The 72,089-nt window shown below is 39.3% G+C and overlaps 1 protein-coding gene and 1 long non-coding RNA gene across 5 annotated transcripts; one reads left to right on the top strand and one right to left on the bottom strand.

The window, feature by feature from the left end:
* The first annotated feature begins 22,703 nt into the window (after positions 1-22,703).
* On the top strand, positions 22,704-54,476 carry VSIG4 (V-set and immunoglobulin domain containing 4). Of its 2 annotated transcripts, XM_033118438.1 has the most exons (8): positions 22,704-22,853; positions 28,623-28,979; positions 29,744-30,025; positions 47,633-47,695; positions 49,096-49,161; positions 51,608-51,712; positions 53,960-53,981; positions 54,320-54,476. In XM_033118438.1, the coding sequence occupies exons 1-8, from the start codon at positions 22,799-22,801 to the stop codon at positions 54,459-54,461; spliced, it is 1,092 nt and encodes a 363-aa protein (XP_032974329.1). In that variant the 5' UTR covers positions 22,704-22,798; the 3' UTR covers positions 54,462-54,476. The 2 variants fall into 2 exon arrangements, with proteins under 2 accessions (XP_032974329.1, XP_032974339.1); XM_033118448.1 differs by lacking the exon at positions 29,744-30,025 and having other exon boundaries at positions 54,320-54,461.
* A 2,591-nt stretch (positions 54,477-57,067) lies between these two features.
* On the bottom strand, positions 57,068-62,856 carry LOC117029280 (uncharacterized). Of its 3 annotated transcripts, XR_004424200.1 has the most exons (5): positions 62,688-62,847; positions 60,710-60,843; positions 59,657-59,731; positions 57,765-58,016; positions 57,068-57,564 (listed from the first exon to the last, which is right to left on the bottom strand). It is a non-coding gene; the product is annotated as an uncharacterized LOC117029280 (long non-coding RNA). The 3 variants fall into 3 exon arrangements; XR_004424198.1 differs by having other exon boundaries at positions 57,068-58,016; positions 60,710-60,897; positions 62,688-62,856; XR_004424197.1 differs by having other exon boundaries at positions 57,068-58,016; positions 62,688-62,852.
* Positions 62,857-72,089: the final 9,233 nt, after the last annotated feature.

Raw genomic sequence — 72,089 nt, 5'->3', positions numbered from 1 at the left:
ATTTCATGGGCAGTACATCCTTCAGAGATCTATATTTTAATGGTTAGTGCTATTCTTTAATGGATGTTGATGTAACTGCGTGAAACATCTTTATTCTCCTATAGAAGCATCAAGAAGATTGAAATAGTTTATATATTAGGGAAGGCTGATATTAGCTTCTAAGAACAGATATGAAAGTACATTGTTCATGGGTGAGATGCCCCTCCAATAGCCAGTTTAAGGACTATGACTCAGAAAAGTGAGAATAACCCTAATCCTGTGCTGTGATGCATTTAGAAGTATGACTTATGAATTACACTTTGTTTTACCACTGCTTCTCCCACATTATGTATAACAAAGCACTGTCTTTCTATAAACAAGCTGGTGGTACAATATCTGGAAAGCCCCCAGCTTTTACTATTTGATGAGGAACCAAAAAGTGACTTTGAAAACAGATTTCACCCAGAGTCAGTTCTCCTTCCATCACCATATATTAGACCCCCTTTACCATTATCTACCACCTCCCAACCCCCTTACCCTCTGGTAACCACTAAACTATTGTCTATGTCTATGAATTTTGGTTTCTTTCTTTGTCTTGTTCCTTTGTTGCTTTCAGTTTTATATCCCACATATCAATGAAATCACATGATTCTCGACTTTTCCTGTGAGGCTTATTTCACTTAGCATAATAATCTCAATTTCCATCCATGTTGTCATAAATCGCACTATTTCATCTTTTCTTATGGCAGAGTTGTATTCCATTGTGTATATATACCACATATTCTTTATCCAATCATCTATCGAAGAACATTTTGGTTGTTTCCATGTCTTGGCCACCATAAATAAAGCTGCAATGAACATTGGAGCACAAATATCTTTATGGATGAACGTTTTCAGATTTTTGGGGTAGATACCCAGGAGAAGGATTGCTGGGTCATATGGTAATTCTATTCTTAATTTATTGAGGAACTTCCACACTGCCTTCCATAGTGGCTGCACCAGTCTGCATTCACACCAACAGTGTATGAGGGTTCATTTTTCTCCATAGCCTATCCAACACTTGCTGGGTGGTGAACACACAACGTGATATACAGATGACATATTACAGAATTGTACACTTGAAACCCATGTAATTTTACTAACCATTGTCACATCAATAAATTTTAATTTAAAAAATTATTAGACTGAAAAGAGTAAAAAAAGAAAAAATATTTCACATTTCTAATGACCACTTTGTGTGAAATCTGTAGAATCTATAGAACATTTTTTCTGATTAACATGACCATGATTATATATTCCTGAATGTTTCTTCTCCACTAGAATGTGTTGCAAATCCAATTGAAATGTTTGAGCCTCAGTTATCTGCAGAAACCTGTGGCAAATATAAGCTATCATTGTTGATGTTTCTCAAATTTGTTGCCAATTTTATTGAAGAGTCCACTAAAATTGAGCCTTCTACTTGAATTTGTTTTGAACTCCCCCCATCAAATCCAGCATCCTGATGCAAAATAGACAGGGATCCCACTACCTTTGGTTTTCTAATGTATTTCTTTCCATCTCCTAAATGCTGTAATTTTAAAATGTATTTAAATTGTTACTTCCTGGTACTTACACAAATTTAATATCTAAGATGAAATTCAGACACACAGAACAGATGGGGAATACATCAAAGTTGGTGGGGAAGGAGTGATAAAGTTTTTTTTTTAAGTTCCAAATATTCTTCTAATACCTTGTTAATGTCCAGAACAGAAATTTGTGCTAAATAACACAAAGTATGGCAGTTTTCTAAATAATTACCAAATCCATGTTGTTTGTTTCTGCTTATAGCAATTGAGTTATATCATTCCAGTGTTTTCTGGGACAGTTAGATCTGTTTTTGAAAGCAGGATTTTTTTGTTAATATTTAAATGATAGGACTAAAGTTTATCCTGGTTTTTTTTTTAATTAATGTTCATTGGGGTAACAATTGTTAGTAAAGTTGCATAGGTTTCAGGTGTATAGTTGTGTAATACATCATCTATACATCACATTGTATGTTCACCACCCAGTCAGTTCTCTTTCCCTCACCATATATTTGATCCCTTTGCCTTCATCTACCACCTCTTCCCCCCTTACCCTCTGGTAACCACTAAACTATTGTCTGTGTCTATGAGTTTCTGTTTCTTCATCTGTTTGTCTTGTTTCTTTGTTGTTCTCAGTTTTATAACCACATATCAGTGAAATCATATTGTTCTCTACTTTTCCTGTCTGACTTATTTTGCTTAGCATAATAATCTCAAGATTTATCTATGTTGTTGCAAATGGCATTATTTCATATTTTGTTATGGCAGAATAGTATTCCATTTTGTATATATACCACATATTCTTTATTCAATCATTGATCGAAGGATACTTTGGTTGTTTTCATGTCTTAGCCACCATAAATAAAGCTGCACACATTGGAACACATATATCTTTATGCATAAATGTTTTCATATTTTTTTAGTAAATACCCAGGAGAGGGATTGCTCGGTCATGTGGTAATTCTATTCGTAATTTTTTGAGGAGCCTCCATACTGTTTTCCATAGTGGCTATACCAATTTACATTCCCACCAACAGTGTATAAGGGTTTCTTTTTCTCCACAGCCTCTCCAACACTTGTTATTATTTGTCTTGTTGATGATAGCCATTCTAACTGGTGTGTAGTAAATTCTCATTGTGGTTTTGATTTGCATTTCCATAATAGCTAGTGAAATTGAGAATTTTTTCATATATCTGTTGGCCATTTGTATGCCTTCTTGGAAGAAGTGTCTGTTCAGGTCCTCTGCCCAGTTTTTAATTGGATTGTTTGGTTTGTTTGTTGTTGTTGAGATGTACGAGTTCTTTATATATTTTAGATTTTAGCCACTTATTGGAAGCATTGTATGCAAATATCTTCTCCCATTTTCTTGGTTGCCTCTTTTTTTTTCTTGATGGTTTCCTTTGCTGTGCAGAAGCTTTTTAGTTTGTGTTGACAGACAAACAGACAGAGAGACCTATGGAATACAATTGAAAACCCAGAAATAAATCCACATATATATGGGAAGATAATTTTTGACAAAGGAGTCAAAAACATACAATGGAAAAAAGAAAGCCTCTTCAATAAATGATGCTGGGTTCATTGGAAAGCCATGTGCAAAAGAATGAATCTAGACCATTATCTATCAGCATATACCATAATTAACTCAAAATGGTCTTGAAACAATAAACTGAATAGAAGAAAGCATAGGTACTAAACTTATGCACCTTGAGTTCAAAGAAGATTTTATGTATTTGACCTCAAAGGCAAGAGAAGTAAAAGCAAAAATAAATGAATGGGACATATCATACTAATGCTTAGTTCTTAAAGGCTGTTGAGAGTTTTAAAGAAATACAGAAGGACAATTGGAAGTAAAAATGGCATAGCTAGAGCAGGGATTACAAATAGGAACAAAGAGGTGAATAAGTTAGGCAAAGTAAGGAAGTATTCCCAAGTCATTATTTCAGAAGTTTATATTTTAAAATGATAAGCAATCGGAAGCAACCAAGAAGATTTGAGGAGTAAGATGAGATGGAATTGGCATGCTGTATGAATAATCTGGTTGTCCTTTGGATAGCTTTAAGAATGAAACATTTATAAGTCTACCTAATGTTTTCTGTTTTCCCAAGGGCCACAGCTTATACTAAATAGGTAATGAAATAGTCAACATACTTTGTTACTACCTTCAAATAAAAGACCAAATGACTGAGAGGTCTTAATGTTTATTAGGTGAATTTTGAACTTGGGCTTTTTGTTTGTTTTGGTAAGATTTTTTTCTAACCCTATCACTGCATTGGTTTGACCAGCCTGTAGAAGAAAACCACCACATGACCATCTTAATGTTATCTGGGAAAATTTTCCTGGCATCAGATCACTAAGCAAATTCCAAGAATATGGGCCTTGCTTCTCTTCTCCCTTGAAGAGTCATGGTTCCTTTTCCAGGTCAGGCAAGGTCCCAACTGCTTTATTGAACACTGCTATAAAGGCACATGTCTGAACAAGTTAAAAATTTCCCATTAGATAAAACCTCAGTTACATAGAAGACCGTAACTTCCCCCCCAAATAGAAACACCATGTGAATTCTGAAATATATAATTAAATATATTTTGGTATTAACTAATTTGTTTAATGAAGACTTAGAAGATACTAACAACTGCCCCTGGCATATGAAAATATGAAAAGGTTCCTCTTATGCAATGGAAAGCTTTCCAATAAATGCCTTAGCTTATTTTACTTTGCCTGTGCTCAGGGCATAGCCCTTCAGAAATGAGAACTGGTAGATCTGATTTTAGAACAATGGAGGAAGATCTTGGTTCCCTCTCTTTAAGTGTCTTATCAAGACACAGCATCTTTAGGCAAGTAAGTCTTTGCTGACTGTTTGACTATTGTGCAATTGACAAAGGCAGAGTAAAATGGACAGAGTGGTAAAACTCATCAGTTAAAAAGGTGACAAACCACCACTTGTTTTTCTATTGCTATGAGTTTTTTCAGTTAACAAATATTTATCAAGTGCCTACTGTGTACCAAGAACTGGAGATATAGTGGTGAGCAAGACAGGGCCCCAGCCCTGATAGATGTTAGTCTATTAACAGAGTCACATTAATCACACAAGTATGTAATTGTGTTAAATGCAAAGTGAAAAAGGAGATTTATTTTATGTGTTTATTGTCCATTCCACCTAAGTTCAAGAGCAGGGATTTTCTTGTTTCTCCCTGTATCACCAGTACCTAGCATGCAGGAGCTTCTCAATATGTGTTTGTTGAATGACTAAATAGTTTAACCATTAGATGAGCTTTCTGTTGAGTAGAGGGAGAGATATTTCATAGTGTTTGGACCGACTATAAGACCTTGGGGCAAATAATTGCCTCCACATTCAATGGAACTTTTAAGGGGGGTGCTCAGTCTAGATCATTCCACTTAGAACCAAAAACTATGCCTGTGAAAAGTTCTTGAAACAAAGAAAGAAGCCATTCCATCTCTTCTGATGAGCCCAAACCTATCCTGTTTCATTGTGGAAGCCATCCACATACTAGGCAAAAAAGTCTACTGCACGTGCGTGTGTGTGTGTGTGTGTGTGTGTGTGTGTGTATGATTGAAATGCAATTAACCATTTCATCTTCTTTTCTTTTTTCTGCCTTCCAATAGTCATTTATTTTTTAAAAAATATTTATTTCTCCCACACTGCTGTGATGACCTCTTAAAAGTGAGGTCTTAATTTGAATACTCCCAGAAGGTTCCTATTCTAATGCTTGTTATCTTAGCATGATAAGTACAGTTATTGCTTGTGTTATAACATATATATTCTAACAAAGTTGACTAGGAAATAAATTCCTTAAAATAAAATTTTAAATAACATTGGTTTCCATAAAGAAATAAATTACAGAAGGAAATCATAGAGTAGGAAACTTTCCAAAGAATTGATTAATATGGTTGTATCCCTTTATATACAGGATAGTATTACACGATAGTAATATTAGGGCCAACTGAGCTGGAAGGGTATTTGGCATGCTCTCCCTGTTATTTAATTCCATAATCTCCCCTTACCCTTTATTCTATTTATGGACTTTCCCAAATCATAAGAATCCCTCCCATGCCTGCTAAGTCTCTGACTCTACACTGTGGTGACATACTCACCAAGGGTAGTACTTCGTTTGATTTCCCAGGATAGTATTTCTTATGTGTACCCATACTAAAAAGGGGGAAGAAACAAGAAATGGTAATCCCTGAAAATCTTGCTAGTTATATCTGTCATCACAGTAACTCAAATGACATTTGGATTTACACAGTGATTACTCTAATGCAGTGGTTCTCAACCTTGGCTACATATTGAAATCGGTTGAGGAGCTTTACAAAATCTGGAACCCATTCCTTAAGATTCCAATTTAATGTGTCTGAGGTAGTATCTGGACCCGGGGACTTTTTAAAGTCTTCCAGGTGATTCTAAACTATAATCAAGACTGATAAACACTGCTTCATATATTTGAATAATTTGACACCATTCACCAGAGTTGATAATAGTGACTTCCTGAATCCATGAAGTTAGGAACTTATCCTGAACTGATTGTAATCAAACCAATCCTTGAAGATCCCTCAACCAGCCACATCATAGATATATTTCCCAAGATAAGTTTGAGAAGTACACGTTTCTTCCTAGTACCTAAAAGATACAAAATGTTTATCAAGCCTTTGGAAAAGTAAGTGCTCTTGAAAATGGATTTTTTTTTTCATTTCAGTGATGTATAACTCTCACTTTGAGAGATTATAACAATTAAATGGAAACAGACAGATAGAAGTATCATTAACTGCAAGTCTCTGAGATACTTCCTTGCAATAGCTTCTAAAGTGGAAATGGGCAACAGCTGTGTTTGTGTTGTTATGTAGTTCATATATGGTATATTGAAGAAAGCAGCATCTACTATTGGGCAGTTAATACCCCCTCACATGTCGTAGCACAAGTAAAGTTCCATTGAAACACTTTTGCTACAGGTAGGTGGAACTTTCGATATATCTGTCCATGACTCATCCTTAGTAGTGCCAGCCAGGAAGAGCCTTATAAAGTAGTGTAGTGATAAATTTAATATTACCACTCTTCATCTAGGTGACAGTGACCAAACCTATCAAGGAGGTGCCTTCTGCAGCTCTGGGTGTTCTGGTGACTCCTTTTAAATCTGTCTTGGTTGTTTCTTTCAACTGCTATGTGTCTCTCAACTTTACCCTATTGCTACATATTCCTAGTTGTTCCATGCTCTGTGGAGGGTTAATTTCACTATTAGGTCATCAAGGGCATTTCTCCATCTCAGTGGGCACACCCTCTGAGAGTGCTTTAATTTCCCAACTTCCCAGTCATGAGGTTGAGTATCACAGCTTACTAGAATAGTCATTAGGAAGCAAACCTAATAAGGACTCTCAGGAAGTACTCAGGGTCATGAGACCCTGACCTGTGAAGCAGGCTAATGGAACTGCGATTATATATTATAGAGAACAAAAGGCTGGGAGAAGGAGTATTAAGTGAAGGGGGTATCCTTGCTAGCAGTCATGGAAGCTAAGCTAAACAGCACCTGACTATTGTCTGCTAATAATTTAATGGGCTTAAAGTTGTCACAGGAAATATATCCTGTATTGGGATTTAAAGGTTATACTAAAGGTGATATTACAAGACAAATTTGTAAAAATCTTCTCCCATTTGGCTGGTTGCCTCTTTATTTTGTCGATGGTTTCTTTTGCTGTGCAGAAGCTTTTTAGTTTGATATACTCCCAATCATTTATTTTAGCTTTTACTTCCCTTGCCTTTGAAGTCAAATTCGTAAAATCTTCTTTGAACCCGAGGTCCATAAGTTTAGTACCTATGTTTTCTTCTATGCAGTTTATTGTTTCAGGTCTGATGTTTAGGTCTTTGATTCATTTTAAGTTAATTTTGGTACACGGTGACAGCAGTCTAGTTTCATTCTTTTGCATGTGGCTTTCCAGTTCTCCCAGCACCATTTATTGAAGAGGCTGTCTTTTCTCCATTGTATGTTTTTGGTTTATCCGTAAACATATATGTGCTCTGATGTTCATTGCAGCTTTTTTTTACGGTGGCCAAGACATGAAAACAACCAAAGTGTCCTTCGATAGATGATTGGATAAAGAAGAAGCAATATATATACACAATGGAATACTATTCTGCCATAAGAAAAGATGAAATAGTGCCATTTGTGACAACATGGATGGATCTTGATATTATTATGCTAAGCGAAATAAGTCAGACAAAAAAAGTCGAGAACCATATAATTTCACTGATATGTGGTATGTAAAAATGAAAACAACAAATGAACAAGACAAACAAATGAAGAAACCAAAACTCATAGACGACAATGAAAGCTAGAATTTACATTGGCGTAAAGATAGTCTATTTAATAAATGATGCTGGGACCACTGGACTGACACATGCAAAAAAATGAAACTGGACCACCTCCTTACACCACATACGAGAACAAATTCAAAATGGATTAAAGACTTAAATGTAAGATCTGAAACCATAAAATTCCTAGAAGAAAATATAGGAAGAAACTTTACAGACATTACCCAGAGTAAGATTTTTACTGACATATCCCCTTGGGAAAGGGTAGTAAGAGAAAAAATAAACATGTGGGATTACATCAAACTAAAAAGTTTTTTCACAGCAAAGGAAGCCATCAATAAAACAAAAAGGCAGCCTACTGAATGGGAGAAAGTAATTGTCAATGATACATCTGATAAGGGCTTAATATCCAAAATTTATAAAACACTCATTTAGCTCAACACCAAAAAACAAGGAACCCAATTAAAAAATGGGCAGAGGACATGAAGAGACATTTCTCTAAAGAGGACATTCAGATGACCAAAAGACATGAAAAACTGCTCAACCTCACTAATCATTAGAGAAATGCAAGTAAAAACCACAATGAGCTACCACCTCACTCCAATTAGAATGGCTATCATCAATAAATTAACAAACAACAAGTGCTGACAAGGTTGTGGAGAAAAGGGAACCCTGGTGCACTGTTGGTGGGATTGCAGATTGGTACAGCCACTATGGAAATCAGTATAGAGGTATCTCAAAAAACTGGAAATGGAACTACCGTGTTTCCCCGAAAATAAGACCTAGTCAGACAATCAGCTCTAATGCATCTTTTGGAGCAAAATTAATATAAGACCCAGTCTTATTTTACTATAAGACCCGGTCTTCTCTTACTATAAGACTGGATCTTGTAATATAATATAATATAATATAACATAATATAATACCAGGTCTTATATTAATTTTTGCTCCAAAAGACGCATTAGAGCTGATTGTCCAGCTAGATCTTATTTCCGGGGAAACACGGTACCTTATGACCCAGCAATTCCACTCTCAGGTGTCAATCCAGAGAAATCCAAGATGCTAATTAAAAAGTGTATGCAACCTTATGTCTATTGTAGCGCTATTTACAATAACCAAAACTTGGAAACAACTGAAATGCCCATCAGTAGACAACTGGATTAAGAAACTCTGGTACATTTATATAATGGAGTATTACTCGGCTATATAGAAGAATGAAATCTTACCATTTGCAACGATATGAATGGACCTATAGAACATTATGCTAAGTGAAATAAGTCAGTCAGAAAAGACAAATACTGTATGATCTCACTTATATGTGGAATCTAAAGATCTGAATAAATGAGCAAAGTAAACAGAAGTAGTCTCAGAAATATAGAGGAAAAACTGATGGTTGCTAGAAGGGGGGGTGGGGATGAGGAGGAAGGGGAAGGAATTAGACAGCATAAATTGGTAACTACAATATTGTCATGGACATATGAAAGATGGTTTGGGGAATATAATCAATAATGTTGTTAAGATTTTGTAGGGTGTCAGATGGGCACTTGTCTTATTAGGGAGACCACTTCATGGATGGTGTAGATGCTTCACCACTGCACTGTACACCTAAAGCTGAAGTTGAATAATATTGTATGCCAACTATAATTTAATATATATAGTCACGGAATATGGAGTATAGCATAGGGAGTAGAGTCAATGGAATTGTAATAGATATATATGATGTCAGAGGGGCAATAGATTGGAGGAGGGAGGTTGTCACTTTGTGAGGGATGAAATGTCTAACTATTGCATTGTTTTGTACACCTGAAACAAAACAAAAGCAACTCATAGACACAGACAATAGTTTAGGGGTTATCAGAGGGTAAGGGGGTAAAAGAGATCAAATATATGGTGATGGAAGGAGAACTGACTCTGGGTGGTAAACACACAATGTGATATATAGATGATGTATTACAGAATTGTACACCTGAAACCTATGTAACGTTACTAACAGTTGTCACCCCAATAAACTTTAATTTTTTTAAAAAAAGAAGGCAGAATTAAAGTTGATCTTTCCCCTTTCTGCTTCTGGATTAATTAGTATATGTAACATGGCGCTTATTATATGCAGCCTAGAAATCTAGTTCGTTGCCTTGTGTTTATGTCCCACTCTGGATTCTGGGTTTCCTGAAAGCAGGAATATTTTGTACTCATTTTTGCACTTCTGGCACCAGCTCAGGGTCAAGCACATAGTAGACACTCAGCAACTGAATGAATGCATACATGAACAAAAGAAGAAATTCTAGCAGTGAGTAATTTTAGAAACTAGAAAGATTTTTTGAGAAAAATTGTAGTTTTACTTCTTAGAATTTATGACCTCTAAGCATTAGGGGCAGGTTTAATTCTTATTTGAGCATTAGAAAGGGAGAGAATGAACTACAAGATCTTAGAATGTTCCCTCATTCATTCAACCAATATTTACTGAGGTCCCAATAGCTTCTAAGCACTGTTATAGGCACTTGTGACATATCAATAAACATAATATATAAAATCTCCTATGTAGCTCACATTCTAGCAGACAATAAAAATAAAAACTAAGTTATATTTGTGTTCCCCACTCTTACCTGCCCTCTTCTAGAATATCTGGGATATTTAAGTCCAGATTTATGGACTTGGATGATAAAGCCAGATGAGGAGGAAGAGTTGGAAGTTTTGAGGACTGAGAAAAGATGGTCAACACAGTGTTTAGTGTAAATATAAAGATAAATCTGAGATAGCTGGGTCCATGAGGAGAAGCTTTTCATAGTCCAGCTATAAACTACATAGAACCTCAACAAAGAAATTTAACTATAAGGATAAAGAAGTTAGAGCAGCATACTGAGGCACCTGAAAGAGGGAAGACAAGAGAAAGGAAGAGTACCTAGAACCTCTCAGATTAAGGATAAGATAGAAGAAAGTGTAAGCAAAGGAGCAGAATTAAGTTTAGAACATTTATATTGGTCATGTTCATGAGGGAGTATTATTTGTGTCCATTTCAATATCCCTGCTCCAGCTGGGCTTTGTCAGCTTTTGCCACTTCTGCTTTGCTCCCAAACCAGTGAGATACCATAGAAGAATTTGGTTTGCTCAAGTGTTCTCAATCTCTGTGGTCAGTGAAAGCCCATGATCTAACAGGACACATAGCTACTCTTGGCTATGTCCCAGAAATATCCCAGAACAGAACATAGGGCATTCCACTTCTGCTTTCTAGTCCCTAAAGTAATGAAACAATCTAGGTGTGTAAAAGGTGATGGCTGTGCAAAGAGCTAAAGGAATGCACCCAGGGAAAGTTTGTTCATTCTCCACTTGAATTAATCTGGACAGTGTTGTGCAACATAAAGGAACACAAACTTGGAGTCACACAGAACAGGGCAAGATTCCTGGTTTCATTATGTATGACCCTGAGCCAGTTAACTTCAGAGCTTCTGTTTCATCTATAGGGTGATGGTGATAACTGACAGAGTTGGGATAATGCATGTGAAAATACTTCAGTTTCCAGTAATCTTTCTTTAAAAAAAGATTTTATTGGGGAAGGGGAACAGGACTTTATAGGGGAACAGTGTGTACTTCCAGGACTTTTTTCCAAGTCAAGTTGTTGTCCTTTCAATCTTAGTTGTGGAGGGTGCCGTTCAGCTTCAAGTTGTTGTCCTTTCAGTCTTAGTTGTGGAAGGCACAGCTCAGCTCCAGGTCCAGTTGCTGTTGCTAGTTGCAGGGGGCACAGCCCACCATTCCTTGCAGGAGTTGAACCAGCAACCTTGTGGTTGAGAGGACGCACTCCAACCAACTGAACCATCCAGGAGCTCAGTGGCAGCTCAGCTCAAGATGCTGTGTTCAATCTTAGTTGCACGGGGGGGGGGGGGCAGAGCCCACCATCCCTTGCGGGACTCGAGGAATCGAACTGGCAACCTTGTGGTTGAGAGCCCACTGGCCCATGTGGGAATCGAACCCCAGCAGACTTCGGAGTTAGGAGCATGGAGCTCTAACTGCCTGAGCCACCGGGCCGGCCCCCCAGTAATCTTTAACAACACAGATCTAAAGCTTTCCCCATTCAAGGGAGATCCTTTGCAGATTACCAGATATTCTGCTCCCCATAGGGAGGTTTTATACAGTTTCTGCTGACCTTGTTTGCTATTCTGATAAAGTCATGAAGCCATTATTTGAATGTGGATTGTCTATTTTTTTCTGTACCATTTTTCTGACTTCAGAAACAATGCATGAAAATTATCAAAAATTAGAACAATACAAAGCAGAATAACTAATATTAATTGAGCACTACATGCCTTTTCCATTTTATCGTCAAGACAGCCCTATGAAATATGTACAATTTTAGCTCTCTGTTACATATGAGAAATGTAATAACTTAGGGAAATGAAATAACTTATATAGGGTCTCATGTCTTAATAAGTATCAGATCTATGATTAAAATTTAATCCTCCTCCTTAGTAGAAAGTGAAAGTAACCCATAAATTCACCCCATATATTACAGTTTGTCATTTGTCCTGCACAGGATTCTACTACGTATATATTAATCTATTTTGTTTTTCGAAAATTTTGTTTTTCATATTATACATTTTCTTTTAAAATGTGATTTATTCAATTAAGAATATGTTGTAGACATCTTTCCGTATCCATACATATATATTTACCCTCATTTTCTGAAGTAATGTACCTCTTTATTGCTGGTAATTTTCTACATTTGGAATTCTGCATTGTCTGAAATTAAAACATTAAACATTTTAAAAACAAATTAAAAATCCAACTTTCTTTTCAAGTGCTGGGCAGTGCAATAGTTTTTTATCTTCTTGCTTTGCCTCTTCCAGTTTTACCCCATTTTTAAAAATAGCTTCATAGTATTCTTCATTATTTTGATGAACTATAATTTATTTAAACAATTCTAAATTATAGTTCATGTCAATGGACATATTCACTTCCATATTAATGGACATTTAATTTGCTTCTAATTTCTCTCTATTATAATCAATGATGCAACAAATATCCTCGTTTGTATTTCATTGTACACTTGTCTAAATGTTTCTGTAGAATATATTCTAAAACTTTAATAGCACTGTAAATCTGATTATCTTGATAGATATTACCAAATTGCTTTCCAAAGTGGTGGCACCAGTCTACACTCTGGCCATTCCCGTGGGAGCATGCCCATTTCCCCACATCTCTACCAACAATGGGCGGTATCTACTGTTTTCACCTTTCATCAATTATAAGTGAAGTTTAACATATTCCCATGTGTTTACTAGCTAAAGGTATTCTTTCTTGTGCAAATTGTCTCCTAATTATTGTTCATTTTTTAACTGGTTAAATTATTTTTATTTATTTGTAGATGTTATACAATGAATATTTTGTGGTATTTTCAAATGCTTTAGTTTTTCTGATTATTAAAATAATGAATTTTGATTGTAGAAAAATTGGAAAATGATGAAAACCAACAAGTACAAAAGAAAATTTATTTTAAAATTGTTTTAACTAATTTAAAACAAGCATTAATATTTGATGCTTATTTTCCACATATATAATTATAGAAAGAAAACATAGTATCATTGGGGAAAATATAGAAAAAAATTAAGCACTATAGGCAAGTCCATCATATCTTAACCTAATTGGGTTAATGATTTATGTGCAGTTTCATATTCTTCTTTATTGCTTACCAGTGTATTGAAAACTTTCCCCAGGCCATTACAAATTCTTCCAAAACTGTAATGAATTTTTAACAGCTTTATTCTGATAAAATTTGCAGATCATAAAGTATACCTATTTAAAGTGTACAATTGAATGATTTTTAGTATATTCACAGACTAGTTCAACTATCACCACAATCAATTTTAAAATATTTTCATAACCCCCAAAAGAAACCTTGTACCTATTAGCAATCACTCATCATTCCCCCCATCTCCTAGCCCTAAGCAACAACTAATCTATTTTATGACTTTAAAATTGCCTTTTTAAAAATGAACTTCCAGTGCTTGCTTATTTGTTTCTACCTACCAATATGGGCACAGACATCTTCTTGAAGTCCTCCAGATGGTATATGCTCAGGAAATGTAAACTTATGTTTAATAAGGTAGACATTTTACTACATGGTTTGCAATTACATAGCTTTGGGTATACCAAAGGTCAAATACTGTCCTGAGGCAAAACATCTGTTTATGTCTGGAGGCTGAAGTCTAGCATATTAATCAAGGCTAGAGGTATGTAAGAGAAAGTCATCCATCCACACAAAAGTGGTCTTACTTCATCCTGAACTTCAGCTTGAAGTAAACCCCTCATTTGTCCCAATTCTTCCTATAGACTTATCAAGTCTTCAAAGTCCATTTCAAATGCTATCACCTCTTCCTCAATGCTTTTCCTGACCCTTTGCGGATTTAATCCTTTATTCTCCTGTAGTTTTTATAGTATTTTAAACTCCTAGTTATAGCACATTCCACATTCAATTTGGTTAAACCTAAACACATACCAGACCCTGGGCTGGGCACAGAGTTATAGAGATGAGACTCTATAGTACAAGAAGCAGCATTGGATAGTGGTAGCCAGAACATGGACTCTAGTACAGACTGCATAGGTTCAACTCCTTACTCTGCTTTAAATTAGCTATGGAGCCTGAGGAAAGTTATCTACATTCCCTGAGCCATATCCTTGTGATCTGTAAAGTGTGAATAAAATTAGTGCCTTCCTCATGGCCTTGTTATAAGGATTAAGTAAAGGGGACAGTCCCTTTAAGTAACCTGACACAAGTCAGTAATAAAACTTTTTGATTAAATCAATTGGAATTAAATTGAAAGTCCATTCAGGAGGGCCTAGGGAACAGGCTGGCAGGCCCAGCCTGCCAGGGGTCTTCTTAGGTATTAGAATATCAATGCCTCTTGCTTAATTCTCCAAGTCAGTGGGTAGAGTGTGTGGGAATAGGAAACTCATGAAATTTGGACAGCATGTGTTTATTACATCCACCCACTCAGTCACCACAACTGTCTCACTTCCTTTTTTTCTATCACCTTAAGAACCAGAGCTCAAGAAACTTTGTTTTTTATTTTATTTTTCAGTCAAAAAAAAACCTGGTGGCATACACTTGTTTTTTGTTGTGGTTGTTGTTTGTTTGTTTTGTCTCCCATTCTGTGTACATGCATGTAACCGATGGATCTAGTCTTGATTTTCAATTATATTCTTTGCTGTTCCAGTAGACTCATCAATTATATTAGCTTTATATTTTAGAGAGAGAAACCATGGCCCAGTAGGACAAAGCAGCTCCACTCTGCCTAGACTAGAAAGGGCTTCTTCCAAATACATTTCTGAGGGTGATTGAGCAGAATATGTAGTATTAAAGGATGTAGCAGCATGAGTGGCAGTGTGACATATTTAAAAGTTGTCTGAGTTCTGCTTCTGACCCTGACCTCCACTGTGCAGCCTTGAACAAAAGCCAGTTTTCCCCCTTGCACAACTGAAGCAAAGTGTGACGGGTGGTAATCTCAAAAGGTTCTCTAGGCTTTTATTTTCTGTGATTCTAAGTATGGGTCTGGAATTCATGGCAAAAGGGGGAGTTCGGTGTCCTGTAGAAACTCCGCTTCTCCACCCTTGGCTCTCTGCTTTTTTCTCTACTCTCCTCTCCTTAGTAGTATGACAAGCTCCTATGGCTTCATCATCACTTCTCTCTAACTGATTGTCAAAGATCTTCCTCTTGCCATGACCTCTTTTCTAAGCTCCAGTCCTACCGTATTCTCTTAGGAGGATATTCCAGTGCAGAAACCCCATCATTACTATTCCCACGTGGCTGGTCCAAATTATCTTCTGCTGAAAACAGCCTCTCCCCTTCAACATTTCTTGAGTTCTATTTGTGGCCTTATTGTTGCCCAGGCTGTCCAGATCTACCACATGGGCAGTGTCTATGCTCTTCATTTAGCCCAGTCTCTAGCATTTACTTCTTCTACTCTGATTTAATTGCCATCATCTTATATTTATCCATTTGTTGCAAAAGCATCCAGACTGGTCTCCGTGCTTCTACCCTTGGCTCTCTAGCATCTACCATAGAGAAGCCAGGGTATTCTTTCAAATAAGATCATACCATCCCCATGTTCAGATTCCTTATCTCAGAGTAAAAGCTAAAATCCTTTAAATGACCTACAAGATCCTACATGATATATTACCCTTCAACCATCCCCTTTTCCATCATATCCTCTACCAATTCCCCACTTCACTCACTCTGCCAGGCATGTTCTTTCCTCAGGACTTTTCCACTTGTAGTTCTCTGTTCCTGGAATTATCTTTCGCCAGATATCTGCCAAGCCTGCTCCCTCAATTCATTCAAGTCTCTGTTCAAATTATCCCCTCCTTAAAGAGTACATGCCACCTTATTACTCTTCATATTAGTTGTATATAATTGCCATAACAAATTATCACAAATTTAGTGGCTTAAAACAACACAAATTTACTATCTCACAGTGCTAGAGGTCAGGAGTCTGCCACAGATCTTATTGAGCTAAAATCAAGATATCAATAGGCTACATTCCTTTCTGGAGGCTCTGGGGGATAATCCATTTTCTGCCCTCCTCAGCTTGTAGAGGCCACCCAAATTCCATGGCTCATGGCTCCTTTCTTCCATCTTCAAAGCCAGCAAAATTGTACCTCTCTGTGCTTTTTATCATAGTTACATTTTTTTCTAACTCTGACCCTTCTGCCTCTCTCTTCCACTTATAAGAAGCTTTGTGATTACATTGACACCACCTATCTAATACAAACTAATCTCTATGTTAAGTCTAATTGATTAGCAACCTTAATTCCTTCTAAAAATATAATTCTCCTTTGCCATGTAAACTAACACATTCACAAATTCTGGGAAATAGCATGTGGACATTTCGAGGGGTCCAGTATTCTGCCTACTATACTCTCTGTCCCATAGCACTGCTTCATTTTAACTTCATGGTTCTCATCACCACCTGACATGTTATATACAATATATCTAGCAGATAAAATCAGAGATGTTCTGGTTACTGTTGAAACCAGTAGTATGTGGTTTCATGTTTAAAATCCAGATCACTGAAGAAAAACAACAACAACAAAAAGAAACCTTGGCTTATGGCATTTGCCAATTTCAAGCTACCAACATGATGTTACTAAATATGAATTTGGAAAGAAATGTGCACAATCAGCTTTTGAGATTCAAGATGGTTCCAGCACCCCAATGGTTGAAATAGTCACCTACTCTTTCCTTTCCCCATTGCCCCCTAAATTCCATCTGCAAATAAAGTTCCCTCCCAATTTCCCCCTAAAGGATCCTTAAGGATCCCCAGAACATAGACTAAAAATCTGTGGGTGAATATGACATCTTTAGGGTACAGATGGGAACACTGAGGTCCAGAAAAGGGGATGAACCCAGGTTTCCTAATACCCATTTCAGTGTTTTTTCCATTGAATTATACTGCCAATAGCCTAATTAGTCTCCCATTCCCCTGCCTCCAATTTCCCCACCCTATCCCACTGGTATGCTGTCAACAAATTTGGCTCTAAAATACTTTCAGCAGTAGCATGTCCCAGCTCCACTTTAAAACCATCTATGGTTCCCATGGAAGCCTATAAGTTCAAGTTTAGGAATCTTAGCATGGTCTTCAAGACTCTCCACAATTTTCACAAGCTTTTTATCTCCCTACCTTTTTATATATATACCAAGTTAAAGTCTAATTGATTTTCTCCCTCTTCACCAGGATTCTTTTCGCCCTTGCTGCCTCTGGGCTTTGGCGTTTCCTCTCCTCTCTTTTTCTCCTCCTCCTCCTCCTCCTCCTCCTCCTGCTCCTCCTCCTCCTCCTCCTCCTCCTCCTCTTTCTCCTTCTCCTTGTCCTTGTCCTTCTTCTTCTTCTGCTCTCTCTCTCTCTCTCTCTCTCTCTCTCTCTCTCTCTCTCTCTCTCTCCCCCCCCCCCTTGCCTCTTATCCTCCCTCCCTCCCTCCTTCCTCCCTGGAATTCCCTTCCCATCCTCTTTGTCTATCCAGTGCTAAGTCTCATGTCACAGCCCACACTCTGGGAAGCTTTCTTAGACCACTGCAGTCCATGGGGTTTATCACCACCTCTGTGTTCCCATTGTATAAATAAGCTTCTGCCATTCCCCTGTCCCTTAGTATGTGAGGCTTGCTATTGTTATTTTGCTTTTAAACACATCTGCCTTTGGTTACTGTTTGTATGTATGTATCTGTGTGTTTAAATGAGTATTTACATGCTTATATGCATATATTGTCTGCTTATTTTCTACTTGGGTGTACGGATCTGTGTTTCAATGTTTGTTTTTGTGTGTCTATGTGCATGTGCATGTCTGTGTATATCTGTGTGTCTGTGTGACTGTTTTATGTGTGTTGTGTGCTGTATATCTCTGCATGCATTTTTTGCATCAATGTGATAATATTTATGCCTATGGCCACTTTATACACATATGTATATCTACATTTATGTTTATATGTGTCCATATGTATCTGTGCATGTATGTTTATATGTGGTGTTTGTGGGTTTGTGTGTATGTGTGTTCTCAAATAAGACCTGTGTGGATTTCCTCTTTGCACCATTGCTGTCTTCCAACTCAGTCAAACACAAGGTGCACAGGCATACAGGAAGGTCTTCACTAAAGTTTGCACACTACTGAATTGCTCCAATATGCCCTTTCAACCTTTTTCTAGAAAGTTGGGTTATGGAAATGGAAGTAGACACAGAGTCACAGCGACCTCTGGATACTGGACCTCATAAGATATGAGTTGTTTTCTCTGCTATTCACCCACAATATGTGAGCTCTTACCACATGTATACCATCATCCCAGGGAGCACCGGGTTTGAAGATAAAGAAAATGTGAATTCCCCAGATTAAAGCAACTATTCATCTCCATCTCCTCTCCTCTTTCACCACCTCATTTTTCTTGGCTCAGCTCATATATAGCCCTAGGGAATGGAAAAGAAAGGCACAGGCTCTGGAAACAGACCAACTTGAATTGAAAATCTCCCTTCTGATGCTTACTAACTATGTGACTGTAAGTATGTCCCTTGGTGTCTTTAGACCTCAGTTTTCCTCAACCAAAAAAAGTGGGGGGAAAGGGGAGTTAATCATATCTTCCAAGTAAGGTGAGGCCTAGGGATAATATATCCAGCAGTAGTTTTTATAAAGGCAATTTACATATCACTTCCCCTGGGAAGTCTTTTCACACTACTCACTAGATGTTGTCTGAACCACAGGTTTAAAGCTCAAAAATCCTCCTTGTATCAATGTGTATGTGTGTGTGTTCCCATTGGTATATCCATATGCATCTTGACTCTATATATACTAAAATATCACTAAGCCAGGAATCATGTCTAACATTTCTCCTCTTTGCTTTACATCATCCAGAGAAGGTCTAGAAAAGCTTTATAAGTGGTCATTAAAGATAGGAAGGAAGCAGAACAGTGTGTTGCTTAACAGTATCATTTTTGGAGACACACAGATATGGGATTGGATCTTGTCTAGGCAATTTGTATACAGATAAGTGATTTCACTATTCTGGGCCTCAGCCTCATTTGTAAAGTGGTGATTTATTCAATTCATCCATTAAAAAAAATATTGTCTATTATATGCCAGGCATTGTTTTAAGCATAGGGCATATAGCAGTGAACATAAAATGCAAAATGTCCTGCTTTCATGGGGCTTACATTCGAGAGTGGGAGAAAACAACAAACAAGTAAACCGGTAAATGTACACTATGCCAAGTATGGTGAATTCTACAAATAAAAAGAAAATCAGTGAAAAGGAGTTAAAAGTGACAGAAGAGACACAAGAGTAAGTACAATAATACCCAACTGAGGGTTTATAAGTTTCAAGTGAAATAATTTACACAAAGTGCTTAGTACAGTGCCTAGAAGAGATTAAAAAAATGGTAACTATCATTACTATAGTTTTTATTGTATATATAGTGTAGTTTCACTTCAATAAAATATCTGAAAAGATATAAATGTTGACCCTAACAGTTCTCATGTTAAAACTGGAAAAGCTGAGATTCAGAGAGACTTAACTTGCCCAAAGTCTCAGAATGAAGTGAATGCAGAGCCAGGTCCGTCTCTGGGCTTCCTGACTTTCCTTTCAGTGCTATTCTTGTTCAGCAGGGTTACTGAGCCCATTGCAGGACTGGAAGTCTTCACCAGAGAAATACTGTACACATTCCCCAGGGCATTTATTTATCTTCAGAGAGGTTCTTTCTATCAAGAGCCAAGAGGCAGTTCAAAAAATACAGTCACCAGAGCAGAGAGAAATCGACACCAGTGTAATGGGTCATGGTCTTCCAGATCTTCATCATGTATAGGGGAAGGTATGTGTTTGGGGATGTGTGGGTGTGTGTATGTGTAAATATATGATGATAGTGGTGGCAGGGTGTTGGTTGGAAAATACAAAAAGAGAGTTCTCGAAAGTTCAGGGTTCCATGAATGATGACCCAATGTAAAAGAATGACTAGAAGTGCCAGTGAGGTGGACTAAATGAAGTAACCAAAAAGCAAGGGACGATCAGACAAGGGGGATTGAATCTGTGAGGCAGAAGGGTTTGACAGAATTCCATGTGACAATAGCAAGGCCGAAAATGCTAGAGTCTCCTCTTAGCCTTTGCACAGCCTCAGATCCTCTGTATGTAACCACATCTTGGCAAGCATATGGAGGAGAAAACGTCTCTTTTTGGAATCTCACTCCCCCTATCTGTGAAGCTCACCCCTCCCTCAAACAAGGTCTCTCTTATCCCTCTAATCAAAAAGAAAGTTAATATCACAAATCTATGAAAAACTCACTCAACTCAACTCCAAAAAAACAAACGATCCAATTAAAAAATGGGCAGAGGACTTAAAGAGACATTTTTCTAAAAAGGACATACAGATGGCAAACAGACATATGAAGAAATGCTCAACCTCACTAACCATCAGAGAAATGCAAATAAAAACCACAATGAGATACCACCTCACCCCAGTCAAAATGGCTATCATCAATAAATCAACAAACAACAAGTGCTGGTGCGGATGTGGAGAAAAGGGAACGCTTGTGCACTGTTGGTGGGATTGCAGATTGGTGCAGCCACTATGGAAAACAGTATGGAGGTATCTCAAAAATCTGAAAATGGAACTACCCTATGATCCAGTAATCCCACTCCTAGGTATCTATCCGGAGAAATCCAAAACTCCAATTCAAAAATCTTTATGCACTCCTATGTTTATTGCAGCACTATACACAATAGCCAAGATATGGAAACAACCAAAATGCCCATCGGTAGATGACTGGATTAAGAAACTGTGGTACATTTATACAATGGAGTATTACGCAGCCATAAAGAAGAAAGAAATTTTACCATTTGCAACAACATGGATGGACCTAGAGAACATTATGTTAAGTGAAATAAGTCAGACAGAGAAAGATAAGTACCATATGATCTCACTTATTTGCGGAATCTAAAGAAAAGATTAAGTGAATGAACTAACCAGAAACAGTGTTGGAGACAAAGAGGAAAAACTGAGGATTGCTAGATGGGCGGGGGTGGGGGGTGGGGGTGGGGGGGCGGGTGAAGGGATTGAAGGGCAGTCGGTGACCACAGGATGGCCACGGGGTATGAAAATTAATCTGGGGAACGTAATTTAGTGGTTACCAGAGGGTCAGGGGGGTGGGGGGTCGGAGATGAGGGTAAGGGGGATCAAATATATGGTGATGGAAGGAGAACTGACTCTGGGTGGTGAACACACAATGTAATTTATAGATGATGTGATACAGAATTGCACACCTGAAATCTATGTAATTTTACTAACAATTGTCACCCCAATAAATTTAAATAAAAAAAAGAGGAGTCAAGATACAAAAAAAAAAAAGAATAAATGTCAATAGAATTAAAAAAAAAAAGAAAGTTAAGATTAGATGTTACTTACACATCAGTGTGAATTTGTTGGATGTGTTTCTCCTTTTGGAAGTGTTTATATTTTCAAAGTTTAGTAGACAGTGGGCAGTGCCAAACCTAGAGGTAGACTGCTGGTAGACTTACAGTCACTCTGGTGCCTGTGAAGAAAAGCAATTAAACTTCCTAGGAGGCTTAATGTCACTCTCTTGCAGGTCAGGGGTTTGTACCAATTGAAAGTCGTTGAAAAGTTCAACCTAACAGAGCATACCACTATCAGGTCCATAGGCAAGTACACTGGATGCTAGACTTAACTTTCCCTTAAAAATAAATAAAGATCCCTTATAAGCACTAATGAGAACCCTTCCTACCAAAGTGGTAGACCTATAGGAGAAAGTGATTCAAAGAGCTTTTTCAATATGAGATTTGGGGGTATATTCCCCCATAACAGCCTTATCCATGGGCTTGTCAATTATTTAACCACTGATGTGTAGAAAGCTCTTTCGTACATTTAATCTCTTGTACTCTGCAGCCCATAGGCACTCACCTCCAACACTGTTCACTTGCATAAACTGAGCAGGCAGGGATTAACATTATGACTGCTGAATATTGCATAGGCCAGCAAAGTTGATCTCTTCTCGCTGGGCCCAATAGAGGGAAAAATACCCCCAAACTGGAGGGAGCAGACTCATCCCAAAGGTTGCCCTCCACAACCTCTAAGTCTCGTGGAGTAAACCCAACATAAACACCACCTGGGAGGTCAAAGACCATAAAGCTCCACTGGCTCCAGCTAAAGTCAAGTCAATGTCCTAGCAGGAGGAGGAATTGCTTCACTCACCCTCAAACCTCCAACCCCAGGCAGGGGAGGGAGAAGGATGCTCATGTGACTTGTACTGAAATAGGGAAGGAAGGGAAATGTGAGATGGGACTGGGAGTCCAAGTGAGAGATATAGGGAAGGAAGGGGAGTGAGCAGGCACAGACACTGGCAGCGATCAGGAGTTCAAGCCTCTTTGACAGCAAGAGGCTGGAAGAAAGGACAGAAGTGGTTCTGGCTGTGATGGGGTTCTTACTGGGCCTGCTGCTCCTGGGCCACCTAGCAGTGGTCGCCTATGGTAAGGGAGCAAATTACGGCCTGGATGCCACTACTGACACAGGCAAACGGCTGGGGGGCTGGGTTGACTACCTACTGAGGAAAGCTTATTTCTGCTGAGCAGGTGAGTTTCTCAGCCAACGTCATAGACTCATCTTTGGGCAGAAGAGAGAGAGGTAGTTGAAGGCTGCTGAAGAATGCAGGAGGTAAGTTTGGGTAGAAATTGGAAAGGATCATCTTTTGGAAAATATCCACATGATTTTATAGCACTCTTCTTATTTCAGGGACATTAAGAAAGTGCCCAATGCCATCCAAATCCCTCCTCCATCTTCTGATTTTCACCTGAAATTCTATTACACTTTAACCCCTCTGCTTCCAGGCTTTGATCCCTGTTAAGACACATATCTCCCAAAGAAGTAATGCTGTTAAAGAGTTAGATGGGACCTTAAAAGTAACCTAGATCCACTCTTCACTGTTATGAGCAATGGCTCAGAATACCTGTTCACATACTTCTAGTGACTGATAATTTACCACTGCCCCAGACCATCAAGTCTATGGAGACATTTCCAACTGTTAAAAATTCTTCCTTGTGTTGAACTCAATCTACTTCTCTGTGGCTTCTATCCAAAGGTCCCAGTTCTGTTTCTTGAAGACACACATATCATATCTGTTCCCTCTATGATGCGACAGCCCTTTACTGTTCTGAGAACAGACATTATTATCCCTTGACTCATCTCTTGTCCAAGCTAAACAACCCCAGCTCCTTCAACTGGTCTTCACAGGACTTGGTTTCTTACCATCTTCTAGGGTAACTCACTTCCCTGTGGACATGTCCCAGTTTGTCTGGGATAATTGTAGGAGCTTAATGCTGGACACATATACCAAAAGAGGTCTGACTATCCCATAATAACATTATTTCCTTGGGTCTTCCTCCAACTTTATCTATACTCCTGAACATTGAGATAGCATTTTAAGAAACTAAACTTGAGTAATAGCTAAGTGATACACAAGATAGGTCAAAGGGGTTCTTGCTGCACCCCTGCTTTTTCCATATCCTTAAAGGGAGAGGCTGGATGGTGTTAGCTTGGTGTCCCTTTTATGGCCAGAAAGAATCCAGCTTTCCATAGATGATTCAGTATAGGTTATCCTATCCTGGGGCTCTGATCCATCAAATTCTAGAACCTCAAGCTCGAAGAGATACTAAATTAAGTCACCTAAGAGGGAAAATAATTTGGTCCAGGCCACAGAGCATTAGTGGCAGAGTTAATACTCTTTTAAAAATAGTGTTATTTCTACAACTACAATATTTTCATTTTCTAACACATTTTAGAATGTATCTCCCTATCTTCTCCAAATTTGTTGGTTTGAGCTGGGACTCATAGAGGCAGAGTTGGGGCTCACAGAAACATTTTGTAAATGTTAAATTTAAATCATGTGTGGGCATCCATGTGTGTGCTCACATGTGTATCATTCCCTCTCCGGCCTAGGAGATCCTCTAGACCTGGAAGCAAGGCTTCCATTTGTGTTGAGGGTCTTACATTATAGACCTGAGGCTCAGGACATACTGAATGCCAACAATGCCTCACCTCTCCCTAGATCTCAATGTCCCTAACCCATCTATACAGAGAAGAGATCAGTTTGGCTGGCCTCAAAGGACCCTGCCAGGTGGACAGCTCTGTAGAACTGTGGCTTCACTTCTAAAAAGCCTACAGGGGCCAAAACCAGCTGCTAAGTCTAAGACACATGTTGAAATAATCATAATAAAAATAAGTCCTAATATTTGAATTTTATAAACATTTTATAAGCATCTATTATCTAGGTTAATCCTCTGTCTAGGAGGAAACTCAAGAGAGGGAGAGAGGTCAGACACAGGGGTATGAAGTCATGGGAAGATCTCACCCTCTGTGTAATGGTGGGAAGAACAGTATTCTAAAAGGGACCCAGATTGGGTTCTATAAAGGGGCCCACACCCAGAAAACTAGGTCTTCCCTTTCCTTAGGACCATCACACAGGCCCCAGACATTTACTTTCCTAAGTCAAGGTCCCAGGACCAGAGAGAGTGGCGTCCAGTACTGTTTCTCTTTCTCAAATTCAACCCTTTTAAAATGAAGCCCCTTGAGTCAATGCCTAGCTCTGGTCTTTCTCCTGAGCGGGGACAATATTTGAAGGAAATTCAATCCTTCCATGAGGGAGGAGAGCAAGGCTCTGAAGTTCTAGGAAAGGCTTTTTAGAAAGCAGCCGGCAGATGGGTGAATTTTTTTTTTAAGCATTCAGGGGGATATTATCCAGCTCTAGGATAACATCCCTTTAAACCATGTCAAGTAGACCCAGGTAAGGGTTTCCCGACTTCAGTTGTGGCTGGTGGTTTAATAAGTTAAGAACGTAAGAAGGCAGTGTAGCATCTGAAAGTCTTTATTCTTGGCCTCCAGGCCTAGCTCTGCTCCTGTTATCTCTATGACTTTGGATAAGCATCTTTCTCTCTCTAGGCCTCAGCTTGCCCATATGTACCATGATAGAATGCCACGAAGTGGTTTCAAAAAAGCACTCTCAGCTATGCCATTCTAGAAGTCTCCAAATTCTATCCTGTTGGGTACCTCAAGCCTTGCTATACCAAGTAACTAACAATTTTGTGGTTATCATGGATCCATTATGGGCAGAGCATCCCCCCAGGAGGTAGGGTTTTCCTGAAATGTATTTTTCCCTACCCATCTTCCAGGAAAGTAAAAAGTATTGCTTAATTTCACCAACATTTCACATTGGCTGTCATGCCAGCCCTGTTGTTGGAGGTACAGGCTACTATCTTCTCTGGCTCCCCTAAAACCCAGGGATGGCCTATTACCTGCCTGTAACTTGGTAGGTTCCATCAGGCTGAGAAGAATAACTCCTTACCTATTCATGGGCTAACTGCTCCTTCAGGACACTATTAAAGCTGACAATGATCAAATATAATGAATATGCCCATCCTGGGGAAGACATGTTGAGGACTTCTATAGGATAAGAAGAATCAAGACAAATATGAGAAGTTTCTTCTGAGGCATGGGACAGGACTGGCATTTATCCAACACCTACTGAATGCCAGCCACTATGCTAAATGCTTTCACACCTATGAGCTCGTTTTATCTTCACAATAACCCTCCATGTTAGGTTTATTATTACCTCCGTTTTATTGATAATAACCTAAAGCTCAGACAGGTTTAGCAATTTACCTAAAGTCACACAGAGAGATATATGGTAGGGCAGACCTTGGACTTAGGTCAGTTTTAGTATTCTTACTACATCATGAAGTCCTTCACTACCCTCCTGATCTCTCTAGGTGCTCCTACTCAATGTTTCTTTAGGTTATCTAAGAACCACAGAAATAGTTAGAAGGTATAAGTCAATGCTATTGAGGTTGCCTTCACTTTGGAGATCATAGTACATGAGGAATAGTACAATATCCCCTTTCTTGTGATGCCCTGTGCCTGTGATACACTCTCTCTTTATGGTGCTAATGAGGAAAGGGGAGGAAGAGGAGAAAAGAGCAAGAAAAAGAAGGAGGAGGAAGAGGATAAATGAAAGAATGGGTGGAAGAAGAGAGGGGAAGAAAAAAAGTAAAAAGGGAAAAAACATGCCATTCTTGTAAGTCTGCTTACTAACTCTGTCCCATGCCCCTATTCTGGGATGGAAAAGCCACATCTGACCTACTTCTAAAAGTAACTTTCAAGATTGAGAAATTGAGACTGGCTGTCCATGTTCTTGACAGACCAGAGTAGGTAGGCAATGTGAGAATCCCCAGCAAGTTCCCAGAGAGGGTAATGTGAGCCAGGCCTTGCAGCTCCCCCAAGGTCAGAGGGAAGACATATGTAGGCATAGACAAAGGCGTTTTCAGCTGTTCCATATGTCCTCACAGCAGAATGCTTCTTTGTTGCTCAGGAGGGGAATGTGAGAATGCTTTTCAGACAAGGGGAGGGAGATTTGGGAAGGGTAGAGGAAGATTAGTGGGGAAGAGCACATCAAACTGAAAGGTCTTTATGGGGCTTAAGGCTGGTGGTATGTTTGTGCTTGCAAGTGACTGAAAATATGTATGGGCAAGTATGTCCGTGATGATGGTAAGCTGTATCTGTATGCATATGGAGGCATGAACTATGAATAGCACAGTGAAACCCACCACCCGGCGAAAGTTCACCACCAACTAGAACATGTAATCATTTAACTTTTGTTTCCATTACAGTCTATTAGCACTGAACCATCTAGGATTGTTAGGGACCTTAAAGAGTATTTTGTCCAAGACCTAAACAAAGCTCAGAACTTCCCCTAGACAGCTAGGTCCATCAACAGACAGCTCTGATTAATTATAAAGTTCATTTTTAGAGTAAACCAAAACCTGCCCCTATTGTGCTCCCATTCATCAGTGTGAGTTCTGTTCCTTGACTAATCTTACAAGTCCCAGAGTGTGTGGTGGATCTAGCAACATGGACTCATATTTGTGTATTATTTTCTACACAAGGCTTTTATGTTGGCCAAAATATTCTAATGATGTCCTGAGAGTCCCTGTTGAGGGCACAGGCCAGAGGCTTGACATTAGCCTCCCCACTGACAGAAGCCCTGGTAGTTGGCAATACATTCTGGGAGCTAAAAAGCATGTACCCACCCATCTTCCATCTGCTTTACTGAAGCTTGGGAATCCTGGGCTACATAAAAGGCTGTTATTCAGTAATAGCTCACACTGTGAAACTAACTCTCCTACAAGAGACATAAAGACATTTTCTAAATACAATCCCTCACTCCTGGCCCTAGTTAAATAAAACACAAAATCCTCAAAATATAAGTTTATGGATGGGAATTTCTGATGGGAGGTGATGGCTCTTTCAACACCCCCAACTTTTACCTCCTGGGTTTTCCTCCCCAGCACACCAAGAAGCAATCTCCCTTTTGTTCCACCACAATTCCCACCACAGCCAGATCTAGGATTTTACTCAGACCCTTTTCCTCTCCAGAACTTTTCCTCTCCATTTCCCCTCAGGATAGGATTTTCAAATGTACCTTTGCTGAGAACTAAGACAAACCAAAAGGGAAATCAACAAAGATAGGAGAAAAATCAGGCAGAAAATTCAGGCCTACAAAGTGCAAGTTTCAAACTTAACAATAGCTAATGATTTTGGTAAACAGGAATGCATCTCACAGAAGTTTCAACCCTCAGAATTGCCCTTTGCCTGCCTCCTTCCTCCCTTCCAGTGAACAGGTTAAGGTTAGGTACCCAATTACTGAGCCCTTCCAAGGGAGCAATAAGGGATAAGCAGGGTAGATGACACTTTCTTTCTTACCTCACAGTCCCCACATTTCTTCAGGTACACAGTTATATACAATAAAATAGCCCAGACCCAATTGCTCAGCATTTGCTCTCACACTTCTTTTGGAAAATGAAAGTTTTTTTCACGGACTTACAGAATGTCAGAGTTTGCAGAAAACTTAGAGATTATTTGATCCAAACTCTCTACATTATAAATGAAGAAAATGGGTCCTTTGTGGCAGGAAGTGATTTACCCAGGGTTACCTCACAGAAAGAAAGTGACCAAAAAAGTACTTGAAACTCACAAGAACTAAACAATGTTAAGGGCTTTCCTTCTGAGGACTGGTTCTAGTTGATGAGAAAGCTGGCAGAGAACAAAAGGGCACAGGGAATATGAAAGTGTGATAGAAGGAAAATTGAAGGGTGTTTCTCAGAAGCCTCTTGAGGCCTGCCACTGCCACCCTAGCTCCCAGGTGGTTGTGCCATTCATGTCTGCATTCTTCCTCTGTTCCCCATCTTTAGGCCATCCCATCCTGGAAGCACCGGAGAGTGTGACAGGGATTTGGAAAGGGGATATTAATATTCCCTGCACCTACGGTCCTCTGAAAGGCTACACCGAAGTCTTGGTAAAGTGGCTGGCACAACATGGCTCAGATCCAGTCACCATCTTCTTACGTGACTCCTCTGGAGACCATATCCAGCAAGCAAAGTACCGGGGTCGCCTGCGCGTGAACCACGAGATCCTAGGAGATGTGTCCTTCCAACTGAATACCCTGGAGATGGATGACCGGAACCACTACACTTGTGAAGTCACTTGGCAGACCCCCAATGGCAACCAAGTAGTGAGAGATAAGATCATTGATCTCCGTGTCCAGAAAGGTGAATCACTGTGGTGGTAGGAAAACACTGATAGGATAGGCAAAGACCCAATAGAAGACTATAATCCTAGAAAACCCTGAGGAACCCATAGACATTTGCTCATCTGTACATGGTCTCCCTTCAGTTATATGTGTTAATCAGAGGAAAAATGAACAGACAGATGATCCTCAGGGTCATCACTCTCATGGAATAATTTTAAAAGTGTTGGGAAGTGTTCCTGGCCTTCAAATCTCTACCCCTTCAAGTGTCCTAGAAAGTTCAGCATCCATAACCTTGTTTCCCTCCTTGGGATCTAGGTCTCAAAACTCATAAAAATGAGTATAGCTTATCAGGATATTGGAGAGTGGATTGGTCTCTCCTGATAGAGAAACCCTGGGGAAAAGAATACTTGACTTAGCCAAGATAAGTCTTGTTGGCTTGACAATTTTACAAATATCTGGCCTTTGTAATCCAAAAACTGCAGATAATCCAAAAACTCTACTTGAGCTAAAAAAAAAAAAAACTATACAGTTTTTTAAAAGTCAGTTGATTTTTAATTCCAGATAATCCAAAACCCTAGATAATATAAAACAGTACATAATCTTCCAAAGGAAGCTATTTTTATTTATATTGTCCTGTTCCCTTCTTCTCTCCCAAGTCAGAGGCCCCTTCAGTTCCCTTTGCAGATATATACATCACCCCTATACCCAGAAGGGATAACTTGGCCTTGTGTTCGCATATCCTTGTAACTTCCCAAAGTTTCCTCTCTTGTCTTCCCTTTGCAGTCTCTGTTTCCAAGCCCACAGTGACGACTGGCAGTGGCTATGGCTTCACAGTGCCCCAGGGAATGAGGATTAGCCTTCAATGCCAGGCTCGGGGTTCTCCCCCAATCAGTTATGTTTGGTACAAGGAACAGACTAACAACCAAGAACCAACCAAAATAGCAACCTTGAGTACTTTACTCTTCAAGCCTGCACTAGTGGCTGACTCAGGCTACTATTTCTGTACTGCCAAGGGCCGGGTAGGCTCTGAACAGCGCAGCAACACTGTGAAATTTGTGGTGAAAGGTGAGCAACCCTCTCTCCTGGTGAGCACCTCAATAGACCAACGTGTTCTAGAGATACCTCAGTAGAGTGTCCTTATTCCAAAAAAAGACCTTGATATGTTGGCGGGGGGGTCGTGGGTTGTACAATCACAAAAATTCAGGACTGGAGACAATAGGGCTGGAGACAATAGCTGTCATGTTATAGGTTAAGTAGATAAAGATAGTAAATGGAAAAGTGACATTTACTAGGTACCTTGTATTTGCCAGATACAATGCTCAAGAAGTCAAAAACCAAACAAAACAAAACAAAATAACCACTATCTCATTGAATTCCACCACTATTTCGTGAGATAGCTATTATTACATTCATTTTAATGAAGAGGAAACCAAGAGTCAGAAAGGTAAATCTACTTACCAAGAGGCTCAGAGCTAATAAATTCAAGTCAGATTTGCACTCAGATTTCATGTTCTTTCCACTATGTCTGATTGTCTCTCATGGTTGAATCTATACTAGCTCCTGGACACCCTTTGGAATTTTTTTTGTTCATTTTGTTTGCTTGTTTGGGTTTGGAAAGTTTTTTTTTTTAATTTCTTTTTTTTTTTTTAATTTTATTTATTTATTTTTTTGTAATTTATTGGGGTGACAAATGTCAGTAAAGTTACATAGGTTTCAGGTGTTTCTTTTTTATTTTTATTAAATTTACTGGGGTGACATTGGTTAGTAACATTATATAGGTTTCAAGTGTACATTTCTATAATACATCATCTATATATTGCACTGTATGTTCACCACCAAGAGTCGGCTCTCCTTTCATCACCATATATTTGACCCCCGTTACCCTATTCTTCCGCCCTCCCCCCTTACCCGCTGGTAACCACTAAACTGTTGCCTGTGCCTATGATTTTTTGTTTGTTCATTTGCCTTGTTCGTTTGTTGCTTTCAGTGAGGTTTTGTTTTCTTTGTTGTTGTTTTTTTTTGTCATTTTGTTGTGTATGTTTGGTTTTTCATTATGAAATAAAGCCCAGATCTCTACATAGTTTCTTTAAATTTTCCTCCCTTCTTCCTAAAGTCAAATGTAAGTTCTAGTTGAGGTGTCAGTGAAGACTGACTGGTTCATCAAGGTCTGACTAATTCTTACAGCATTATCTTGGGAGCAACACAAATTATGTGCATAAAGACTGCAGGCAAAGGTTTAAGTAAACAGTCCAGCAGTGATATGTCTAAATGAGTCTCATCACCTTGCAGGAGATCTCCTTGGAAGGGAAGACATGTATTCCAACAAGGCTGCCATTGCTCAAATCATTATGGGAACTAACTACTTATAGGGAATTATCCTCAGAACCACCTGAAAATTACTATCCTCTAAGGATAGCTCTAAATTAGGAAAAAGAGTTCTCACCAATTGTCTTAGGAGACTGATGCTAGTTTGATGTTTTTTTTGTTATTTTGTTCTTTAGATTCCACTTATATATGAAATTATAGGGTATTTGTGTGTTTCTGTCTGACTTATTTCACTTAGCATAATACCCTCCAGGTCCATCCATGTTGTCACAAATGGTAAGAGTTCAGTCTTTTTACGACCAAGTAATATTCCATTGTATATGGGTATGTACCACTTCTTCTCTACCTAATTGTCTATTGATGGGCACTTAGATTGTTTCCATATCTTGGCTATTGTAAATAATGCTGCAATGAACATAGGGGTGCATATATCTTTTCGAATTAGTGTTTTGAATTTCATTGAATAAATACCCAGAAGTGGAATTGCTGGGTCATATGGTAATTCTATTTTTAATTTTTTGAGGAACCTCCACACTGCTTTCCACTGTGACTACAACAACCATGTTTCCCTGAAAATAGGACCTAGCCAGACAATCAGCTCTAATGTGCTTTTGGAGCAAAAATTAATATAAGACCTGGTCTTATACTATACTATACTAGATAAGACCCGGTCTTAGAGTAAAACAAGACCAGGCCTTATATTAATTTTTGCTCCAAAAGACACATTAGAGCTGATTGTCTGGCTAGGTCTTATTTTTGGGAAACAGGGAATTTGCAATCCCAACAATGCATGAGGATTCCCTTTTCTCCACATCCTCGCCAACACTTGTCAATGTATTGATGATGGCCATTCTGACTGACGTGAGGTGATATCTCATTGTGGTTTTAAATTGAATTTCTCTGATGATTAGTGACATTAAGCATCTTTTCATATGTCTATTGGCTATCTGTATGTCCTCTTTGGAGAAATGTCTTCTGCTCATTTTTAATTGGATTGTTGTTTTGTGTTGAGTTGTATGAGTTCTTTATAAGTTTTGGTTATTAACCCCTTATCAGATGTGTCCTTGGTGAATATGTTCTCCCAATTGGTGGGTTGTCTTTTCATTTTATTGATGGTTTCCATTGCTGTGCAAAAAAATTTTAGTTTAATGTAGTTCCATTTGTTTATTTTTTCTTTTCTTTTTTTTTAATTAAAGTTTATTGGGGTGAAAATTGTTAGTTTTTCTTTTGTTTCCCTTGCCCAAGAAGATATGGAACAAAATATTATTAAGAGTAATGTCAGAGAATTTACTGCCTATGTTTTCTTCTAGGAGTTTTATGGTTTGGGGTCCTGCATTTAAATCTTTAATCCATTTTGAGTTTATTCTTGTATATGGTGTAAAAAGGTGGTGTAGTATCATTTTTTGCATTTTTCAGTCCAGTTTTCCCAACACCACTTATTGAATAGACTGTCTTTACCCCATTGTACATTCTTGCCTCCTTTGTCATAGATTAATTGACAGTATAAGTGTGGCTTTATTTCTGGACCCTGCATTTTTTTCCATTGATCAATGTGTCTGCCCTTATGCCAGTACCATGCTGGTTTGATTCCTATAGCCTTGTAGTATAGTTTGATATCAGGTAGCATGATATCGCCAGATTTGTTCTTCATTCTCAAGATTTTGGTGGCTATTGTGGGTCTTTTGTGGTTCCATATAAATTTTAGGATTGTTTGTTCTAGTTCTGTGAAAAATGCCATTGGTATTTTGATAAGGATTGCATTGAATCTATAGATTGCTTTGTGTATTATGGACATTTTAATTATTTAATTTTTCTTATCTATGAGCACAGTATATGCTACCATTTATTTGTATCTTCTTCAATATCTTATAATTTTCCAAGTACAGGTTTTTACCTCCTTGGTTAAATTTATTTCTAGGTGTTTTTTTTTCTATGCAGTTGTAAGTGGGTGTGTTTTCTAAATTTCTCTTTCTGATAGTTTGTTATTGGTGTATAAGAATACAACCAATTTATGAATATTAATTTTGTATCAGGCTACTTTACTGAATTAATTTATTAGTTTTAATATTTTTGGTGTAATATTTAGGGTTCTCTATATACAGTATCATGTCATTTGCAAATAATGACAGTTTTACTTCTATCTGTCCAATTTGGTGGCCTTTTATTTCTTTTTCTTGTCTGACTGCTGTAACGAGGACTTCCCATACTATGTTGAATAAAAGTGGTAAAAGCGGACATGCTTGTCTTGTTCTTGAGGTTAAGGAAAATGCTTTTAGCTATTCCCCATTGAGTATGATGTTAGGTGTAGGTTTGTCATATATGGCCTTTGTGATGTTGTGGTGTGTTCCCTCTACTCACACTTTGCTGAGAGTTTTTATCATAAATGGATGCTGATTTTTGTCATTTTTCTTGCATCTACTGAGTTTATGATTTTCATCTTTCATTTTGTTTATTTGGTGTGTCACGATAATTGATTCGTGGATATTGAACCAACCTTGCATCCCAGGAATAAACCCCACTTGATCATGTTGTATGAACTTTTTAATGTATCGCTGAAATAAATTTGCTAATAAGTATATTTTGTTGAGAATTGTAACATCTATATTCATCAGGGATGTTGGCCTGTAAGTTGTTGTTTTTTTTTTTTTTTTTGTCTCTGTCTCGTTTTGGAATCAACGTAATGGTGACCTTGAAAACTGAGCTTGGGAGCCCTCCTTCCTCTTGAATTTTTTGGAATAGTTTGAGAAGGATAGGTATTCATTCTTTGAATGTTTGGTAAAAATTCACCTGTGAAGCCATCTGGTCTAGGATTTTTGTTTGTTGCGATTTTTTTGATTACTCTTTCAAATTCATTAGTAGTAATTGGTCTATTCAGATTTTCTGTTTCTTCTTGATTCAGTCTGGAAAGATTGTGTGTTTCTAGGAATTTATCCATTTCTTCCAGATTGTCCAATTTGTTGGCATATAAATGTTCATAGTATTTTCTTACAATGCTTTGTATTTCTTTGGTATCAGTTGTCATTTCTCTTTCATATCTGATTTTATTTGTTTGGGTTCTCTCCCTTTTTCCTTGATAAGTCTGGTTAAATGTTTGTCAATTTTGTTTATCTTTTCAAAGGACCAGCTTTTTGTTTAATTGATCTTTTGTATTTTATTTTTTAGACTCTATTTTGTTTATTTCTGCTCTGATCTGTATTATTTGTGTCCTACTCCCTACAGGCTTTGTTTTTGCTCTTTTTCTAGTTCCTTTAGGTATAATGTTAGATTGTTTATTTGAGATTTTTCTTGTTTTTTGATGTTGACCTTCATTGGAATGAATTTCCCTCTTAGAATTGCTTTCTCTTTGCCCCATAGATTTTGAGTCATTGTGTTTTCATTTTAATATGTCTCAAGATATCTTTTGAGCTCTTCCCTGACCTCAGTGTTAACCCATTCATTGTTTAGTAGCATGTAATTTAGCTTCCATGTGTTTCTGGATTTTTTCAGTTTCTTTTCTTGTAATTGATTTCTGATTTCATACCACTGTGGTCAGAGAAGAATGCTTCACATGGTTTCATTGTCTTAAATTTATTGCTACAATCTTAGCAATTCTCAAATTAAAAAAAAAATATTCTGACTTGTTTTGTGGCCTAACATGTGGTCTGCACTGGAAAAACGTTCCATGTGCGCTTGAAAAGGATGCATATTTGGCTGCTTTGGAGGTAAAATGTTCTAAAAATATCAATTAATCCATGTTGTCAAATGTGCCATTTAAGACCTCTGTTTCCTTGTTGACTTCCTGTCTGGAAGATCTATCCATTTTTCTCCATGGGGTGTTAAAGTTGCCTACTAAGACTGTATTGCTCAGGCAAGAGAAAGAAATAAAAGGCATGAAGAAGTTATGGGAATACCTGGGAATGAAGAAGTTAAATTGTCACTCTTTGCAGATGACCTGATGCTATATACAGAAAATCCTAAAGACTCCACCAAAAAGCTATTAGAAACATTCAACAAATATAATAAAGTTGCTAGCTACAAAATCAACATACAAAAGTCCATTGCATTTCTATATACTAACAATGAAATCTCAGAAAAAGAAATAAGAAAAACAATTAGTTTTGCAATTGCAGCAAAAAGAATAAAATACCTAAGAATAAACTTAACCAAGGATGTGAAAGACCTATACGCTGAAAACTACAAGATATTTTTAGAAGAAATTGAAGAAGACACAAAGAAAAGGAAAGACATTCCATGCTCATGGATTGGAAGAATCAACATAGTTAAAATGGCCATAATACCAAAAGCAATATACAGATTTAATGCGATCCCTATCAAAATCTCAATGGCATTTTTTAAAGAAATAGAACAAAAAATGATCAAATTTGTTTGGAACCACAAAAGACCCTGAATAGCCAAAGCAATCTTAAGAAAAAAGAACAATGCTGGAGGTATCACACTCCCTGACTTTAGCTCGTACTACAGGGCTACAATAATCAAAAAAGCATGGTATTGGTAGAAAAACAGACACATAGACCAAAGGAATAGAACTGAGAACTTCAGAAATAAAACCACATAAACATGGACAGATGATTTTTGGCAAAGAAGCAAAAAACAATGGAGAAAAGACAGCCTCTTCAATAAATGGTGCTGGGAGAATTGGAAAGCCACGTGCAAAAGAATGAACCTGGACTGCTATCTGTCACCATGTACCAAAATGAATTCAAAATGGATCAGAGACTTAAACATAAGGTCTGAAACAATAAACTGCATAGAAGAAAATATAGCTACTAAATTTATGGACCTTGGGTTCAAAGAGCATTTCATGAATTTGACTCCAAAGGCAAGGGAAGTAAAAGCTAAAATAAATGAATGGGACTATATCAAACTTAAAAGCTTCTGCACAAGAAAAGAAACCATCGACAAAATAACGAGGCAACCAACTGAATGGGAGAAGATTTTTGAAAACAGTGCCTCTGATAAGGGGCTAATATCCAAAATATACAAGGAACTCATGCAACATAACAATGAAAAAAACAAACAACCCAATTGAAAAGTGAGCAAAGACCTGAAGAGACATATTGCAGAGGAGATACAAATGGCAAATAGATACATGAAAAAATGCTCAACATCACGAATCATCAGAGAAATGCAAATAAAAACCTCAATGAGATATCACCTCACCCCAGTTAGAATGGCTATCATCAACAAGACAAATAATAACAAGTGTTGGAGACGCTGTGGAAAAAAAGGAACCCTCATACACTGTTGGTGGTAATGCAGACTGGTGCAGCCGCTATGGAAGGCAGTGTGGAGGTTCCTCAAAAAATTAGGAATAGAATTACCATATGACCTAGCAATCCCTCACCTGGGTACCTACCCAAATAATCTGAAAACATCTACACATAAAGACACGTGTGCTCCAATGTTCATTGCAGTTTTGTTTACGGTGGCCAAGACATGGAAACAACCAAAATGTCCTTCGATAGATGAATGGATAAAGAAGTTGTGGTATATATACACAATGGAATACTATTCGGCAGTACGAAAAGATGATATAGGAACCTTTGTGACAACATGGATGGATCTTGAGAGTATAATGCTAAGAGAAATAAGTCAAACAGAAAAAGCAGAGAACCATATGATTTCACTGATCCTTTGTATTTCTGTGGCATCCGTGATAACTTCCCCTTTTTCATTTCTGATTCTGTTAATTAGTGTCTTCTCTCTTTTTTTTTTTAATGTATTGGGGTGACAACAGTTAGTAAAATTACATAGATTTCAGGTGTACAATTCTGCATTACATCATCTATAAATTCCATTGTGTGTTCACCACCAGGAGTCAGTTCTCCTTCCATCACCATATATTTGAACCCCCTTACCCTCATCTCCCACCCCCCACCCCCCTTACCCTCTGGTAACCACTAAACTATTGTCTGTGTCTATGAGTTCTCCTTTCTCTTTTGTTTGTCTTCTTCTTTTGTTGTTTTTGGTTTACATACCACATATCAGTGAAATCATATGGTTCTCTGCTTTTTCTGTCTGACTTGCTTCACTTAGCATTATACTCTCCAGATACATCCATGTTGTCACAAATGTTCCTATATCATCTTTTCTTACCGCCAAATAGTATTCCATTGTGTATATATACCACAACTTCTTTTTTTTAATTATTTTTTTAATTTAGTGGGGTGACAATTGTTAGTAAAATTACATAGATTTCAGGTGTGCAATTCTGTACCACATCATCTATAAATTACATTGTGTGTTCACCACCCAGAGTCAGTTCTCCTTCCATCACCATATATTTGATTCCCCTTACCCTCATCTCCCACCCCCCAACCCCCTTACCGTCTGGTAACCACTAAATTACGTTCCCGAGATTAATTTTCAAACCCAGTGGCCATCTTGTGGTTACTGATTGTTTTCGAATCCCCTCACCTTCCCCCTTACCCCCACCCCCCCTGCCCATCTAGCAACCCTCAGTTTTTCCACTTTGTCTCCAAAACTGTTTCTGATTAGTTCATTCACTTATTCTTTTCTTTAGATTCCGCATATAAGTGAGATCATATGGTACTTCTCTTTCTCTGTCTGACTTATTTCACTTAACATAATGTTCTTTAGGTCCATCCATGTTGTTGCAAATGGTAAGATTTCTTTCTTCTTTATGGCTGCATAATACTCCATTGTATAAATGTACCACAGTTTCTTAATCCAGTCATCTACCGATGGGCATTTCGGTTGTTTCCATGTCTCAACTATTGTGTATAGTGCTGCAATAAACATAGGAGGGCATAAAGATATTTGAACTGGAGTTTTGGATTTCTCTGGATAGATACCTAGGAGTGGAATTACTGGATATAGGGTAGTTCCTTTTTCAGATTTTTGAGATACCTCCATACTGTTTTCCATAGTAGCTGCACCAATCTGCAATCCCACCAACAGTGCACAAGCGTTCCCTTTTCTCCACATCCATGCCAGCACTTGTTGTTTGTTGATTTATTCATGATAGCCATTCTGACTGGGGTGAGGTGGCATGTCATTGTGGTGTTTATTTGCATTTCTCTGATGGTTAGTGAGGTTGAGCATTTCTTCATATGTCTGTTTGCCATCTGTATGTCCTTTTTAGAAAAGTGTCTCTTCAAGTCCTCTGCCCATTTTTTAATTAGGTCGTTTGTTTTTTTGGAGTTGAGTTGAGTGAGTTTTTTATAGATTTGTGATATTAATCCCTTATCAGATATATCATTGGCAAATATCTTTTCCCATTCAGTAGGATCCCTTTTTGTTTCATTGATGGTTTCCTTTGCTGTGAAAAAACTTTTTAGTTTGATATAATCCCACATGTTTATTTTTTCTCTTACTTCCCTCGCGCAAGGGGATATATCAGTAAAAATCTTACTCCGGGTAATGTCTCTGAAGTTTCTTCCTATATTTTCTTCTAGGTATTTTATGGTTTCAGATCTTACATTTAAGTCTTTGAGCCATTTTAAATTTATTTTTGTATATGGTGTAAGGAGGTGGTCCAGCTTCATTTTTTTGCATGTGTCTGTCCAGGTTTCCCAGCACCATTTATTCAATAGACTGTCTTTACCCCATCGTACATTCTTGCTTCCATTGTCATAGATTAAATGGCCATATAGGCATGGATTTATTTCTGGACTCTCTATTCTGTTCCATTGATCTATGTGTCTGTTTTTATGCCAGTACCATGCTGTTTTGATTACTGTAGCCTTGTAGTATAATTTTTTTTTTTGGCTTCCATATGGTTTTTTTTTTAATTTATTTTTAATTTATTGAGGTGACAATTGTTAGTAAAATTACATAGATTTCAGGTGTGCAATTCTGTATCACATCATCCATAAATCACAGTGTGTGTTCACCACCCAGAGTCAGCTCCCCTGCCATCACCATACATTTGATCCCCCTCACCCTCATCCCCCACCCCCCAACCCCTTTACCTTCTGGTAACCACCAAATTACGTTCCCCAGATTAATTTTCAAGCCCGTGGCCATCCTATGGTCACCGATTGCCCTCCAATCCCCTCACCCTCCCCCCCACCCCCCACCCCTCCCGCTCATCTAGCAACCCTCAGTTTTTCCTCATTGTCTCCAAAACTGTTTCTGATTAGTTCATTCACTTATTCTTTTCTTTAGAATCCGCAAATAAGTGAGATCATATGGTACTTATCTTTCTCTGTCTGACTTATTTCACTTAACATAATGATCTTGTAGTATAATTTGAAGTCAGGTATTGTTATACCTCCCACTTTGTTCTTATTTCTCAAGATTGCCTTGGCTATTCGGGGTCTTTTATGGTCCCATATAAATTTTAGGATTATATGTTCTATTTCTGTGAAAAACGTCGTTGGTAGTTTGATAGGAATTGCGTTGAATATGTATATTGCCTTAGGCAGTATGGACATTTTAACTATATTAATTCTTCCTATCCATGAACATGATATGTGTTTCCATCTATTTATATCTTCCTTCATTCCTTTCTTCAGTGTCTTATAATTTTCTGAGTACAGATCTTTTACTTCTTTGGTTAAATTTATTCCCAGGTATTTTATAGTCTTTGGAGCAACTGTAAATGGGATTGTTTTTTTTTAATTTCTCCTTCTGATGTTTTATTATTGGTATATACAAATGCAACTGATTTCTGAATATTAATTTTGTATCCTGCTACTTTCTAAATTCATCTATCAGCTCTAATAGCTTCTTGGTGGAGTCTTTAGGGTTCTCTATAAATAGTATCATATCATCTGCATATAATGATAATTTTACTTCCTCCTTACCAATTTGGATGCCTTTTATTTCTTTTTCTTGTCTGATTGCTGTGGCTAGAACTTCCAGCACTATGTTGAATAGAAGCGGAGATAGTGGGCAACCTTGCCTTGTTCCTGATCTTAGGGGGAACGGTTTTAGCTTTTCCCCATTGAGTATGATGCTAGCTGTGGGTTTGTCATATATGGCCTTTATTATGTTGAGATATGATCCCTCTATTCCCACTTTCTTAAGGGTTTTTATCATAAATGGCTGTTGGATTTTATCAAATGCTTTTTCTGCATCTATTGATATGATCATGTGATTTTTATTTTTCATTTTGTTAATGTGGTGTATCACATTAATTGATTTGCGGATGTTGAACCACCCTTGCATACCAGGGATGAATCCCACTTGATCATGGTGTATGATCTTTTTAATGTTTTGCTGAATTCTGTTCGCTAATATTTTGTTGAGGATTTTTGCATCTATGTTCATTAGAGATATCGGCCTGTAGTTTTCGTTTTTTGTGGTGTCTTTGTCTGATTTTGGGATCAGGGTGATAGTGGCTTCGTAAAAAGTGTTTGGGAGCCTTCCCTCCTTCTGGATTTTTTTGGAAGAGCTTGAGGAGAATAGGTGATAATTCTTTTTGGAACGTTTTGTAAAATTCACCTGTAAAGCCATCTGGTCCATGGCTTTTGTTTGTTGGGAGATTGTTGATTACTGATTCAATTTCCGTGGTGGTAATCAGTCTATTCAGGTTTTCTGTTTCTTCTTGAGTTAGCCTTGGAAGGTTGTACTCCTCTAGAAAATTGTCCATTTCTTCCAGATTGTCAAATTTGTTGGCATATAGTTGCTCATAGTAACTTCTTAAAACTTTTTGTATTTCTGCGGTGTCCGTTGTCACTTCTCCTCTTTCATTTCTGATTTTATTAATTTGGGTCCTCTCTATCTTTTTTTAAATGAGTCTGGCTAAAGGTTTGTCGATTTTGTTTATCTTCTCTAAGAACCAACTCTTGGATTCATTGATCTTTTGTATTGTTTTTCTGGTTTGTATTTCATATATTTCTGCTCTGATGTTTATTATCTCCTTCCTTGTGCTCCCTTTGGGCTTATTTTGCTGTTCTTTTTCCAGATCCCTTAAGTGTGAAGATAAACTGTTGATTAGTGATTTTTCTTGTTTCTTTAGGTAGGCCTGCAAAGCTATGAATTTCCCTCTTAGGACTGCTTTCGCGGCATCCCATAGATTTTGGGTCGTCGTGTTTTCATTTTCGTTTGTCTCGAGATATCTTTTGATTTCTTCCTTGATCTCCTGCTTGACCCATTCATTATTTAGTAATAAGTTATTCAGCCTCCATGAATTGGTGTGTCTTCCAGTTTTTTTACTGTAGTCCATTTCTAATTTCATAGCATTGTGATCAGAGAAGACAATTGGTATGATTTCAATTTTCTTAAATTTATCAAGACTTTTTTTGTGGCCTAACATATGGTCTATCTTGGAAAATGTTCCATGTGCGCTTGAGAAGAACGTGTATTCTGCAGCATTGGGATGAAATGTTCTGAAAATATCGATTAAATCCAAGTGGTCCAATGTATCATTTAAGGCTGTTGTTTCCATATTGATTTTCTGTCTGGAAGACCTGTCCCTTGTTGTCAGAGGTGTGTTGAAGTCCCCTACTATGTTAGTGTTAGTGTTGATCTCTGTCTTTATGTCAGTCAGTACCTGTTTTATATATTTAGGTGCTCCTATGTTGGGTGCATAGATGTTTACTAGGGTTATGTCCTCTTGTCAGATCGATCCCTTTATTATTATATAGTGCCCATCTTTATCTTTTAATATGTTCTTCATTTTAAAGTCTATTTTGTCAGATATAAGTATTGCAACTCCAGCTTTTTTCTCGTTTCCATTTGCATGAAATATCTTACTCCAACCCTTCACTTTCAGCCTGTGTGTGTCTTTTGTTCTGAGGTGAGTCTCTTGTATACAGCATATACAAGGGTCTTGCTTTCTTAACCAGTCAGCCACTCTATGTCTCTTGATTGGAGCATTTAATCCGTTTACATTTAAAGTGATTATTGATAGGTACATAGTTTTTGCCATTTTTAAATTTTTAGTTAGGTTGTTTTGATCTTTCTTCTATTTACAGACGTCCTTTTAGTATTTCTTGCAATGCTGGCTTGGTGGTAATAAATTCCTTTAGCTTATTGTTTTCTGGAAAGCTCTTTATCTCTCCATCAACTTTGAATGATAGCCTTGCTGGATAAAGCAATCTAGGTTGTAGGCCTTTGTTTTCCATCACTTTGAGTATCTCCTGCCACTCCCTTCTGGCCTTCAATATTTCTCTAGAAAAATCATTTGATAGTCTTATGGGGGTTTCCTTGTATGTAACCCTCTGTCTTTCTCTTGCTGCTTTTAGGATTCTCCCTTTGTCTTTAAGCTTTGCCATTTTAAGTATAATGTGTCTTGGTGTGGACCTGTTTGGGTTCATCCTGGTTGGAACTCTCTGCACTTCCTGGGCTTGTATGTTGGTTTCCTTCATCAGGTTGGGGAAGTTTTCGGACATTATTACTTCAAATATGTTCTCAATCCCTTGCTTCCTCTCTTCACCTTCTGGTATTCCTATGATGCGCATGTTGTTGCGCTTGATGTTATGCCAGAGGTCTCATAAGCCATCCTCATTGTTTTTTATTCCTTTTTCTTTCTGTTGTTCCGTTTGGTTGATCTCTGCTACCTTGTCTTCTAAGTTGCTGATTCGATCCTCTGCTTCATCTAACCTGCTGGTAATTCCTTCAAGTGAGTTCTTAATTTCGGTAATTGTGTTCTTTAGTTCTAACTGGTTGTTCGTTATGATTTCTACATCCTTCTTTATGTCTTCTCTAAGCTCCTTCAACATTCTTATCACCAGTGTTCTGAACTCTGTCTCTGAAAGGTTGGTTACGTCTGCTTCATTTGGTTCCAGTTGTGGATGTTTCTTCTGTTCTTTTATTTGCGACGTGTATCTTTGTTTCCCCATTCTGGCTGACTCTCTGTGTTTGTTTTGATGTATTAGGTAGATCCCCTAGAGTTCTTAGTTCTTGCTAGGTTATCTTATGTAGTATGTGTCCTTTATATTTGACTTGCACTACATCGTTCTTCTCCTCTGCGTGTGCTCCAAAGGTGTCTCTTGTATTGTGTGTATTGTCCTGTTCAAGAAGATCTTTAATTGCTTTTTGCTTGTGAGTAGGTGGAGTTAACTCCTGGGCTGACTCGTTGTGAGACTTGGCTCTGCCCCCCGCAGGGCGTTCTGCTGCGTGAGGGTTGACAACTTAAATGTGGTTTGGCCTCTATGGGCTCTAGTGCCTGCAGAGAATTCCCTCTGGGTGTGTGACTTGTAGGTCAAACCCGGTAGTATTCTGGTTTGGTCTGGAGTTGGCCTCTGGATATGTTGAATCTTGTGCCTCTTAAGCTGGGCCCTGGTAGGGCAGTTTCAGAACAAAGCAAATCACCAAGCACAACAGCAACAACAACAACAAAGAAAAAAATCAAATACATTCACATATAAAAACACCCGATAACCCCCACTCGACACATGCAAAGATATCAAAGATATAAAGACAAAGCAAAACAAAACAAAACAAAGCAGAACAAAAAGCAGTGCCAGTCTTGGCTTAAGCCCACCAAGTAATGTCCAGGTTGTCCTCTGCTGTACCAAAGAGTCCCCTGCTTATTGCGCAGGCAGAGCCGGTCACCTGGTGCCCAGAGTGACTTTGGGACTGTAGATTTAAATGGATGAGTAGTGTGAGGTGAGTGGGTGGGAAGTGGGTTCACATGTCTGCAGCTCTGGTCTCTCCAGTGGGTTTAGCCACAATCAGTACCAACCACTTAGACTGGAATATTTTTTCCAGTTCCTTTCATGATCTACCAAGTGAAGATTTTACTTCCGGGTGGGCCACAGGGGCATGGAATGGGCATGTTCCTGTGTCTGTGGAATCCTTTTTCTGATCATGGTGGGCTGTAGAATGTTGGGACCTTTTGCACTGCTTCTCTACTTCTGACCCTGGGCCCAGCGACAATGTGTGCCAGCCACTCAAGCCCAATTGCTGTGTCTGCCCCTCCAGTTTACCCAGTGGGGCTTGCACCCTGACCCTTCACTGCTATCATGTCCACTGGGGTTGCAGTGAGCACTGGACTTCAGATGGCTTCCATCTCTGACATTTCACCCCTATCCAATTTCTGCTGTTCACTAAGATGCACCTACTATCAGATATCTCAATGTGCAGATCTCTCAGATGTGTTTTTGTGTTGAACAAAGAATCTTTTGTTGAATTACACCTGTCCAACTTGTTGTTACAAATTCAAGGGGATGAACCTGGAGGTCTCTCACACCAACATTCTGCTGATGTCATATTCAAAGTATTTTCTCATTTCTTAATGATTTCTTATTTAACCCATTGATTAATTAGGAGTGTGTGTTTAATTTCCACGTATTTGTGAATTTCCATAATTTGCTTCTCTTATTTAATTCTAATTTCATTTCATTGTGGTCAGAGAATATAATTTGCAATTTTTTAATTATTTCAAATTTACTGTGGTTTATTTTATAGCCTAGCATATGGTCTATTTGGGATAATGTTCCTTATGCACTTGAAAAGGATGTATGTGTATTCTGCTGTTGTGTGGAATGTTCTGTATATGTATATTAGTTCCGTTTACTTAACAGTGTTCTTCAAGTGTTCAATTTCCTTGCTGATCTATTGTCTAGGTGTCCTATCCAAAGCAGAAAATGGAGTATTGAAACCTCAAACTATTATTGTTGAATTGTCTCTTGGTCCCTAAAATTCTGTGAATTTTTCTCTTCTGCATTTTGGGGCTCTGTTGTTTGGAGCTCTTGATGGATTGATACTTTTATAATTATAAAATGTACTTCTTGATTTCTAGTAGCAATTTTTGTCCTTAAGTCTACTTTGTTGGATATTAGTATACCTACTCCTGGTTTATTTTGGTTACTGTTTGCATAGCATATCTTTTTCCATCCTTTTATTTGCAAACCATTTGTGTTTTTAAATCCTAAATATACATGGAATGTAGTTGGATTATGTTTTCTTATTTATTCTGCCAACCTCTGCTTTTTTCTTTTCTTAACTTTTTTTATTAGTTTCAGGTGCACGAAACAATGTAATAGATATTTATCATTTATATCACTCACACAGTGACAACCCCCATACCCTGATCCACTACCCCTCTGACATCGTACACAGCCGTTACATTTCCACTGTCTTTATTCCTAATGCTGTATTCCGCTTCATACACACACACACACACACACACACACACACACACACACACACACACACATAATTGTAGTTTACATTCATTATTGTTCAGCTTTAGCTTCAGGTGTACAGTGTAGTGCTCAGGCATCGGCATCATCCCTGAGGTGGTCTCCCTCATGAGACAAGGGTCCATCGGATACCCTATAAAATCTTTACAACCTTACTGATTACATCCCCAAATTGATTTTTGTATCCTTGTGGCAATCTTGTGGTTACTGACTGTGGTTTCTAATCCCCTCACCTTCCCCCTTATCCCCACGCCCCCTCCCATGTAGCAACCCTCAGTTTTTCCTCAATATCTCTGAGACTGTTTCTGATTAGTTCATTTATTTCTTTTCTTTAAATTCCACATATAAGTGAGTTCATATGGTATTTGTCTTTCTCCGTCTGACTTATTTCGCTTAGCATAATGTTCTCCAGGTCCATCCTTATTGTTCTAAATGGTAAGATTTCATTCTTCTTTATGGCTGTGTAATACTCCATTGTATAAATGTACCACAGTTTCTTTCTTTTTTTTTAATTTATTGGGGTGAAAATTGTTAGTAAAATTACATAGACAGACACGTGTGCTCCAATGTTCATTGCAGCTTTGTTTACAGTGGCCAAGACATGGAAACAACCAAAATGTCCTTCGATAGATGAATGGATAAAGAAGTTGTGGTATATATACACAATGGAATATTATTCGGCGGTAAGAAAAGATGATACAGGAACATTTGTGACAACATGAATGGATCTTGAGAGTATAATGCTAAGCGAAATAAGTCAGACAGAAAAAACAGAAAACCATATGATTTCACTGATATGTGGTATATAAACCACAGTTTCTTAATCCAGTGGTCTACTGATGGGCATTTCGGTTGTTTCCATGTCTTAGCTATTGTGTATAGTGCTGCAATAAACATAGGAGTGCATAAATTTGGAATTAGAGTTTTGGATTTCTCCGGATAGATACCTAGGAGTGGAATTGCTGGGTCTTAAAGTAGTTCCATTTTTCAGAATTTTGAGATACCTCCATACTGTTTTCCATAGTGGATTCACCAATCTGCAATCCCAACAGTGCACAAGCATTCCCTTTTCTCCACATCCTTGCCAGCACTTGTTGTTTGTTGATTTATTGATGATAGCCATTTTGACTGGGGTGAGGTCATATCTCATTGTAGGTTTTATTTGCATTTCTCTAATGATTAGTGAGGTTGAGCATTTTTTCATATGTCTGTTTGCCATCTGTACGTCCTCTTAATAAAATGTCTTTTCATGTCCTCTGCCCATTTTTTAATTGAGTTGTTTGTACCCTCAAGGCTAGCAAGAGGTAGGAACTTATGGTCTTCTCATGTATTTATTTCCTGAGTATGCACACGGGCCTACATATGTCTGATGCCTTCTAGATATGTAGGAATGTGTCAGAGCTTTTCAAAGTTTCTATGGACATTTCATTCCTCAAATTTTTCTTTTAACTTTTCTTTGGTAAGTCTCTTGTTTATGTCAACTGTTATTCATTTCCTTAAGCAGCTGTGTGACAAATTCTTTCCCCTCCTGAGGGAGATTTTTAGCACTCGGAGACCAATAAAGATAAGACTTTTGAGTCAGGGCTTTCAGGGAACCACAACACAAGCCATAATGACAATTGTTTGGAAATTAAATCTGTTCTCCTTACTCCAGCACCTGGAATTGTGTTTATTCTCAAGGCTACTACTGGCCTTGGGAGAGGTGATGAGGCTAGGGTAAGTTAAAATGCCACAAAACTTGCAGTTCTTAACAAGACTGGGGTGATTTTCTTCCATAAATGCTCCCTGGATTGATGTAAACTTTTGGCTAATTTCCCAAATTCTGAGAAAAAAAAGTTTATTATGAAAAATGTTGCTAGTTATTTTATTGCTTTTGTGAAAAGGTGAATATTCGGAGGTCATTACTCTACCATTTCAACTGATATCACCCACAGCCACCTTCTTTGTAATACTTCCTAAGTATCTCTGAAGAGAATGAACAACTAAAAATTAGTTAGAAGTTAGAAACAAAACATGTTTTTTCCCATGCAAGTTGAAAGACCCTCTGTATTCTAGCTACACGTTCCTTGGGGAGGGGGGGTGTCTATGAACCCTGGGTTAATAATCCTGCCTTAGAATGATTTGAAGTATGAACAGGTAACGCATAACTTTCCACAATCATGAAAGAAATGTTGACAGATCCAAGTATGGACCTTACTGGCTTTATTTATTTCCCAGTTTTCCTAGAGCATTCAACTTTTCCCTCAAAGATGCCAAAAATCTTGAGTGATCTTTCTTTTCCTTACAGACTCCTCAAAGTTACTTGAAACCAAGACTGAGGCACCTACAACCATGCAATCCCCCATGGAAGGTAAGTTTCACTAGGGTTATTTTGGAGTAGGAGAGATCTAAAATGGTGTCATGGAAGCCAAGGGAGAAGGCCCAATGTCATTTGATGGGTAATAAGAGGTCACTGGGTTCCCCAGGGAAAACATGGCAATAAAGTGATGGAAATAGAAGAAAAATAGCAACTATTTAAGGGTTATGAACAAGTGGAACCATGGATATATATGGTGTTATCTAACAATGCATTGAATGTTTAAATTAAAAAAATTATTACAATAAGACAATTAATTGCCATTAATTCCCCTCAAAATACTCCCCCTTGCTTCAACCACACTTATCCCATTATTCTTGCCATTTTCTGAAGTAGTTCTGGAAGTCCTCTTTCGTGAGTGTCTTTACTTGTGCTGTCATGGCTCCCTTGATGTCCTGAATCGATTCAAAATGTTTACCTTTCATGGTCATTTTGACACTGGGAAAGAACTAGAAGTCACAAAGTGCCAAATCTGGTGAATAAGGTGGAGGCAGACACACTGTGATGTTTTTGTTTGACAGAAATTGCCATACCAGAAGTGATGTGTGACACAGAGCCTTTCCATTGTGATTAAAAATAATAATAATAAGGTGAATGCTGCTGCTGAGTGCCATCCAATGGAAAGGCAAGGATCGCCAACGTGGGAAGTAGCATGTCAAACCTTAGTAACTGTGTGACAAGTTTCAACTTGTTTGGTGCAGTCAGTCGGGTGTGAGCTATGGTTAAGAGAAGGTGTGTTTTAAAGTTTGCTGTAAATCATGGATCACAAACAACACATTAATATGAAATGGGCAAATGGTTTCAATCTCCATCATGACAATGCTCCATGTCACACATCACTTATGGTACGGAAATTTCTGTCTAATAAAAACATTATGGTGTGTCCTCATCCACCTTATTCACCAGATCTGGCATTGTGTGACTTCTGTACATATATGTACATATATATGTACATATATATGTACATGGTGTGATCAAACAATGCAGTGGATGTTTAAATAAAATATATATATACATATTTTGGGGGGTTTTTGTGTTGTGTTTTTTTTCTCCTTCACGAAAGTTTTTTTTCTCCTTCACAAAAGATGGTGAGAGTTAGAATACTCCCATGGGAGAAGAGAACTGTGGCATCTATTCTTCCTAATCTGACTTGCTGTGGGTCTTTGGGTACGTTGCCTCCCTTTGTGGGCCTTCTTCCAACACCCAACAGTAACAAACTAAGATAGTTCACGTCATAGTACTAGTTGTCAATGACATGGCCAGGAATTCTGGAAACCTCAGCACAGATGCCCAGAGAATGATCCCAAACTTTGTAGTCACTCTCCACATCACAGCTCCTTGCTGAAAGAGGGGCCTCTAATCCTAATACCCCGCTGTCATAACAACATCCACAGTGAATTCATCCTGGGGCTGGACCACTGAAGTGGATGACTACCTTGGAGAGACCAGTCCTGGGCCAGGTAAGAGTAATGTCACAACTTCCTTTTTGGCTCTAAACTTTGCTACTGAAACTTCTCACTATATCTACTTTTCTAGCATTCAACTCTGCAACTACTAACTGCTATGTACAAAGGCACTGGAGATGAGTGGGGTGGGTGGAATGGAGACAGAGAGAGACACAGATCCAGGGATGAGCAAAGTCAGAGTGGAGTTAAGGGAAGTGACAGATCTGCTCTTAGCTGCTTCTCTATTGCCATAGTAATATACTTCACAAACATTCTAAGCAAAAATAGGAATGGGACCATGACTTCAGCCAGCTCTCCTAAGAAGATGGGCATTTGGCCAGGTAAGAGTAATGGCAGGGCCTCATTACTCGTGCTCTTTACCAAGGCTCACCAACAAGTTTGCAACTGACTTCTGATTCCTCCAAAGTTTCAAGGATTCCTAAGTCATGGTCTCAGAGATCCAAACCCCAAAGGGAAGCTCTTTTATGTTTCACCTGGAACTGATAGTCGGCTGGTATGCACTAGTATGACTTCATTGATTGTTAAAGTAAAATACTCTTATATTAGTTGATAATTAGATGCTTCCCTTATACACCAAGCCCCCATTATCACCTGGACTGCCCTTGTTTATCCTTCAGAACTCTCCAAATCACCCTGTTGTCCTTCAGCAAAACATGTTAATGCCTAGTATTGCAGGAGACCTCTAAAATTCCAGATTTATAGTAGGTATCTGTTTTGATTGGTTGGTGCTAAATAGTTTGATGATTATCACTCCTTATCTCCTCCTCTGGCTGTACTGTATATCATTGATGATGGACTTATTAATACTCTTGTACTTCTCCCCTCCTGGTTGCAGAGCTTCATGGATGTCTCTGTACATAGCCCAAATTTGTTTTGTGGGCCACCTTTGCATTGCCACCTTTGGCTTAAAGGTTTCTATAACTCCGTGCCTCTCCCAGAGCAACATCTGATAGGAGAATTGAGATTAGAAGATAAATCTTGAAGAATGGGCTTGGGAAAATGAGAAGATAACCCTGGGAGGAATGGAAATTCTCAGATGTTGGGTCTGTGCCCTACATCCTCTATCAAGTTTTACACTACTTGACTTCCTCCACAGGGGAAGCTTTTCCTGATCTGCATCAGTTTATAGCTTAGGTTATCTCAGCTCCAACCAGAGCTCTGAAGACCACAAATGCCAGATTTCTAAGACAGAACATTTTGGGGTCTTGTGAAAACAAAGCCAGTTGCAGCAGCAAATCCTAAGGACACTGGAATTCCTTTCCCTCTTTATTTCCTGATTTTGCCTCCTGGATTTAGAATATTGTACTTACAGTACATTAAACATCATCCAATATTTTCATTGATATTATGGGGAAATTAAGGCCCAGTCAAGAATTTAACTAAGGTCACTGTATTTATTTTTCTATGAGTGCTATAAAAATTACCCCAACCTTAATGCCTTAAAATAACACAAATGTATTATCCTACAATTATGGAGATCAGAAGTCTGACACACTAGCTTAAAATCAAGTGTTAGCAGGGCTGTATTCTTTCTGGAGACTTTGGGGAAGAATCAGTTTCTTTGCCCTTCCTAGCTTCTAAAGACTACCCACATTCCTTGGTTCTTGGCCCCCTCCCTCCCACCATTTTCAAAACAAGCAATGCTGCATCCCTAAATCTTTCTCTGACTCTTACCTCCTCTTCTGTTTCCCTCTTCCACTTTCAAAGGACCCTTGTGATTACATTGAGCCCACTCAGATAATTCAATATAATCTCCCCATCTCAATGTCAGCTAATTAGCAACCTTAAATCTATCAGCAACCTTAATTCCTCCTTACAATGTAAACTAATATACAGGTTCTGGGAATTTAGATATTAACATCTTTGGAGGACCATTATTCTGCCTACCACAGCAATACAACAAGTAAATAACATATCCAGGACTGGAAGCCGAGTCTAGTGCTTTCCTTCATCTTGTAGACATGATTGGAATAGATAACGCAGGAGACTTAGAGGAAATATGTTTTGAAAAAATAGAAACCTGGGTACTTGGACATAGAATGTGAAGAAAAGAACCCTGCGGTTAGAAGTAATTGATCAGAATCTGAATAAGGTAACATTTTTGTGAAGCTGGGAAATCAGAGTACTACTTTATTCTAAGAGGTGAAAATCTCTTGTCTTGGTTCCATGAAAAGCACGGAGGACTAGTTCAAATGCCCAGGCCAATCAGCCATCAACCAGTGTGTTCGGAAGAACTTATTTATACATGGAGTCTCCAGCTTCTCTCAAGTCTTTGTCATGGGCCTGGGGTTTTGTTTGCCTCTCTGTATAGCTAAGAAATTTAAGAGAAGGTAGAAAATGAAAAAGAAAGAGGTGTGGGCTGGTCTGGGCTGATTATTTGGGTCTCTATTGCTGGACTAATTTTCAACAAGATACCACTTGACCTTGTTTTGCCTTCTAGGAAAGGGCCTGCCTATCTTTGCCATCGTTCTCATCATCTCCTTGTGCTGTATGGTGGTCTTCACCATGGCTTATATCATGCTGTGCCGGAAAACATCACAACCGGGTGAGTGATGAGTATGACAAGGTGACTCTTGCTCTTTCATTCATTTGGCAGTATACTTGAGCATAAACTCTGTATCAGAAACTGTGTTAAGCACCTCAAAGAGCTCCCAGCCTCGTTTGGGAGTGAAGGTAGGGGTGCCTGATGACAGACATGCAAGCCTACAATGATAATACAACTTATGAAACTTAATTTACAGATCTCTGATACCCTACCCAGTACAGCCATCTCTGTAATGGGTTGTCTAATGAGGATGCAAGAGAAGGAGAAGTCACAGTCCTTGGACTCAAGTTGCTTACAATTTATTCAGGGGATTCAATGTAGATGCATGGAGTTTATCAATAATGATACATAGGAATAAAGGCTATGGACTCAGAGTCTGGAGAAAACAATTGATGCTAAAAGGATCCAGAGGGAAGGGGAGTAAGTAAGGGTTAGAGTAATTAGCAAGGGCTTTCAGAAGAAGGTAGGACTATGAGCAGTACTTGGAGGATGGAAACAATTTGGAAAGGGGTAGTATTCCACAAAGGAGGAACTGTATGAGTAAAGGTGTAAACACTTAAAAGATGACTGTGAGTGTGATCATCAATGAAGAAAATTCATGTAACAGAGCAATGAGGAAATACAGGGGGAAAGGAAAGTTAATTCCTGATATAGAAGGTCTTGAATGAAAGGCTAAGGAATTTGGATTTTTCTTCTCTATGCTTTGCAAAGGCATTAAAAAACACCAAATTTTTTTAAAGCAGTGGATTGGCATGATGAAAGGGCAGCTGTCAGGCCATTTAATAACTGTGAGCCAACAGAGAAAACAAAAACAAAAATTACATGTTGATTTCTAAGTAAAATCTAGTACACTTCAATGTCTGTTATACTAGACGTTTTACATTGCATTAGTGTATCTATTCCACTGCAGCTGCTCTTACTCCCAAATATCCTGGTTTCCACATGGGTCTCTCCAACCAAAGAAGAGAAGGGAGTCTTGAATATCTCCTTTTTCTGGGTCTCAAGTATCAGCTCTGGTCTTGACCAGTTAGCATGGCTATGAACCATGAGGTTAAACTTGGAAGTGGAGATATCTCAAGTACCCACAAATCCCAGGACTACGAAAAGTAAAACATTCATCATAATCTCAATGGAACTGGGTATAAACTGTAACCATATTAGATTGTTTCCCTCTCAAAAACCTTCCAGGGCTCCCCGTGGGCCAGGGAATAGGGGTCATAATGTAGCATTCCATTAAAGGCCCTCTATGACTTGGCTTTAACTTATCTTCTCTACCCCACCACTCCTTCATACCTAGTTTAATTTCTAGTCACTGAAATCACACAGGCAAATAGGCTGTACACCTCACATCTTTATGCTTTTTCCCTTCCTGGATTCCCTTCTCAGAATTCCTGTTTTCTACCTCTCTATAAGGGAGGCAGTCTTGGGGCATCAATTCAGTTCAACATGTAGTTACTGGGTGCCTACTACATGCCAGGTGCTAAGCATATAAAAATGAAAAAGACACAATCCCTGAAGTATGGAAGCTACCAGGCCAATAGAAGAGGTAAGATGTGGAAATACAAGACTCTGTCACAAGGCAGAAGGCCTGCTACAGCATGCCATTTTTGCTTTTTTGTAGTGTAATATATGCATTCCCAATTGCATCCCTGAAAGATTATAAGCCCCTATAGGACAGTACCAAGAGACATTCATCTTTGTACTACGCTATAAAGCCTTTAAGACTGCATGGAATGTAGATACTTCTCCACAAGGGGGCAATGGTGACTTATTCCAGGACCTTTCCTGGGTGCAGGGTGGGGATGAGTGCATTTGGGAATGGCTTAGGCCATGGTCCCTGACATCAGACAAATTCAGCCCCTTCTGCCTAGGCTCTGGCCTGGCTGCCAAGTTTCCCACAAGGACTTCCTGGGGATCTTTGGCAAGATTCCTGGATTGGGCGTGGATCCATTTTCAGTGTTCCTCCCTTCACCACATTAAGCAACTGCTCCAGCCCAGTGTCCTGAGTCAGAATATGCTAAAGAGGACAATTACCAAGTGTGCTTCCTCTTCCTTTCCCTGATAATTCTACATCCCTGTGTTTCAACTCACCTTCCCAATACTTCCCAGTTGTTGGAAAACTGAACATATTGAGATCCCTTTTTATGTTTCCCCTTCCCTCACCTTTTGACTGGTACTTAGGATCCACATTTGGCCCTTGTCCACTCCCCATGGAGACTTCTGACATGATTTCTCCTTCTTTTCTAGAGAATGTCTATGAAGTGGCCAGGTAAGTGAGCCTCTCCTCATCCATCTTCTGACCCTTTCCCTGCCCTAAATTCTGTAGATCACTGGCATGGAAGAGAGGGGTGTTGGCACAGGCACAATCCTAAGCCCAAAGTCTTTCAGGGTCAGGGTACAGCTTTCTTCCCTCTCTTAAGTACCTCCTGAGGTTCTGTCCTAGCCCACCAAATACACAGGGTAATTCAGATCCACCAGTTCTCTGTTCCCAGAATCTCTGAGTGACAAGAACCTGAGGGTCAGTTGGCAAGGATTGGGGCAGAAGGGTGGGAAACCAGGGTCCCAGCTTCAAGTCCCTCCTAAGGGTGGTGTGTTCTTGGTCCACAGTGTGCATGCCAGGGAGGCCAATGACTCTGGTGAAACCATGAGGGTGGACATCTTCGCAAGTGGCTGCTCCACTGAAGAGCCAGCTTCCTGGACTCTGAGCAACGACTACTTTGATGAACCCTGCCTGGGCCAGGAGTACTAGATCATCGCCCAAATAAACTAGATCATCGCCCAAATAAAATACACTCGCCTGCTGCACACAGTGCCCCTGGATTATGAGCTTCTGGCCACCAAGGACAAGAATGTGTGCTAAAACTGCCCTACTAAGCCAGGGTCTACTGACATAATTGCTTTTTTAGTCCTTGCTTTCTGCATAGCCCACTTCCCCATTACCTCTCTTCCTGGATAGCCCAACATGTCTTCCCTGCCTGCAGTAGGATCCCTATGAGTGACTGGCTTTGCCTAAGAAGTTGCCATATGCACTCGAGCAAGCCTACTTATAGGTTAGGCCCTGAGACTTTCTATTATCCCTGCCTGGGGTTTCTGCTGCTTCTCTCCAAACACCAGAGGGAAGTGCCCGTAGCACTAGGACTTGGTCATGATGTCTCCACACACCACTTAACTTTGGTCTCTTGTCACCAGAAGACTAGAGGAAGGCTCAGCTCTACCAGCTCAAGGGATCAGTTGTGTCCAGAATCATTTCCCTTTCTACAGGGTCAGATAGCTTTTAATTGAGATTATCATGTAACAGGCCAGGGTTCAGTTCTGCTCCTATACTGTGAGTCTAGTGCTCTGATATTCTTTTAGTGCTCAATAAATATCTAATCATAATAGCAACCTTGTTTGTATTGGTCTTCTCTCAAGGACCTACCAAGAGTGATTAAAGTGAGACTAGTTGCGATGATTGGGACCCTGGGAGTATGGATAGCACCTTTGCTTTTTTTGGTCTTTCTCCTTCCCACACATGCCACCTTTACATCACTTCAGAGGTGGACCCAGCTGGAACACAATAAATCTTTGGTAAAAGAGTCCTCAACTGCCTTCCATTATTCCCTTCCCAATCATCCTACCAGTTCCACCTGGATGATTCTTCCCAAGTCAATTGGAAACCGAAGAAATGGAGCCCTTCTTCTGTCTCAGAAGATGATAGATGCAGAGATAAAGAGGTCCCATCCCCTTCTTTCCAAAGTATGGGTGCATCACCCTCAAGGATTTCCACCTCCTGGAATCCAAAAATCTTTGGAATAGTTGTATTCTCCATAGGTCATCCCTATCTCTTTGTCCCTTCTTAAATACAGGATGGAGTTAAGAGCAAGGAATTCTTTCTCCTCAATCAGGAATGGGGAATAGAAGTGTGACTGTGTGTGTGTGTGTGTGTGTGTGCATGCATACACCTTTAAATTGGTCTCTCCTGTGAGGATCTGTCCTGGGTCAAGCCAACACTGCTCTTCTCCTTCATGTACTGGTAGTTCATGTTAAATCAACTTCTTCATTCTACATAGAAGCTAACATGTTGCCACATTTGTTTCCAATACAGCCCCAAGGCCAGCTAAGGTTTCACCAGGAGCTGCTCCCCTTTGAGATGATTATGGAAGTCAAAACAGTACACAAAAGTGAATGAGAAGAAGTCCTCCACTTTACCACCACCAACCTGCCAAGTCCATGGTCAAAACCTCAGCGTTTCTCTTATACCCAGATGCCAGCTTCACATAGCTCATGAAAAAAGCAATTCCTTCTTCTCCATCATGCTTATAATCTTCTGAAAAAGGCCCCCTCCCAGTGGAAACCTCAGCTTCCTTCATGAAACAGCTCTGTGTCCAGACTCCACAGTCTTTGAAAAAAGTGATTATTTATTCCCACTACCCTTAGAGAAAGGAATTACTGAGGTTGAGAAGAGAATCCTAGTTGCATGTCCATTGGTAAAAGGAGCCCCCAAATCTAGGGACCACCTCCATCATAGAAGCTATGGGCTCCCAGAGATATCTCAGAGTCTCTTGTCTTAGAGAGTTTAGAGATTGCTGATTTTAACTCTCACATATTACAGATAAGGAAATGAAGCCCAGAGATAAACAGTGACTTGTCTAAAGTCAAACATATGAAGTCAGTTGTAGAACAGAGACCAGATGTCAGGTCTGTGACCTCCTAGGAGAATATATTCATTGCAAAAGGAAACTTCTGGAGATCATCTGTGCCTCAAAACTGATATATATATATATTTTTTTTTTGTCTAAGACAAGCCAGTAAATAGTCCTAGGAAGTTTTGCTACCTGCAAAACTTCAGGATAAGCTAAACAAAAATGGGATGATAACATAGGACCTGACTTAGGCAGGTGGCTGGTCAGGGGAAAGTAGAGGAGTAAAAAGAGGAGATCTCCAGAAGAGAGAAAGAATGAAATTCCTCTAGAACAGTTTTCCAAAGTTTGTTCCATGGAACAGTAGACCCAGGAGATGGCCTACAGAGGGAAAAAAAATCACAGTCAGATAGTCATGGAAATGCTTCCTTCTGTAGCACCCTGTTAGAGATTTCCAAAGCAACATTAGAATATTAAAGGCTCTGAAAACCCCTGCGATAAAACACCTATATAACTTTGTGTTACCAAGTAATTCCAAAATGTATTTGACCACTTTTTTGCCCTCCTCCTCCAGCCGTTGACCCTATTTCTGAGGAAGAAAAACCCTTCATGTTGGCTATTGCCTTGCACACCCTATAGCATTGTAGCAACTACACTTTAATTTTTTTTTTCTCACAAAATTCCTGGATGGCATTTGGCCCAAAGGCCCAAAGCTAATGGACTAGTGGAGAGTCAATCAATCAGTAAACATTTATTAAGTTTTTTTCTGTAACCAGAGTATTATGCTGGGATCTGGGGTAGGGATGGAATGGAGAGATAACAATCAAGGAAACACAATCTTGTCCTCTAGAAGCACACAATCTAGTGGGCAATTAAAAAATATCCTCTGGAAAAGTTCACTAACAATTGAAGGGCTGTCATTAAGCAGTAGGAGATAAAAGGGTACAAGGACCCAGGCAAGATGTGCTTTGAGAATAAAGAAGAAAACAGGTTGACTTTCAAAAGTCCCTGGAAAGACTGGACTTTGGCTGGGCCAGGACATATGGGAAACAATTGGATAGGCAGAAAAAAAATTGAGATGGTGTTCCCGGAAGGAGAAAACGCATGAGGGAAAAAAAGAGATAGGCTAAGGTCAAAGTGTATTTAGGAGCCAAGGCTGAGTGTCCGGAAAGTGGGTTTCTAAGCCATGCCATGATGCTTGTGTAAGAATTCTAGTGTCCTTCCTGGGAGACTCTGGAAGGGAACAGGAAGGAAGAAAATAATTAATCAAGCAGCACTTTAATCCCTGGGCCCTGAATACCTTTTCAAGACTATTGTACCCCTCTCAGGCTCCCACTATATGTATAGACACTGCCCAGGGCTATGGCTCCCAGCACTGTCTCACTTTTCCACTGGTACCCTCAGATACAATGCTTCCATTCCCTCAAAGTCACCGAAAATAACTTGTGAGAGCTTATTTGATGTTTGGCATGTGTTCTTTTATCCAGTTGGTAGTCTGTTTGTCGTATCCCAACTGCCCTGGCCTGAAGCTGCTAGGCATGTGCCGCACTTGGGGTATTTGACAAACTGACACTCTACCACATGGAGTGTCCAACTCAGCTTGTCAAATACACGGAGCGTGGCACTGCAGGAGGCCGGCCCAGGGGCTTCAGTGGGGAGGAGAGATCTTCCTAGGAGATGTGGCCCTGGAAGAAAAGAGAGAGAAAGAAATCATACCCTGAATCCCAAGGAAACTGCACAGGCTATAAGAACTAGCCAAAGCACAAGAATAGGGAAGTGAGCAAAATTGGCATAAGGTTCCTAACCAAAAAAGGGATCCTGAAGGTAGGGAGGGAACACCCAGTTGAGACTGCAGCTGGGAGTTCCTCAGGCCTGAGTCTTATAGTTATGACATTTTTAAGGGTCCCAAGCTTCAGTGGGATCCTCTATGTAGCATAGAGAGAGTAATTTGGTTATCGTCCTGCCTCCTTGACCTCAGGAAAGGACCAGGTCCCAGAGTCAATGTCTATAGCCCCACTTCCCAACCCTCTAAAACAATGTTCTTACAGAGTTGTGGATATGAACTTAAGCTTTGAGGTTAAACATGGGCTTGAATCCTAGGTCTGCAATTATTTAACTGAGAAGCGGATAAATCAGTTCATCTCTCTGAGCTCCAGTTTTCCACATTCACAAAATGGGTGTAAATATACTACCTGCCTAATAAGTTATAGTGAAATGGCATGATAATGTATGTGAAATCCTTAGTTCAGCATTAAGTACATAACAATTGCTCAAAAAATGGTGGTTGTTCTGCCAGAAGGAAGGCAAGGGCCAGTGACAATGATTTAACAAGGTCAGGAGAGATAAAACAGAAATTTTTGATAACATCAGCCTTACCTAACATTGTCCCTTTGTATCATTAGGATTCAAGAATGGCAGCTATAAAAGGACTAGCATCTAGCCTCACCGACTCATGTTATAAATGAGGAAATAAAGGTTCATATTGGGGAAGAGAATTGCTAAAGGTATTACAAGCTGTTCACGGTTCAGGGTTCTGCCCTATATCAACCCATTGTGCCATCCAGCTTTCCTCATCAGTCCTTTTACCTCCTTGTTCTCTGGGAAAAGGGAGACACAGCAAACAAGGAAGGCAAAAGATAAGCAGTGGACTTGGTAGTGAGGCATTGGGATCCTTCAACCCACAGCCATCAGGGAAATAAGGAAGCTGCCATGAGCATGTTCAGTCCTAGAACTTCTGAGAGAACTCCCTTGGCAACACCCAGGTTGTTAAAAATTCCAGATTGTCTTTGTCAAATTCACCTCCTTCCCAGCTGTGGCAGTTGATCTGTGAGAAAGTAGCTGACCTATATTAAATACTGGTATGAAAAGCAGCAAACATTCCAGAGTTACCAGGAATAGAAAACTACCTCATGAGACCATAAGGCCCTGTCCCAGCTAAAATAAGGCAGAGGACTTCTCTTTCCGGAAAAAAAAAAAAAAATCAGTGTTTTTATTATCTTAACTCTTAGTTGAGTGTATGTTGGTAAGGGGGTGATATGCCCCTCTAGTTTGAGATCTGGAAGCGACTTCAAACCTAAGGCTCTAAAATGTCTTTCCCATTCTTTCATTTTCCTCTCTACCTACCCAATCCATCTCCAGCAGCCCAGAAGTGTGGCTCTTTTAGCCAAGGCAATGATCATTGTCAACAGATATGGATGAGTGGAAAGAATCATACAATCTTGGATTCTAATGCTGCTTTGGGCACCAACTAGCCAACCATGGCATTGGGCAAATTTTTCTTTGGGCCTCAGTTTTCTTCTCTGGAAACGGGAATAAGAAGACTTACCTGGCAGAGTTGTTAGGAAAGTGTTCAATGAGCTTTCCAGAGCCTCCCACAGGCACCTTGGCTTAGTCCCTGGAGCTGTAGGTGAAAGCCAGCAAAGGAAGTTGATTAATAGACTTTGAGTTCAGGGTGGCAGAGGAGAGAGCACTGGACTGGTGCCTTTTTTCTATCATCAACTTCATTGGCTACCAGCCCTAGTGAGAAGACCTGGGTAAACTGAAGGTGTCCACGGCCTCCTGAACACCCTTTCTGACTTCATCAAAAAGGAAGAGAGATTTTTAGGGGACTAAAGTTTCCTTCTTAGTACACTAGAAGTTGAGGAGCCTTATAAACCATACCACCCCAGTATTAATGGAAGGAGTCAGTGGCAGAGCTAAAACTGTTTCATTTCCACTCTTGATGTTTTAGTCCATACCTCTCTAACAGAGTGTATATAAGAAAAGCAAGTTTAGTTGAGAAAGGCTGGCCAGATCCATAGGAAGAAGAAGTGAATATCTACATGAAATGATAGTGAGAGACTCTGAAAGGTCTTCTCTTGGTCTGTCATACTATATAAAATATCATCATTTGCCCTCTGCTCCACCCTGGAAGGGCTAACATACCAAGCAGCAGGACTTGTTCTGCAACTTGGCAGTCTCGATGTTTTATCAGGCATTGTTCATCCCCCTGTTCAGCCCCATCCAGAGATATTTACTCAGCATCACTTTCATACCCTTTCTCAACAGAGGGCTGACAACCATCAAAAAGGGATATAAAAACTAAGAGTCTCCAGACACTATCCATCTAGTCCTTCGCCTCCTCTTCTTCACAACAGAGACCAAAAAAGTGAGTCACAGAATGGAGAAAAGACTTCCTCAAAGAAACACAGTAGGTAAATGGCAAAACCAACACTGCTACTCAAATTTTCTGACTCCTGGTTCCAGAGAACATTCCACTTCCATGTGTATATCTCCTAAAAAGCACTTGACCCAGGATCCCTGAGGAGGATTAAAGGAAAATGGGAGGGACAGGCCCCATGTTGGGAATCCAAGCAGAGAGGGCAAATGGATACTATACCTATTACTGAAGTGATGCCTTGGTCGCAGAGGAGGCACAGGTTCCCTGGTGATGGGCTAAACTGCAGAGTCCAGAGGGAACTGGGCTTTATGCTGTGAGCAGGAACGTCGTGTGTTTTGAAGGGCCCTTGGTGTCTTCAAGAGGAAACAGAAATGAGGAAGATAAGGCTGAGGTTAGCCAACGGAAATCTGGGTGCAAAATGACAAAACAGTGCTGTTGTGAAAGGGTCCACTACTGCAGCAACAGTTCCCGCTGTCGTGCCCCTGCTCACTCCCAGTCAACCTCCAACAGATACTGGCTCCCCAAAATTCAGAGTCAGAGCAAAAAGCCCCTGGGTCCTCTGGCTCTGGGTATGGGCCAGGGAGGTTTCCCCTGAGCTATGAGGGAATCCTGGAATGTCAGTGCTGAGACATTATCAAATGAAAATCCCCATTATCAAAATTGAGAAACTGACCCACTGAAGGATGCGAGAAATTGCCTGAGAGCAAAAAGCAAATTAGTGGCATAGCTGGAATTTGAATCACTTCTACCAACTCCAAATTGTATGTCCCATCACTCTGTCAGAATGCCTCCTAGTCCTGAAGTACCCTTCTTTACCTCCCCTGACATAGCTACATAATTTGCAAGGCCCAATCCAAAATGAAAATGAGGATCTCCTCGTAAAAAAAAATAAGAAGAAGAATTTCAAGATGGCAACAGCAGAACATTAAGCTAAGTGTGGTATCTTTGTAAGCACGGGGCTCTATGAAACTTTACAGGTCACATGCCTATGAAACTGGCCCTGCTGGCACAGCTCTGACCACAGGTCACATTCTGGCATCCAGGGGCCTTACAAAAGGAAAAAAAGATGGAAATTCACATTTATTAAAGAACTTAGTATGTGCTTCACATTTGTTATCTCATTTAATCAACAACCCTGTGGTATGGTATTTTCATTATCCTTATTTATACGTGAGGAAACTGAGGCACATACAAGTAAAGGGCCTTGCCTAAGGACAAAAAAAAAAAACCTAGGAAATAATGTAGAAGGGAATATCTGCACGTAGGTCTTTCTGGCTCCACATGTTAGGCTTTTTCTACTCTCCCACATTGACTACAAGGAGGGGGAGAAAAGCAGTTGATCTTGAGAAGGAAAAAATGGTGCCAGACCCTTAACTGTGACCTTCAGTCTTCATGAGGGACATGAAAGTTATGAGAAGAAAGTAAATGGCTTCTTAGCACTTTGTTTTTGCAATCTTTGGGCAGTCCCCATTCACAGCTAAGAAAATGCTGGATTCCCCTTATGCAGTGCTCTACATCATGGATCCTAATGATATGGCAGATGAAAGAGGCAACTGCTGCAATGCTTTCAGGGTATACTTTTGGGATCACCTTAAACAATTGCAGTGCCCAAGTCCAGTCCTTGGTCTACATAGCAGAAGTAGAATCCTGGGAAGTACTCAAACCCCAGTGAATAATCTATCCAAGCTACATAACAGTCTTATCCATTCAGGTTCAAGAGAAAAAAACATATCCTGGGAGCCAGGAGTTCTGGGTCCTTGTCCCTGATCTGCCAAGTCTGTTCCCTCCCTTAGCCTTTGTTTTCCATTTAACCAACAGAGGTTGGACTATATGATATTTGTGGCCTTTCCAACTCAAACATTCCCTGGTTCCTTTATAACCCCCTCCATCCCTGCCCACCCCCACCTCACTGTGGGCTTTCCTGTGGTTGTAGGGCCTAAAGTCTCTAGAGACAGTCTACCATAGGGATTCACTTGCACACACAGTACTCTGCAGAAAACTTCCTTCTAACAGAATAATGTATTGGCTTAGTCCTCGAGGCAAGTTTCCCTAGATGTGGCTGCTAGAAAGACTGAGTTCTTTTTACTTTTTGGTTTCTGACTAAAGCTTGAGTTGGAGGCAGGTTTGTCCTGTGGGCACTTTCCTATGGAAGGATCCCCTTCTCCCCACTCATACCATAGTCATTAAGTTCACCTACCTGCTTTTTATTTTTTCATCTATCAGTTAAGTCTTTTCAACTGGGACCTTCTGGAGACAGTGTCTTCACTTAACGTAGTAAGTAATGGAGGCTACTTTAGGCCTCACAGTAGATCCATGAAAGAGCATTAGGAGCCAGGAGCACCTTCAAATCATGCCATCTATGCCAAAGGCCTGAATTAGATCAAAGGGCATTGGGCTCCTTCGAGTTCCTCTTTACTTCATAAACACAAAGCATGCTGGGAAGGGCCAAGTTTGCAGCAATAGCACAAAAGAGACTTTTCCTTTAGGTCTGTTGTCCAGCCGAAAGACACAGAGTGTAACATTTTGAATGCTCTTTGAGTTGGCTATACTTATAAAGGGGGATGAAGGAGAGGAGAGTTGGATGTGGTCTCAGGCAAACAGTACTGAGGTCCCACACTGTAAACATATTCATTTATTAACTCAGTGCTGGAATGAAAAGATCACTGAATTTTGAGTCAGATTCCCTGTGTCTTAGACCCTAGGTTATAGCCCCTGGCTTTTAGACTCAGCTCTGTGACTCATTAACTATATTCCCTTGAAAAATTATGCACAGCCTGTCTGAACCTCAGCCATCACATCATATTGAGGGATTCTTGGGCTAGAGGGGAGAGGGACACAGGCATGCACCCAAGGAACTATGTCTTTCTATAATATGAGACAAGTGATTTGACAAAGGTACAGAGTGTTATCAGAAATACGGGTAAGAAAGGAGTGATTCTCCCAGGGCAGGAGGTGAAGAGATGGTGGTGTTTTAAAAGGTTCTTAGAAAAGTAGCATTTTAACTAGATCTTAAAGGATGGAGAGAGAAAATAACAATGCTCACTGCCTCTGGAAAGCATTCTCTGACCACGCCTCTCCCAGTTAAATTAGTTGCTCCCTGCTTTGCCCACCTCTAGTCTTAAAAACCTGTCCACTCTGAAGACTTATGTGTTGGTCTCTCATAGGAGACCAAGAACTTCCCAAAGTAAGGATTGTGTCTGATCACTTCCTTTCTTTACAGGGCCAGGAAAGAAATAGTTGCCCCAGACTCTGAGTTGAATAAATGAATGTGTCAGTGCATAACCAAATGAAGGAGACCTTAGTCCAAGGTTCCCATATTCCTTAGCTTACCTCACCTCCCTGAAGGCAATGAGAAGGCCCCCCCTCAACTTTGAGTTCATAGTTCATCTCCCTGCTCACCTACCCCCACCTCCCATCGGAAGCCTATAAAGAAAAGGCCCCAGGGACAATTGCAAAGCGGAAGCCACTTCCTGTGCAAGAGGCCAGTGTCCACATACTCCACCACAACCCTGGTTATTGCTGCGCATATGATTGCACTGGGGCTTCCTCTAAAAGGAAACCCAAAGGCTGATGCAACATAGAGGACACCCCCAGGCCAGGACTGAAGAACTTCATGTACATCTGGGCCTGGGGCCAGAAGGTTCACTGTGAGGTTCCCAACAAACCCTGTGATATTGACAAGATAGGTTGCAGCAAGATAAGTAACCTACCAACTACAGCTCAACTTCATTCAACAAGAGTGTGTGGAGTACTTACTGGCTGCAAAGCTTTGTGCTTCGTACCAAGGGGGAAAACAAATATACAACAAAGCAGTAATATAGATCTAATAGAAATATAATGTGAGCCACAAATTTTCTAATAGCCACATTAAAATTTTGAAAAACAAATAGGTGAAAGAAAGTAATTTTGATAATATATTTTATTTAACCCAATGCATCCAAAATGTTATGTTAACTTATTAGCAATCTTAAAAATTGTTAATATTTTACATGCTTTGAATTGTGTGTATTTTACACTTACAGTACATCAAAACATGGACTAGCCATATTTCCAATGTTCAATTGCCACATGTAGCTAACATTGGACAACACAAGTATAAGATGTCCCTGCCCTCAAGGGATTTACAGCCTAGTCCAGAAGCCAGACTGATACATAAGCATGGACAAGAATCAAGTACTATTGTGGAAGTGCATGTATGGAAAAGAACACTGCATCAAAAGTCAGGAGACCTAGGTTACAGTCTTTTCTGTACCACTGATACTCTCTGTGACTTAGAGTAAATCCCTCTCCCTCAATGGGCCTCCCCATTTCCATCTCTACATTGAGGCTGGACTAGATTTATTCAGTCAACAAATACATGTTAAGTGTTTTCCAAGCTTTTGGCATGGTGAGAGGCACTCCAGCACATAACAAGGCACATAAGATGCCTCCTTCTTGACACTTGCAGTGTGCTGGAAAATAGGTTTTAAACAAATAATTCCAGGTAAATATGACAAGAAAGGGGGGAAGCACAGAGACCTGGAAGAACACATAGCAAGGGAATCTAATCGACCAGACTTGGATATGGCCAAGGAAACATCTCAGAGGAAATAACATTTGAAGTGAGACTGAAGAAAGAGAAGAGTGAACCAAGTGAATATAATTGGTAAAAAGCCATTCCAAACAGAAGAAACAGCATGTGTAAAGCCTCTGAGATGGAAAAGAATGTGACCTACTCTATGAAGACAAGGAGGCTAATGTGGCCTGTAATAGAGTAAGCAAAGGAAAAATAGCTCAAAACAAGGTAGGAGAGGTAAACAGGGGAGCCAAACTGAAGAAGGCCTTGTATACTAGATTGAGGTTTGAAACATACAATGAGAGATGAGAAACCAGAGAAGGTACAGATAATGCAGTGCCTTTCCATCTCCAAGCCAAAGAATTTTGGAGTCTAGGCCATGGAAAGAAAAGTTAATTCCAACTGGTTAAACTAGAAACTTCACAGGGCAGGTAGCATTTTAAAAGACCCTCGAAGGATAATAAGATCAGAGAAAGGCAATCCAGGCAGAGGGAAGAACATGAGTAAAAAAACAGAGGTAGGATAAAAAATGGTGAGCTTGTGTGAATGGAGGGACCACTGATGCAACAGGGTAAATACAAGCCCAAGAACATCTTTGAATATCTATAGATATTCCAGCACACTAAATGTGTTCCAAGAGAAACCAAAGACCTTCGACCTACCAAGAAATTCATTTTGTACCATAAAAATGGTAATAATAAACAAATATTGTGAACTCACTAAGTACCAGGCACTGTCTCAAGCCCTTTACATGTACTAGTTTATGTAATATCCTCATGATAACCTTATGAAGGAGATATTATAATTAGCCCCATTTGACAGATGAGCTGAGGTTCAAGGAGGTCGTGTCACTTGTCTAAAGTTAAACAGCCAATAAATGGCAGAGGCAGCATTCAAATATCATGGAATAATTTATGAATGGTAGAAATTTGGGAGCAATCTACAAAAATATATAACATGGCTCTGGCTAAGAAATATCAAATTCAAGTCAGTTATCATTTCAGTCAGTCTACAAGACCAGTTTTATCCAGAAAAAGTTATTTCCATTTAATTACCATTAGACTGGCTGAGCTGAAGCTGACCTTTGCCTATCTTCTTAGAATGAAAAAAATAAACAATGTAAATAAAATAGGAGTTCCAGAGAGTTGTTTAAAGACTAAGAAAAGCAAACTGGTTTCATTCTTCACTCCCTATACTTTATTCCCAGTCAGAGTCCTTCAGAAGCTTTCATCTATGACAGAAATAACTGAAATGACCTTAATCAACCATTCTTATCTGTATCCTACAATGGTCCACCTAACCGTAAAACCCTCTAGGCAACAGTTTTGAATGCATGGGGAAGGAAGGAAGGAAGGAAGGAAGGAAGGAAGGAAGGAAGGAAGGAAGGAAGGAAGGAAGGAAAGGAGGGAGGAAGGGGGAACCAACTTATGATAGCTCATTGCATATATTTGGAAGGAAGAAAACTGAATTTCTTTAAAATACATATTCTCTCATTCAGACTGCAGTGGATGCCCCTGGTGTCATTGGTTTGGTGCACACAAACCATTTTCATCTTCCTAGTGTTTCCTCTGGCTAAAGGAAGTGCAAGGATGGTACATTTTGGGGGACAACAAGAGAATTTAAGCCGAACACTTGAGCTTATACCACAGATAAACATCTTCCACAACTAGGATGCTAGAACTTGGTTTAGCACTGATTTAGGTGGCAATCAATTCCTACATACTTCTCTCCAGGTTTGGTTACCAGGATACTTCTCCACATTTCTGCCTTATATATGCATATGTCAGTTTCCACAGGCCCATCCAAAGAGTGTCAGCCATCACAATTTGTGTAGTAATAGATAATTCAGAACTTCCAATGTATAACCTGAACTTTTCTAACACCAAAACAGATGCTATGATGTGGATGGCCAAATGTCTCTTACAGGTAAAGAGTGTAACAACTAGAATAAGTGGAAAATAAAAACATCAAAGATGCTCAAAGGGGGCTCCTGACTGGTGACAGGCATTGCATGTTGTCATGTGAGGCCTGTGCTATAGTGACAAGAGCATTAGCTCGAAGTTCAAAGACCTGGATTTGAATTCTAGTTTGTCATTTTACAGCTGTGGGGCGTGGGGTAAATTAGTAATATTTATTACTATCAATTTCCCCATCTCAAAATCGAGCTAATACTGTCAAATTGGTTTTAGAAGTGTTAGAAGGTACTTCATGGGATTTCAGGAAAGTGGTATACCCGAGAGCACCTAGCAAGGTCAGATAATACAAAGTAAAAAGCAAAAAAAGTTACATATTGGCACAGGAAGGGGCACTGCTCCTCTATTCCCAGTTTTAGGCAGGATGAGAAGTGGAAAATAGAAGAAAAAATAGTTTTGTTGAGTGCTTGTCATGTACCACATACTCTCACATCTATTATATCACTTATTCCTCTCAGCAACCTTGCAGAAAAAGAATTATTCCCATTCCACAAATGAGGACACCGAAGCTCAAAGAAAGTCAGAAATTTCCCTCAAAGTCATATATTTAGCAAGTGGGAGAGCTGAGATTCAGACAATTATTAGCTGTACCTTTAATAAGGTGTGAGAGGGGTCACTCAAGATTTGCAACCTCCTTTGACCCCCTATAGCCCTGCAGCCCAACCACTACCCCTAGACTTGGGGGAAAAAAAGAGGATCTTCCACTAGATTACAAGTTCCATGAGGGTAAGAGCCATGTCAGTTATACCCAATTTTCTATTAAGTTGCTAAATTTTTTAATTGATTTTGGGAGTTCTTTATATATTTGAGAGATTTTTCCTTTGTATGTAATAAGAATTGCAAATATTTCCACTAGTTTATCATTTGCCTTTTTTCAAAAATCAATCAGCAGGTTTATTGAGTACTCCACCAGGCTTCACAAGAGAGGGTAAATGGGGTCAAATATATGGTGATGGAAGGAGAACTCACTCTGGGTGGAGCCTTTTCTTCTAGTGTTTTACATTTTTGTTTATTGTCTGTGTCCTCTACCAAGCTCCATGAGTACGATGATTTTATCTTTATTATTCACAACTATATCTCTAGTGCCTAAAATCTTGCCTTGCTTATAATGGGTGCTCAATGTTTGCTGATGAAAAATAATCCTTTCTGCTGTGCAGGTCCAAAGTTGAGGTGACATCTAAATACTGAATGACTTGGCCTTCCCTTCACCCTGGTTCCCGATGACTTGGAACACGGAAGTAATCAAGATCGAAGATTCCTTGTAAAAAGCCCTAAACAAAGTATCGGGGGACATGAATGCCAGACCCACCTATACCATGGCTTGTAGTATGACCTTGGGAAATGTCTTTCTTCACTCTTTGTGGGGACAGAGTCCCAGAGAGCAGTTTCCAAGCTCTCAGCATCGCGTGGGGAGGTGCTGGCTAGGGTAGTGAATGACCATCAACTGTGATTGGTTGGCCATCAGCTGTAACCAGTTAGCCAATTGGCTACTGATGTAACTGCGGGGCTGCAGTTGATTAGATGATTGGTTGGCAGGCAGAGAAGTAAATGGAGGACTGCGGATCATGTGGCTACTACTGCGTGTGTCTCGCCCAGCGTCCAGTGAGACTATAGTGGTATGACTCCCCTATCTATGGCTCTGTGGGTGTTCTTTTTTGGCCTCACCATATCCTGTGTTCTTATGTGGGGAGCGGGACCAGAGACCCCGCATGACACCCCTCAGAACACTCTTCTTTATAAATGTGCTGAATTAGATGGTCTTTAGGAGTCCTCTCCTGCCATTCACGAATTTGCCAAATGGTCTGGGTGATAGAGACACCAAAGATACAACTGACCAGGACCCTGCCCTCCTGGAACTTATATTCTAATGAGAGAAAGAAGCACTCACCAAATAATCTCACAGTGAAAATATAAGTTTTATGTTGGATAAATATATAGGGTGTTATGAGAGAAAATAGTAGTAAATCTTACCTGGTATAAGAGTTTAGAGAACTCTCTCATCAAAACTTTCTAAAGCTGAGACCTGAAGGATAATCCAGACTGAGTAAAATTCTCTGGGTCTGAGATTCATATATATGTGTGTGTGTGTATATATATATGTGTATATATATATATATATATATGTATATATATATATATACACACATATATATGAATATATGATATATATTATATAACAATATTAACTATATGTAGCTATATATACAATATAGTTAATATTAATATAGAATATACATATATATGGTGCTAAAAATGTATACATATTTTAAGAAAGGAAAACTGTATTAAAATTGTAATACTCAATATATACCGATAACAAAAGATTAATACAAGTCACGTTTGACTTCTGCAGTTACAAGAGGTGCTCAAAGTGGTTACCATCAGCATCCAGACACTTCTGATTACGGCAAACTACAACTTGAGCAATGTTGACCAAAGTGTCCACTTGTATATACATTATACATTTTTTGGCACCCCCGGTGTGTGTGTGTGTGTGTGTGTGTGTGTGTGTATTTTGGGGGGTGCCAAAAGTATGCATACACATTTTAAGAAAGGAAAAAACTGTAGAAGCCAAACGTGACTTGTATTCATCTTTTGTTATCAGTATATATTGAGTATTACAACTTTTTTTAAATTAAAGTTTATTGAGGTGACAATTGCTAGTAAAGTTACATAAGTTTCAAGTGTACAATTCTGCAATACATCATCTATATATTATATTGTGTGTTTACCACCCAGAATCAGTTCTCCTTCCATCACCATATATTTGATCCCTTTTACCCTCATCTACCACCTCCCTCCCCCTTTACCTTTGGGTAACCACTAAACTATTGTCTATGTCTATGAGTTTTTGCTTTCTCATTTGTTGATCTTGTTCCTTTGTTGTTTTCAGTTTTATATACCACATATCAGTGAAATCATATGGTTGGATCTTGAGATTATTATGCTAAGTGAAATAAGTTAGACAGAAAAAGTCGAGAACCATATGATTTCACTGATATGTGGTATGTAAAACTGAAAACCATATGAGTATTACAATTTTAATAGTTTTTTTCTTCCTTAAAATATGTATGTTTTTGGCACCCTCTGAATATATGTGTGTGTGTATATATATATATATACACACACACACACACACACACATATGTATATGTATATATATATATGTTCTAGATTAATATTATATCATGTGTATTTATATTATCTATTATTTATTTTACTATAATAATAAATAATATTTGTCATATATAATTTATAACTTTATAATAAACATTATTTACATTAAACAGACATATACACATATAAATAAATACATAAAAATCCTCACCTAATGTATGAAAAAAAGCTTTCTAAACTGTAAAATGATAATACCAATGTGAAGGATGACTCTTTTCATGTGGGTGGGCATTTTTCTGGACCTATTTTGGAACACCATGGATGGCCCTCTCTCCAGGGTTCTTTGAGGCCAGACCTGAGTCTCTGTGGGACTTGTAGGGGAATCTGCTGCTTTCAGCAGTGTGAAGCAGATTCCATTTTTCTCTGACAAGCAACGATATGTTTCAGAGCCTGAGAGTGTCTCTAACTACATATTAGGCCCACTTCTCTGACCCATTGATACTATCAGATGTCCAGGAAGCTCCCTGGCTTATCCCAATGCTGGGCAATGGAGGTGATAGGAGGAGCACTTTACAGGCCTCTCTGGCCAGCTTGACTTTATCCAGGAGATAATCAGCTCTTGGACACTGTGGCATGGATTCCCAGTATTCACAGGTCTTCCCATATTCTTATTATCTATTAAGAATAAACAGGGGAAAGAAATGGGGGTGGGGGTAATCTGGAGACTCCAGCACACTGTGTTGATGGGACTGGGAAAACAGAAGTGGGGGAAGGAAACCAGCAGTTGACTAATGGCTACTATGTCCCAGGCACTGTGCTGCGTGCTCTATGCACATCATCTTGTGTAATCTTTACAACCATTCTAGGAGGTGGGAGTTGTGCTTCTCTTTGCAAAGATGGAAAAAACGAAGTTCAGAGTGAAGCTCAAATGACTTACTTCAAGTCACTCAGTAAACAGCTGAGCTGAAGTTCAAACCAACTTTCCTACTTTCTTCTATACCACATGCCACTTGGAAGAGTCATTTTAGTACATTCCACTTCCTGCAGGCTGGACCATACCAATTTTTTATTCCAAAGCAGAGGTAGAATTATTTGTAATTTTGAGAGGATTACAAATATAGAGATTCTTTCACTTCTCTTGCCATGAGTTATGCTCCTCTGGCAGGAAGTTGATCCTCTCATCTCATCTGAACCATGCCTATTGTGGTTTAAGTCAACTTCCCCTCCCCTTATCCTACTTCTCCTCCAAACATTCTTCTCTGAGTTGCAATCTGCAGCCTCCAACTTCTTGTGCCTCTTTTGAACCTCCCACTTTGACCCCCTAAGCCAAGCAAAGGGGTTTCAAAACTGAAATCGGGTTTTCAAAACTCTCATCTCACCTGTTTCCACTTCTCCACTGGCTCTTTTCTCACAAACCTCATCATCCCAATGGCCCCTTTCTCAGATGTCATCCCATTTGGTCTCTCATTTGTTGATCTCTCAGCCTGCAAACATAGTCAAGTCACAACTAACTTCCAATGCCTACTCCATCATTCTTCAATTCACTCAATATGACCTTCTTGAAAAAGTAGTTTCTAAAGATTGCCTCACCATTTAACTTCCCAATCCACTATAACTTAGCTTTTTATTTGCTCTCTATCTCCATTTCTGCACTGGCCCTGCTATCTGGTGTCTCCAAATTACCATGAACTCCTAATCAACAAAGCCAAAAGTCTCTCTACTAGCCCTCATTTCCCTCAATTTCTGCCACAGATGACTTTGTCAGCCATTCCTTCTTTCTTAGAACCCTGTCATCAACTAGTTTAGAGGGTATCCTCTCTCTGCAGACAAAATTCTATCATTAGAAGCCACACAAGCATGGTTCATACGAGATGTGAAGATCAACTTCCTGCCAGAAGATCATAGCTCATGGCAGGGCTGTCTTCTTCAATTGTTTCCTTAGGGTCTAACACGG

This window comes from Rhinolophus ferrumequinum, chromosome X (genome assembly GCF_004115265.2).
Source record: "Rhinolophus ferrumequinum isolate MPI-CBG mRhiFer1 chromosome X, mRhiFer1_v1.p, whole genome shotgun sequence".
NCBI classification, from domain to species: domain Eukaryota; kingdom Metazoa; phylum Chordata; class Mammalia; order Chiroptera; family Rhinolophidae; genus Rhinolophus; species Rhinolophus ferrumequinum.
This window is presented reverse-complemented; position numbering and strand designations above follow the sequence as displayed.

Coding starts and splice junctions, on each gene's coding strand:
- VSIG4 (XM_033118438.1), top strand. CDS start 22,799: ATGGGGTTCTTACTGGGCCTGCTGCTCCTGGGCCACCTAGCAGTGGTC. Junction 22,854..28,622: donor CCTAGCAGTGGTCGCCTATG/GTAAGGGAGCAA, acceptor CCCCATCTTTAG/GCCATCCCATCCTGGAAGCA. Junction 49,162..51,607: donor AGAGACCAGTCCTGGGCCAG/GTAAGAGTAATG, acceptor TTTGCCTTCTAG/GAAAGGGCCTGCCTATCTTT.